Source organism: Euleptes europaea, chromosome 8, assembly GCF_029931775.1.
Source record: "Euleptes europaea isolate rEulEur1 chromosome 8, rEulEur1.hap1, whole genome shotgun sequence".
NCBI lineage: Eukaryota > Metazoa > Chordata > Lepidosauria > Squamata > Sphaerodactylidae > Euleptes > Euleptes europaea.
This window is the reverse complement of record NC_079319.1, coordinates 48,248,965-48,321,053: the sequence shown is the minus strand read 5'-3', so window position 1 is coordinate 48,321,053 and position 72,089 is coordinate 48,248,965. Positions and strand designations below refer to the sequence as shown.

The 72,089-nt window shown below is 42.2% G+C and overlaps 1 protein-coding gene across 1 annotated transcript; it reads right to left on the bottom strand.

Moving 5' to 3' along the window:
• Positions 1-33,331: 33,331 nt before the first annotated feature.
• Positions 33,332-60,019, bottom strand: LOC130482114 (desmocollin-1-like). The gene is made up of 15 exons (XM_056854928.1): positions 59,800-60,019; positions 58,514-58,716; positions 57,565-57,675; positions 56,035-56,190; positions 54,965-55,109; positions 52,730-52,905; positions 52,231-52,365; positions 50,606-50,791; positions 46,838-47,097; positions 45,987-46,126; positions 38,904-39,113; positions 38,544-38,804; positions 37,012-37,136; positions 34,534-34,812; positions 33,332-33,544 (listed from the first exon to the last, which is right to left on the bottom strand). Exons 1-15 carry the CDS (start codon positions 60,017-60,019, stop codon positions 33,347-33,349), a joined length of 2,805 nt encoding a protein of 934 aa, XP_056710906.1. The 3' UTR covers positions 33,332-33,346.
• Between the last annotated feature and the right edge of the window lie 12,070 nt (positions 60,020-72,089).

Sequence of the window (72,089 nt, the reverse complement as noted above, 5' to 3'; positions counted from 1 at the left end):
TGCAAAGCTACCCCAGACTTCCTTGGTGGTCTCCCATCCAAGAACTAACCAGGACCAACTCTGCTTAGCAGTCAAGACCTGAAGGTCAGGCTAGTCTGGACCCCAGGTCAGGGCATGACACTCATACAGCCATGCAAACGAGGCTCCCAGTATCAGCACAGGCCTATAGAGCACCTGAGGTAAGTCTACAGTTCACTGCAGCTGAAGAAACTTGAAACTGCACCATTGATCAGAACATGTCACACACAGGTGTAGATTTTTCAAGCTATTATATTTCCTGGTATATATCACAAGAACATCAGTCCATCTGAACCTACCCCAAGGCCATTTATTCATGGTAATTAGCAGTGCGTTCCAGACTGAATTGCCCCGCATATTTATTTTTTAATTTTACATGCTGAACCGTCATTCCGGAAGTGACTGCGAAGACAGCGCATACTTGCTTCGCATTACTAAAGAGCCCACTTAATGCGATCTTTGGCATTTGCCTCAAAGAATTCTCCTCAAGGAACCATGCAAAACAACAGCGGCGCATTAGCTATACACATGCTAATGACTATGCAAACAGGAGCAAAGGAGCAGGCAAGTGGTGGGGGTGGAATTTTTCCTTTTGCGTCGGGAACGTGAACAGGCATTTTTAAAGTCGCATTTAAAAAAGAGCTTTGAGCGAGCATCAAAACTGACCATGAATAAATGGCCTTAAACTCACAACAAAAAGGGGAGGAAAAAAACAGAGCTACTCATATCGATGCAGGTGCAGACTGGGTGTGCCTCTAATTTCCTTACATGTATTGTAGTAAAAAAAAAATGCAAAAAAGAAGCAAATCATCAAGTCGTACTATTTTAAATATTCATTGCAATCCACTGCAGTGGTAGTGGTTGATCTCAGAAGAATGTCAGGTAATAGCCTTGATTTGTTAATGCTCTGAATGCCACACGTTCATTGCACCTCATTTATCATTTTCCTCACAGTCCCCAGCACCATTTAGCAAGGCAGCAAACATTGTATGTGGACTAAAGTCTGTGTCATTCTGTTGCCCCAAAGTAATCTTTCGTATTTTCAATGGAATTTGGACAATATAATCTAGTAATAAGATTCTAGGCCTGCAAAGCAATATTGCTGGGTGTTTTGAGTCCTCCAGTAGATTGAATTGGTTGGTACTGATCAGTGCCTTTTATTTTAACACATGAGGGAGTAGCTTTAAAAGGAACGGCAGAATGAAAGATTGCCCAAAATACACTTTTTTAATATAGCTTCCTTGAGGAGAAATAGCACAATTTATTCTTTTTTGATTATGTGCGCTTAATCACACCCTTGGCAAACTTCAAGGTAATTGACTTTTTGTTCCTTTTTAAATACCTGGGGGAATAGCATAACCTGAATTATGAAACAAGTGTTATGTTTTATTTTCACATCAGGATATTGTAATAGGAGAAAGAAAAGGTTTGTTTAGATTGGCAATAAATATGCAAAGAATTCCGCAGCTAAGACAAACATTTCAATAAATAACCTAATTGAACTGTGCATATTCAGTGATTGAAATCTGATTATTTGGTGGCTTAATTTGAGTCCTGCTTGACTGCTTTGCAGTTGCAAGCAATTTAACATGGCTGGCAGTACATGGAGATGGAATGTTAAACAGTAACCATGGTGGTTAGGGTTGCCAGGTCCCTCTTCGCCACCAGCAGAAGGTTTTGGGGGCAGATCTTGAGGGGGGGTGGGGTTTGGGGAGGGGAGGGACTTCAATGCCATAGAGTCCAGTTGCCAAAGTGGCCATTTTCTCCAGGTGAACTGATCTCTGTCAGCTAGAGATCAGTTGTAACAGCAGGAGATCTCCAGCTAGCACCTGAGGTTGGCAACCCTAGTGGTGGTACACAGCAAAAACATCTTAATTTTTTTAAAATTTATTTTTATACTTGTAGTCCTGAATGGGATACTGTGCTTATTTAGAAGTCTTAAGTGAGCAGATGTTTTGGAAGGCATTGCAATCCCAGCCCCCACTTTCTCCAACTGGTCAGATTGTGCCACTAAAATGAATAATATAGACTCACACCTGCGATTATATGACTTTTGAAATGCATGTTATAATATGCTGCATAGATGAAACATGACATCTATGAGAGTCTTGATAAAGTTCCTCAAATTATCTCAAGCTATGTAGATAATATGGTAGAGTTTGCCCCTCCCCCCATTTCTTTGGTTCTCCCAAATATTTTTCCTAGTTGAAGAATTAAAATTGCCCATCCTACGTACGCCAGCATAAACTTGCTGAAGAGTCAGTTCATTCAGCCGGCAGCCCCTACACAGTTACTTATAGGATCATACAAGGCTGCCAACATGCTTGAAAGGGTTGACATTTTGCCCCTGTAATTTGTGAAATAGTGCTAGTTCAGATGAAGAGGGCAATAAAGAGAGGGCCCAAATATTGCTTGAGTTTTTTCAGATCTTTGTTACTTAGCACTGATTGAGCTTGTCAAGAGAATAGCTAGTTTTGAGGAAGAGTCTGTTTCATGTCTGCAAGTACTATTTTATATTGATTCTACAGAAGACTGCAACACATTTGGTAAAGCAGCAAGAGTCTGACTGCCTTTATCATCCACTTTCCCAAGCTCAAACTGTAAAATATTTTGGAAACTCTTCTGAGGTGTTCTACCACCTGAGCTGCCCTCTTAGAGCACCCTTCAGCACTCAGGAAATAATTTGGAGTGATATGTAGCTGCTTTGGAGGCTCACTAGGAAATCAGCGGGCACATAAAAATATCATGCTTTAGTTTGCAAGCTGTTTTTCAAATAAAATTGCTATTATGGGTAGTTTTCTTGATGTGGTTTGCAACTCTAAAGATGCCTTTTTGATATCCTCTGCAGTTTGGTATCCAGGAGGTACTTACAGGCAAGTCTAAATGATTGGCAGCAGTGTACGTTTTCATGAGCTTCAAGCTTTGCAAGATGCCCAACTCTGTGGCTAAGGGGAGAGTTGTACAACTGTGATTTTCAGCATGAATGAACCTTTCAGTCTGTTTGATCAAGATATTGGATAAGCACAAGCCTCAGTGTTTTTCAAGGGGGCAACAAAACGGCCATGGGCAAGAGAAGTCGCTTCTGGGCACCCAAAAGCTTGTATTTATGCTCAGTTTATTTCTGTCATTTTTCCTTCAGCATCTCCCCATACAAGCCAAAGAACAAACAGTTTAAAAAGTGGTTTGATGTTTCAGGGGAAAGAAAACTGGAACCGAAATGACGGCAAATACAATGGGAGTTACATATCAAATGAAGAAGGCATGTTCTAGGAGATCTTGTCTGTGGCATAAAAAATATACATATGCCAGCTCTAGCATCTTTGCAGAGCTTTTGTTTGCTCTTCCTGTCTCCAAGTATTAAGTTTGGGCATGCCCTTGGGTACAAGCCAAAAGGCAAGAGCCAGAGGGCCCATAGTTTGAGCCCTCTGGCCTTGAACGAACTGGCACATCGGACCCAGCATTGCCCCAAGCTAGGGTTACTTATTTTTGTTGTTTTATTTAAATTGTACTTTCCTGTGTTTTTTCTACTGTGGGACTCATTGGTAAGAAAAGCAGGGAATAAATATGCTAAGCAAATCTTTACATGAACACTTTATATGAACACATTGGACAGGGACATGTTATTCTTTCATGAAAAGAGAACAGTCCCGTGGAACCTTAAAGGTTAGCAAGTATATTATGACATAAGTTTCCATAGTCAAGAGCTCACCTTTTTCAGATGTATTGCCAGTTGGCCATGTCAAAAGAACAGGAGAAATACTTGGAGAAAACATCTTTCCAGGAAATAATGCATCAGTAAATCAGCAAAGTTTCATATGCCCTGAACTGTTAAGCAATAAAGCTAGTTCCACCATGACAGTGACCTGGTCATAGAAAACAATGCAGGAGTGTATATTCTGTTCCTTAGAGAACTGATCCACAGATTCTGTTTGGCTCTATTTTCCCCTGTCAAACCTCATCTCCTGGCATTAGGCTTACCAGATCTCGCAGATCCACCGGTGGGAGCTTTTCGTTTGCACGCGATGCACCCGTGCGCCTGGCACAACGCGTGTGTTTGTGTGCAGCAATGCGCCTACATCACTTCTGGTTTTACCCGGAAGTGATGTGGACAACATCATTCTCTGCCAAAACTCTATGGTTTCCATAGAGTTTTGGCGGAGGCTGCTAGAGTGTCCGCGTCACTTCTGGGTAAAACCGAAAGGGACGTGGACGCATCGTGCAGGCGCGCGTGCACGCATTGCCTGACAGCCCTCAGGTGGTCAGCGGACAGCCCGGTGGATTGGCGAGATTTTACCCGCCACCACCGGGCACTTGGAAACCCTACCTGGCATGCTCCGGTGTACACTCCATGGACACCCTTCTTCTGGTGCTACCCTCACCTAGGATTGTCTGTTTAGCAACACATTGCAGTCTTTGGCCTTTTATGTACAGGTTGTTTCTGTGGAATCACCCCCAACTACTTCAGGACTTTGTTTTCATTAGGCGCTTCTTTTCCAACTTTTAGAAGTCACTTCGCTCTCTCTCCATGTTTTCTGTATGCTGCCAGAAACAGCATCCAGAAAATGCGTGGAAAACACGGGGAGAGAATGAAGTGACTTCTAAAGGTTGGGGAAGATGTGCATAATGAAAACAAAGCTCCAAAGTAGTTGGGGGGGGGGGAGATGATTGTGATGGAAACAACCCATGCATAAAAAGCCTTTATCTGTGGTTGTTCCAATCCCATGAAATGGCCTAATTGACTGAGTGCAAAGGGCACCTTCACTTGCTGGATTCAGGAAAGTGTGTAAAATGAGTTTTTCCCCTATAGTATATTTGGTGGGGAGGATAACAATTAGGCAGACGTGGGTGTGTTTTTAACTGTGCACTTTAATTGTCTATGGTTTTTAACTTGTTGCTGGAAGATTATGATGTTTTTGTGTTGAACTGCTGCTTTGTTAGTCGCCTTAAGCCTAAGGAGACAAGGCTGGGAATGAATGAATGAATGAATGAATGAATGAATGAATGAATGAATGAGTTGTGGCATTCTGCACCTCTTCAGAAAGTCAATGCCAGATACTGGGGACCAGTATATAAATTTTCATTCTTCTGCCTACAAATGTCCTTGAGATGGATCAGGATGACCAGGTAATGTTGGGTCATATCCTGACATACATTGTTTTGGCATTAGCCATATCTTCTCCACTCTTATACTCTCTAAGGGGATTAGGCACAAAAAAAGGTTCATTCCTGCAGTCTCTTATTTAGAAGACACTTTTTTTTTAGAACTGAACATATTGGGGGTGGACATGCCATGATTCTCCAATGTACTCTGGTAATTTTGTTTGACTGATTATGATTCTAGGCAGTATTACTATCCCATTTGTTCTAACCACTTAGCAAGTGCATTCTGTCGGGTGTTTACTTTTGAGCACCACTTTTCCTCCACGGCAGTTGTGTGTTGGTAAATAGCAAGTTATATAGTGTAATTATGCTTTTTCTAAATGTGCCATTACAAACAAATTAATATTTTATCACAATAACTTCTAGCATTTATCATCAAATTAGTACCACAGTAAACACAATGGTAACTGCATAATTACTGTGAGTAATGTGAGTTAATAGTTAAAGCTAATAGTGTACATCCTCTGTATATTGTACAATTGCAGTTAAGGGAGAACTTAAAGAGGATTTAAACCCTTTTGGAGACCTTTAAATTTAATAAATTGTTCCTAGATGTCTGAATATTGCTAATATGTTATGTTATATGTCTATTTCTTGACTCTGGATACCAGCAAAGGCTATTCATGGTTAGAAAATCAACAATGGCAGCTTCAGACTGAAAAAGGTGGCGAAACCTCTCCTTTTCCACGAGCAAAACTCTAACCTTCCATCAGCCTCCCCTGGTAGGGTTGCCAACCTCCAGGTACTAGGTGGAGATCCCCTGCTATTACAACTGATCTCCAGTTGATAGAGATCAGCTCGCCTGGAGAAAATGGCCACTTTGGCAATTGGATTTTATGGCATTGAAGTCCCTCCCCTTTCCAACTCCTGCCCTCCTCAGGCTCCACCCCAAAAACCTCCTGCCGGTGGTGAAGATAGACCTGGCAACTTTATTCCCTGGGCACATCCACTATGAGCCAAAATCCCAATTTTTCTGTTCTTGTAGTAGCCCATTCTGCTTAACCCATAGCAATTTTATAAGAGGTAGATAAGTACAAAATTGGAGGCATCAGTGGGGGACAATAAAGGAAAGCTATATTTTTTCCAAATTAATGACCAGGATGCTGGGTTGATACTACTGCTGGAAAGAGCAGTTTTTTGCCTCCTGGTTAGGGTTCCTAGCTCCAGGTTGGGAAATACCTGGAGACTTTTGGGGTGGAGCCTGAGGAGGGCAAGGTTTGGAGAGGGGAGGGACCTTAATGCCATAGAGTCCAATTGCCAAAGCACCAATTTTCTCAAGGGGAACTGATTTTTCTATCGGCTGGAGATCAGTTGTAATAGCAGGAGATCTCTAGCTATTACCTGTAGGTTGGCAACCCTACTCCTGGTACAAAGAGTATCAAGTGGGCTGGATTTTCATCTACATAATATTATACATTCATTTATTTTATTTACTTTATTTATACCCAGACTTTCTTTCCAATGGGGAACTAAAGCAGTTTACATCATTCTCCTCTCCTACATTTTATCATCACAGTAACCCTGAGGCTTATCGCACCCAGTCCAGGAAACGTGTGGAAAACACCTTAAAAGTGTTTGTCCTGGATGCGAGTTCCAATTCCCCCCTGCACTCCTGCCCATTCTAACGTCTCTGAAACGTCTGCTTTCAGAGAGAACCTCCAATAAAATAGCGTGCACACAAGAAAGAGGGGGGAATGGAGGGAGCAACACGTAAATGTGACGTTGCTTGGGTTCCCCTCTACCTCCCCCGCTTGGCATTTTGGATCGTCATTGCACTGGGACAATAGGACAATGGCCTCAAGTTTTCCCCCGACGCCTCTAGTTCTCGCACGCACGCACACAAACCACACACAGAACTCTCTAATCAGATTGCATTGTAACCAACTAGTGAAACTAATGGGGAGGGGGGGAAGGTGCCCTAAATGCTGGGTGGTTGGGAAAACAGAGGGGTCTTGCAATCAATCGGGACCCAGAAGCAGAATAGGGAAAGTCCTTCTGCCTAGAGATTGGGGGGGTGCACGAGAAGTTAACATGGTCTAAATAAAGGGGGGGCTTGCAAGCGTACACTTTTATTTCTCCAATTACCAGAGGCTGCCAGGAATGCTCGCTGTGGTGGTTTGGAGGTTAAGAAAGGGTTTTTTTCCTCCAAAAACATGAAATTCCCATTGAGGCTAGGTAGAGAGCAGACAGTTCCCCAATGTGAAGGGGCGGGGGGGAATTCTTGGCAATACAATCCACCCGCTCATGTTTAAGTGATGGTGCAGTCCAAGCACAAACCAATCAAAAGGAGCGTATCCCATCTGGGATCCTGTAGCCTGCTCTCTTCCACCCCCTCCCCTTCGTCTCAACGAACAAGCCTCCCTTTGACCAACGACAGCAAAAGCAGATGGCGATAAAAAAAATGGAGGATGCAAGCAAATAAAAGAGGGAAATGTTTGATTGGGACCCTGCACAAATACAAATGGTTGATCTAATGTCCTAACGGTCCCGTGTTCCTTTGTAGGACCACAAGCACTGGGGGGGGGGGGGGAATTAAGTAACAATAATGATTGGTGGATGCAAACGGGAGAGGAGGGGGAAGGTGGGATGGGAGGAGAAAGGCTTTTCATTGGGTGTTGCAAAAAGAGGGGAGGAGAACTGAATAGCGTATGTAACTGAACGCACCCCTTGGATTGCCGGTTTTGAAACGACATAACGAAATACATCGTGGTGTAGGCGTTTTGGGGACAAACAGATGTCTGGCGCTTCCAAAGCATTTCCAAGCCGAAACGGGAGGTCTGAGGTGCGATCTAACCTGGATAACACTTTTTTAAAAACGTAGTATATACTAAGTGCGTTAGGCCCCCCAGTGAGGTAGGTTAAGCCGAGAGTGTCTGACTGGCCAAAGTTCACCCAGCAGTTTTCCTTGACAGAGTGGGGATCCAAACCTGGGTCTCCCAGATCCTTCTGTGATACTCTTGCCACTACATTGCAGCAGCTTTACAGCTGGTTATGAGAAAGAAGTATGGACTACCACCATCAAAGATACTGACCACTCCATAGGAAGTAGGGTTGCCAGCTCTGGGTTGGGAAATACCTGCAAATTTGGGGGATGGAGCCTGAGGAGGGTGGGATTTGGGGAGGGGAGGGTCTTCAATGCCACAGAGTTCAATTGCCAAAGCGGCCATTTTCTCCAGGTGAACTGATCTCTATTGGCTGGAGATCAGTTGTAACAGCAGGAGATCTCCAGCTAGTACCTGGAGGTTGGCAACCCTAACAGGAAGAATAACACAAGGTCTATGGGACTTCTGTCTGCAACAGCCCTGTCCCTCACTCACTGATTCTCTCACAGTCAGTAATAGGATACATGCAAGGATATCTGCATGTAACCAAAGATTGGAGCTGGGCTGGAATCAAGAAGTGAAAATAACTTAACTTTTCTACTGCCTCTACTTGAGGCAAAGATGAAGAGGTACCACACCCAGACGACTATTTTACTGGTATTCTGAACAGGCATATACGTGTTTACTTTCACCATTGTAGGAAACTCATATAAGTTTAGATGAGGAGTCCAACTTAAGCCTTTGAGAAGTAAGATAAAATGCGTCTCCAAGTGAATTCTCATGGAATAGATCCTTTCCATTTTCTCTTATCCCATAGCCCCCGCACCACCAAAAATATTGAAGGAGAATGGGGGCTGAGAACCCTCAGGCACAGCTTGAGTGGGAAATCCATGAAAATAGCAGCTCCTTCCTTGTAAAGGAGGAAGTACAGATAAGGAAAGTAAGGATAAAGTAAAGCAGGATAGCCAGTCAAACCAAATCAATGCTTTGCCTTCCAAGTAAAAAACTTCTGGAATTCTTGAGTTTCAGAAAGTGATCAGCCTGTATAAACGGGTGCCAGAAGTTCACAATGACTGAGCATGAAAAATGTCTCCACTTTTGTGTGTCTGTCATATTTTTCCTCTACATTTTTCAATATTTTCAGCAATTTTGATAGTATGTGCTGTTGATTATATTGGTAGTACTGCTATTAAAAGCCAATCGTTCTTGGCTAGCAATAAAAACAGGCAATTTCTTAGTCAATTGCATCATATTTAAAGTGGATTTCAAAATGTCACTCATATACACAGCATTTCCAAAGCATGTTTATCAAAAATTGCCCCAATAATGCTTGCAAATACATGTTTGTCTTCCAAATTGTTACTTGCTCTGGCTTTATGAGAACGGGACACACATGAATGTTCGTGGAATGGTGGCTCTAATGAAATTCTACATTTACATGAAATGAAGGGAAACTAATGAGAAAATAAAGTGCTTCTAATTTATTATTCATCTTTTTAAAAATACTCCAGCTACTCGGTGAGGTAACAAACAATTTTGCATGACTTACTTAAACAAACAGAGTGAGAGCACTGAAGATGTTTGAGTAAATTGATCACAAATAAACAATAGGCAAAGCTAGTTCATTTTCTCATAATTTTATGTCGCATTTTAGTGCAAAACACCCTTGTGGGATAGTTCTTTTCTTTCCATTGCACAAGTGGGGAACTGAGGCAAAGAACAAACTGACCAAGGAAATTCTGGAGCTCAAAAAATGTGCAGCAATTTGATCTTCTAACTCCAACTCTTCTTTTTCTTTTTTGACGTCAAGTCACATCTGACTTCTGGCGACTCCTGGTGAGGTTTCCAAGGCCACAGATGTTCACAGGTGGTTTGCCATTGCCTGCCTCCACGCCACGACCCTGGTATTCCAATTCTACTGGACCAAATTTTATTCAGATAACTGTTTTGGCTGTCAACTATTTAGAATATTATCAGAATGTTAAGTGTCACCAAGAGGTCACTGTCCTTTTTCCCCTATTACCTAGCTTGTTTTTACTTTGAGGCTTTGAATGGTTTACAAAATATAGACAAATGCACATAATGAAAACACTATAAAAAAGAGAGCGATAAAACACCATTGTGCTTTTATCATTGATATTATGTATTTCTTTGTTAAATGTATTTCTTTGTTAGGTCTCTAAACGGACCACAACACAACTAAAAATCTCACTCCATCCTCCTTTCTGGTCTTACGCATGCTTCTCATTTTAGGGAACCACTAGCTTTGCAACCCAGATGTGTTTCCTCTCTCAGGACAGAATAATATTTTATGCATCACATCAGCCCTTAGGTGTTTCTCCTCTTCAGCAACTTTGAGCCAGCAAATAGAAAGCAAGGCTTATCTCAGAGACTACACCAGGCTTAATTTGGAGCAGCCTCTATCTGATCCTTAGACACATCCTTTGGCAGATGTCTTCTGTACAAATAGGTTTTTATGTAGCTCCTGGAGCAGTTTGATGGTGATTAATGGAACACGTCCAGCTACAGTTCTGAGTATGGTTAATAGACAGGGAAAGGTGATATATTTTAAACGCTGTATTCCCAGGCTTTCATTGTATTAAATTCTTGAGCTATATAACTGTGACTCTTATCAAATAGCATCTTTGAGCAGGAAAATGGTGTTTTTCCTTGTAAGTCAAATAAAAGTTTTAAAATGATAGCTCTCTATGTTTGACAATTTTGTAGTTCTCTGGGTCTTGTCTAGTTCTCTCTATCAATGAGAGATTACTAACAAATGGCTGCATCTCCAGATGGGCATTCAGAAGCAAACGGATTTGACTGTTCCAAATCTGATTACATCCTAAAAACAAGTTTTGTTTGATTTAAGCACATGAACACCCATGAGATGGAATGAATTTTCCATTACATCTTTTTGATCCTCTAATGAACCTTAATGATCCTAAGAAAAAATTAATGATGAGAAAAATTGGCTGGCATAATTCATCTGGAAAAAATTAATTAATTATATTTAGGGAAGCCTTTTCTATAAAGGTAATTGAAGGCTGGGTGGGGAATTGCTTTATGATAGTTATTTTCCAAGCCACCCTTTAGTGTTTCCATTCCACATTTATTTGGCTGTGCAGACTGTAATATTTCTCCTGCAGAAGGAGATTAGGCACAGTCAAAAATGACGATTGTCACTAAGCGGCAATAATAGATGGGATGCCTGCATTTTTGCACACACTGCCCAAACCCAACAAGCTGCAACAGATATTAGCATCAGCTGCAGCTAAAGCAACATCATTTGCTAGGAATCTGGGACAATGTCAAGCTCTGGACCCTTTGCAATCAGCAATCTCTTAAAGCCTCATGGTTTTCTGGGTTGTACCGGTATAAGGCTACCAGGTTCATTTGGCAACTGTTAGCACCATGTGCAAGGGGTACATTGTGTCCCAGAATGAATAATCACTTGATCTGGGACATCTTCGCAGTGGGTGCAAAAATTAGCCCAGTGTAGAGCCTCAATGTTGATCCAGTTCTTCTTGTCAAACCAGATGAGACAGCAGACAGTCCTCGTATGGAGCTCGCAGAATTTATTTTCTTTCATATTATTGACATATGAGATCCCAATTAGGGTTGGGATTTCTGTGTTGGAAAGGGAGGCTAAGCCATCCTCTCCATACACAACATTTTCCCTATAGGGTTGTTATTTGACCTATTAAGCCAAACATACAGGTCTTGTATGTTTGCCCAATGGGAAAAATTGCAGCTTCATGGGGGTAATTTCAGGGAGGGAAAATCACACATAGGAAATGGAAACACCACCTCCAAGACCACTTCTGTCAGCTCAGGCAGAGATAAGGTTGCCAGGTCCCTCTTCACCACAGTAAGAGGTTTTGAGAGCAGAGCCTGAGGAGGGTGGGGTTTGGGGACGGGAGGGACTTCAATGCCATAGAGTCCAATTGGAAAAGCTGCCCTTTTCTCCAGGTGAACTGATCTCAATTGGCTAGAGATCAGTTGAAATAGCAGGAGATCTCCAGCTAGTAACTTTAAAACTAGAGTTGCCAACCTCCAGGTACTAGCTGGAGATCTCCTGCTATTACTACTCATCTCCAGACAATAGAGATCAGCTCACCTGGATAAAATGGCCGCTTTGGCAATTGGACTTTATGGTATTGAAGTTGCTCCCATCCCCAAACCCTGCCCTCCTCAGACTCTGCCCCAAAAACCTCCCTCTGGTGGCGAAGAGGGATCTGGCAACCCTACCTAAAACTGGAAGTGTCCTGGATGGGGCATCTTATGGGGGGGGGGTTACCACCTCCCTGCCCACCAGACCTATGCTGATGAATCACTGAGTACCCTGGGGGACACAGTTGGAAGACTTTAACCCCTCCCCTCAGTGATACATGCCAGGTTAGCCCAATCATCCAGAATTAAATCTTGCTGTTTTTCCTGTGACTGACCTGATATTTAGCAGCAAGATTTTATAGCCTGGCAGATTGTTGATACCAACATCAGTTCAGCAGGAAGAACAGCCAGAAAAAGCAACAGGACACAAATATCTGTTGTCCATTCTCTTACGTGGCCTGCTTTTTTTCCCACAGCCATATCTCCCCCTTGCCCCAGATAATACAAATTGTGGCACCATCTCTCATCCCATTCTGTCCCCCCTAACACATCTCTCCCACGAGCTGCAAAGGAACCAACAGCTAAGTAAAGACACACCCATAGCCAATATCCTATACAAAATCCAGACCCACCTCACCTGGGTCTTGGGTAACGTAACAAAAGACACAAGTCCATAAAAAAGACAACCTCTAATCTAGATCTGGCCCTGACCTGGATGGCCCAGGCTAGCCTGATCTCGTCAGATCCCAGAAGCTAAGCAGGGTCAGCCCTGGTTAGTATTTGGATGGGAGACCACCAAGGAATACCCGGGTTGCTGTGCAGAGGAAGGCACTGGCAAACCACCTCTGTTAGTCTCTTGCCATGAAAACCCCAAAAAGGGGTCACAAGTCGGCTGCGACTTGATAGCACTTCACACACACACACACACACACACACACACACACACACAAACACACAATCTAGATCTGAGCAGAAACACGCACAGAGACACCAACCAGCTCTCACCTAGTGAAAAATAATCGAAGTGGCACACCTTCACCCTTCTTCCTCCCAGAACAGCAATCCAGAGATCCCAGTCTTCTCTCTGGGTGGGCTGCAGTTAGGCTGGGAATGTAGAACAGGAGGAAAAGAAAAAAAATAATGCGCACAAACCACTTTGTTCAAGGCAATTAGACAATAAGTGTAGGAAAGACTTTACCCCTAATGAAGGTTACCTACTGAGCTGAACAATTACACCACAGTGTTGCCCCTTCTACAAGTATGCCCTCCTGAACAATTCTGTTTTGCACATTTTGTGAAATGATAGACGTTTTGGGGCCTTCCTAATCGCCTCCGGTAGACTGTTCTATGAGTTTTCCCTTCTTAAGGAAGTGGTAAACAAGCAACAGGTCAGACATAAGTGGTAAATTAGAACTTCGGTATGTTAAAAATAATGATACAAATCAAAGCAGGAAAGGAAGAGTAGGGCAAGAAAGAACATTATTACTCAGTAGAGCAATTTTCGCAGAACAACTTGATGCTGATCGTTTTTAGCAGTGGAGAAATATTGATAAACAGACTTCATTATACAGACATAAACCTGCAGGTAGTAGAAATGATGTAATTCTACCTAACTGGGAAAATTAGTTCAATATCTGGTAGAGAAATGACTTTAGCGTAATTATAGTGAATAGAACACTGTTTATTATGAATATTCTTCCAATAAATTCTCCCTAACAGGACAAAGTTGGACAGTGTATGGTAATTAAATGGCAGTTCATTTAAGTTACCTCTCTCTCCTAATGGTTAGAGATATGCAAAGAAAACTGTTATATATTCGATCCCTCTTGTCGGTTATTATCTCAGTTTATTATCATTATTTTCATTAGTACCACTATTTGTTTTAGGGTTGTCTTTTTCGTTTCATTTTGTCCATTGGTTTCAATGGGAAACAAATTTCTGAATATAAATGCTTGTTTACTATTGCATTTTGTTGAAATTCATAGGGATTGCACCCCTCTCCCATGACACCTGCCTGCCAAATTTCAGGCCTACACAAGGAAACAGACTTTTTGCAAGCAATTAAAATTACCACCTGCCTAGTGGGCACAGGAAGGCATTACAACATTGGCATCTCAGTGAGTTTTTCCTCCTTCCCTAAAATATTCTAGAGGGATTGTATCTACTTGTCCTAGATGGAATTACCGTATATACCCATGTATAAGCCAACCCGCGTATAAGCCGAGGTGCCTAATTTCTCCCCAAAAATGGGGAAAAATTAGGCACCCGCGTATAAGCCGAGGGTCGGCATATAACCCCTCCCCCCCCGCAGGCTTACCTGACAGGGCTCTCCAGCGGCGAGGGTCTGGCGGCGGCGCGGCCCGGGGGGGCCTGGGCAGCCTTCCTGCGGCTGCAGGAGGCTGCCCCAGGCCGCTCCGGGCGGGAGGAAGCGGCGGCGAGGCCCAGGGGGACCCGGAGCAGCCTTCCTGTGGCTGCAGGAGGCTGCCCAAGGCCCCTCCCGCCCGAAAAAATGGCGGCGGGTTCGGGGGGGCCTTGGGCAGCCTCCTGCAGCTGCAGGATGGCTGCCCAAGGCCCCTCCCGCCCGGGAAAAATGGCGGCGGGGGCGGGAAGGGCCAGGGCAGCCTTCCTGCGACTGCAGGAGGCTGCCCAAGGCCCCTCCCGCCCGAAAAAAATGGTGGCGGGGGGCGGGGGGGCCTTGGGCAGCCATCCTGCAGCTGCAGGAGGCTGCCCAAGGCCCCTCCCGCCCGAAAAAAATGGCAGCGGGGGCAGGGGGGCCTTGGGCAGCCATCCTGCAGCTGCAGGATGGCTGCCCAAGGCCCCTCCCGCGTGGGAAAAATGGCAGCGGGGGCAGGGGGGCCTTGGGCAGCCTCCTGCAGCCGCAGGATGGCTGCCCAAGGCCCCTCCCGCGTGGGAAAAATGGCGGCGGGGGCGGGAAGGGCCGGGGCAGCCTTCCTGCAGCTGCAGGAGGCTGCCCAAGGCCCCTCCCGCTCGGGAAAAATGGCGGCGGGGGCCGGGGGGCCGGGGCAGCCTTCCTGCGGCTGCAGGAGGCTGCCCCAGGCCGCTCCCGGCGGGAGGAAGCGGCACGAGCCCGGCGGCGGCGGCAACGGCGGTAAGTTTCCCCCCTCCCTCCTCCCTCCTCCCTCCCTCCCCCCGTATTGACCCGCGTATAAGCCGAGGCCGGCTTTTTCAGCCCATTTTTGGGGATGAAAAACTCGGCTTATACGCGAGTATATACGGTAAGTGGGCTTTTTCAGAGCAGGTTAAGAGCTTGGGGGTGCTCATGCCTTGCTCTTCAAAAAGCAGGTTGGCATGGTGGCCAGGAGTGCCTTCTATCAGCTGCATCTGGTTCGCCACCTCTCTCATTACCTAGACTCAGCCAATCTAGCCATGCTGATCTATGCTTCTGTAAACTCATGGTTAGATTACTGCAACATGCTTTATGTGGGGCTGACCTTGAAGACAACCCAGAAACTACTACAGGTCCAGAATGCAGAAGGCTGAGTACTGTCAGGGGCTAGAGAGTTCAGAGAACTGTGACTAGCCCAAAGTCACCCAGCTGGTTTCATGTGTAGGAGTGGGGAAACCAACACAGTTCACCAGATGAGAGTTCCCCGCTCATGTGGAGGAGTGGGGAATCAAACCCGGTTCTCCAGATTAGAGCCCGCCACTGTTAACCACTACACCACACTGGCTCTCCCCTCCTCTATTTCATTCTCATGACAACAATCTTTGAGGTAGGTTATGCTGAGAGAGTGTGACTGGTTCAAGGTCACCCACCAAGCTTGCATGGCACATTGGGGATTTGAACCTGGGTCTCCCAGATCCTCATCACTACACCACACAGTATTTCCCCATCATTACCATTGCAAATGCAGCTTTCCCACTGGCAGCAGAGAATCCAAGCAGTTTTGTGCTCACTGTACTCTTTCAGATGCAATGTCCCTGAATTTTTCCCTCTCTGAGCCACCAGACAGCTTTGGGGTAGGACAGGCATCAGCAAACCCTGAGGTGGGGCAGAGATTCTGTGATCCAGAGATTCTGGTGAGCTCACTGTTTCCAGTCACTCACCCATGAACCTCCCCTGCCCCCTGTCTATGTGTCCTCGCCTGCCCATTCATTTGCAAGCATTCTGCCACCCCTGCTCTCCCTTCCCAGCATTGATGGGGAAGTGAGTTCAGGTGGCACAGAATGGCAGCACTCTTGGCAGCAACAGCAGCAGCACTACCAGCTGTATGCTCCAGCCAGAGGTATTGGGAAAGGGCATGAATGTGGTGCAAGCAGCTGTAAGAGCAGTTGGTTGGGGGGGGGGGTTTGTAAGCAGGGAAAGTATGCACGGTCAGGTGAGGGGTGCATGGAAATGGAATCATGAGGGAGGTCTGGTGGTGGGCAGAAGGGGGCCCCTGGGCACATAAATGTCAACACCAGTCAAATAGACAAGGAGAAGGATTTCCACAGAAAAGTCACCATCTCTGAGAAGACCCCCTTCCTCTGATGAAGATCTTAACACTGGCTCTAGTTCCTGTGGGAGTAGTCCATCCCCCAGATACCCAGCACTAGCCCATTTAAGGCTGCATGGGTCAAGGGCAGCACTTTGAATTGTGCTCAGCAACAAACTGGTAACCGGTGTAGTTATGTCTACACTGGCAAATCTCTTCTGTTTGTAGTAGAAGTTTCCAAACAGACTTCATAGGCAATACCAGGTGGTGACTTGCCACCTCTTCCCATTCCACATCTGGCCAAGTTCACTGTAAGGTGATCTCCAAAGACAACTTCTTAGGAGCCCTACTTGGACACTGATAGCAGCAGCAATACTGACAGCAAAAACACAGGCTTGGGAGATAGCGACAGGTGCAAACCCTGCCCCTCACATCCTCTCATGTCACCACACTTAATCAATTGCAGCACCCCCAAGCAGCTACGCTGGGCACATGGATGGTGAGCTGGCCCTGAACCTGAAAGTTATCAGAACGCAGACAACTGTGACCACATCATGTACTGTGGACTCTGTGAAGAAATACATTCCACTTTGGTTTATATCACATTATTGAGAGCTGTGGAGCTACAAAATCCATTCATCTTAAGAATTTTATCTGTCAGTGCAAGGACAGGAAACAAGAAAGAAGTTAATTGCTGTCAAAGACTTGCATCCTGTTGATGTCTCTCACAAGAACTGAGTACTTAAGGCTTGGTTATGTAAATGCTTCTAGTTAGAAGAGAACAGTCAAAGAGCAACCTTACACCCTTGCAGGAAAGTAACAGCCAGAAGGAAATAGTCTTGCGTATGCCAAAAGCTAAATGGTATCTCTTCCTGAAAAGGACAGGAAGAGTAGAACTGACCCACAGAGGCTGGGCAAAAAAAAAAGGAGCTAAATTCCCTGGATGTAAGAGGAACTAGGTCTATTTTCTCTGATTTCATCTAGAGGAAGGAGCTCCTTCCATCTTGATGGCTTCCATTGCCCTGCGGAGTTAAGAAAGGGCAGGCAGCCCATACAAAGATTCCAAGGTAATGAGAAACTTTTAGAACACTAACTAGTTCTCAGGGACCGCGGACTGTGTGTTTGCTCCTTTTCTTTGTAATGCTTGAGAGATCCATTGCTGTGCAGAACATGTGTATGGAATTTTCTTTTTCAATAAATCCTTTTCTATTGTAAATGCTGGTAGCAAGAGACATGGGCATTGGGTGAAGTCTCTAAACAGCAACACAGAAGGATTGCTGGCCCTCTTGACAAGAATTTCTGATAGTGACAGGCTGGTGGCAGTGTACTGAGGGAGACCATGTCTCCACCATGTCATTGGGTGGAGAATCAGGATGACTGCTGAATGCCTAGATGTCTTAGAAGCCTGAAACAGAATGGGGCTCACAGGGCAGCAGGGTGACAAGCTAGTCCAAAATCTATTAACAAATCCAAAAGATAGAGCAGATATCCAACTGAAAAGTGTCCCTAAGGGACCATGTGAACCATAGTGGTGCAGGAAAGTTGGTAAATGAATCTGCTACTTACATTCTAATACCAGGGAGTGTACATATGCATATATCTTTTAAGCATAATAAGAAAGCAATGATCTCTTTTTAGCCAGTGGCCCGTGTGTAATAAAATAGAGAGTATATATATTCCATGGGCTCAAACCAGTGAGTAAGCATGACTCCATACACCCTCCCAAAGGTACCTTTTCTACAGAACAACACTAAACTCTTTTTCAAGACACTTCAAGACCATGGCCAATATGGGTTGCTATAGTTCTGTAGTAAGAACTAGCTTATTACTTTAATCAAAGTTTGCCTAGTCATGCAAAATAGAGAATGTACACCTGAAATGAATCATCCAATTATTTACAAATTGTCTCCTTCTTGAAAATTTACAAGTTCTTTAGACTCAAATGTTCCTACAGCCAATAGAGTGGAATATTAGAATTTCATAATTCAATATACATCAGCAAAGTTCTCAAACAAGGCAGGTAACCAAATGGGCAGAGGTGAATGATAAATTCCACAACTAGGAACACAGCCGGTGAATTCCAGCATATTGAAGGGGGGATCTAATCTAATATATAATATCTAATATTCTAATATCTAATTTTCTTATAATCTAATATCTAATGCATCTAGTATGTTAATATATTATATTAATAGTATAATGATATTCTAATAATCTAATATCTAATTTATTTTGTATATGTTCAGAATAAAAATAAAATATTACTGGATGAAATTAGTTCTGCAGAGTCCTGCAGATTTGTTAAATAGCCACATGATGGCAGTGCATTCCAGAAACTAGCTTGCTGTAGTTAGGTAAACTAGCCAAGAGAATGTTTCCACAAATTAAAATAATTTTTATTTTACTCAATGGGGGATTATGCTAATAAGGGGTTCTGATATAATGTGGCATAGTGCCAGCCAAATTTTAAAATAGGGACAAAAGTGGACGAGCACTGAGAAGCTTCTCCTGAAAGGCAGAATTGTTGCTCACTGTAGTTGTTTATTTAGGGTCTTCTTAAATGTCATCATTGGGTGTTGCTGTATTTCTTCGTCTTCATTCCCATCTCTGCCTACAGCACACATCCAAGCTTGCCTTCCTCCATCATTACTTAGACTGGGGATCAGCAGACTCTCTGGTGCAAAAGTCAAATTTGCATTCCCACCTGGGCTTTTACTTACCATTCCATTCAGTTACTTATTTAGCAAAAAAGGAAATCTGTTTCTCTGCATTTGTTGCAAATAGATACTTGAAAATTACCAGCTTTCAAGATACTTCCTTTGGCTTGTAACAGTTTCTCTCTCTGTTTCTGTCTGTCTTCCTTTTTTGTGTTGCTTGTGCCCTGACCTGGATAGCCCAAGCTAGCCTTATGTTGTCAGATCTCAGAAGCTAAGAAGGGTTGGCCCTGCTCAGTATTTGGATGGGAGACCACCAAGGAATACCAGGTTTGCTAGGCAGATGCAGGCAGTGGCAAACCACCTTTGAACATTCTTGCCTAGAAAACCCTATGGGATTGCCATAAGTCAGCTGTGATGCGATGAGGGGAAATATCTTTAATGGTTGTTTGTTTTCTTCTATTCCACTTCTTCCCAAATTGACCCCCCACACACACACACACAAAGTCTGACTCTGGCTAGTTACGATGATGGATGATGAAAGGTCTGTTTATATTTTGTAATAGCACTTAAAGAACTTACAATAATATAATTTTAGTTCAGTTTCTATGAAGGAAAGGAATGTTTCTCTGGGATAGAAAAGGCAAGGTGGAGCAAGCTGAGAACTGGGAAGCTGAGTGAGAAGTAGTCTCAAAACAGCAGGGTTCCCAGAGGAAGGGCAGCTGAAAGAACGTGAAAAAATTCTTCTCATATGAATTTCTCCCAATTTTGGAATTCCAGCAGTGCATGTCACTGCACCAGCATCCCGAGAGGCGTTCCCGGGGCATTCCGGGGTGGGGGGCATAGCTGCCCTTATGCAGCATCCTAACCCCTTTCACCCCAGGAATGCCCCCTCCAGTTGCAGCATTGCTACACCACCTCGCTGTTTTCTATGGGGGCATTTTCCCCACTTTACATTTTAAATTGTTTTATTTTTACTTTTGACTGCCACGCATCCACCCACCCACCCTTTCAGGAACGAACTGCCCGTTTCTAAAGTGGAGCTGACGTATCTTCCATCGTGCCATTTTTTTATTTCTGGATTTTGTATAGACCACGGTGCTGGCACAGCTGGTGGTATATTTCAGTTCCTTCAGTTCAGTGGCATGAGAGAGCCGAACGGCAGTTGTGAACATGTGGGGGCTGAGTTTTATATAATGAGTTGAACTACCTAGCCAACTTGTGGCTGTTCGTTTCATGAAGCATGTAATGTTTTACAGTTCTGCCCTTGACTTATTCAGACTTACAATTCATCAATCTTTATGTGCCTTGATATCTATTCTTCTTTTATACATAGTATCATGTGGTAGTGTCTTGAATTCCATTTTAATATATGCAAGGAAAAGGAACCTTTAAACTTTACATTTTGTACTGACATCTAGTGCTTATTCCTTGCTATTACAAGCCAAACAGAGTATCACAAACTGTTATCGATTAGCAGATTTTTTTTTTAAAAAAAAAGTTCCTAATTTCATGGTGACACATTTTAATAAAATTGTTCATTTGTGCTGCTTTAGCTGCAATTGCATTGTAGAGTTAAGCCATTTTATTATTTCTATTATATATATTAAAATGAGTAATCTTTAACAAGATTTCAAGTTTCTGCTGTTTTCGTTTTGCAAAAAAACAAAAACACCACCCTATATGCTCTTTTTACAGCTGAAAATCGATCTTCACATTAAGTAATCTTCACATTAAGTAATTTTCTAAATGCATGATCTAAAAAACAACGAAGGGAACAATCCTAAACTGATCTACTCAAAAACAAGTCCCATGCTATTCAGTCAGGCTTATTGCCATGGAAAGTATCCGTAAATTTGTGGTCTAAATATTCCAGTGGGCTCAGGATCCTAACAAGATGTAGTCAGTTGTGGGTATGTATAAATACACTGACAAAATGGAAAGAAGCTGCAATTATTTAGTTAAATGTTCTGGCTTCTTACTGGGTAACACCGGTAAATTTCAGACCAAATTTTGGGAGGTCAAGTCATAGTTTTCCTCAGAGGAGGAAGGCCATTTGGATCAAGGGTGAATCTCACTCACCCATCCATTTGAGCAGAGGCAGGTAATATTGTTTGGTTCCTGTCTCCACCAGGAAAGAGCCATTCTCCTTCAGTGCATTTTGCACCTAAGAAAGAAACTCAGCCTTTTAAAGTAGCTCAGACTTCCAGACCTCTACGTATTCTAACTTTATCCTTCTCTTCGAATGTTATCCATTGCCTTCCTTATTCTTTTGTTCATCTTCCACCTTCACTTCTTTTAAAAAAAAATCCTTTTGCTTTAAATCTTTGATTGCTGTTTCTGCCAAGGTGATGGCACCCCATCAGCTCATGGGTGATGACTTTGAAGGCTATATTACCTCTATATTACAAGGAAACATATTGGTCCTGTCTACAGCAACGTGCAGGGAGAAAAGCATCCACATATCCAAGCTTCTGAGCTACAGTGCTCACTTAGCAGAAAAGAGTTGTTTCAGGAAACAACTTTTGTGATGCCTTACCCCTGTGCCTTTTTAAAAAATTCCAGATTAATATTAAATTGTTTCATATGTGTTATAATATATATTCAAAGCTTTGAGAATGCTCAGACTCCCAGACCAATTTTATGAAGAAAACAGATATGCATTTCCTCATTTTTCTAACTCCATCAATCATATTTGGAAATTATTGACATTCACCAGCAGGATGTGAGGGCAATCTGGCTGCGACATCTGTCGGGGTGACATTGATCGCCAGGGTTGTTTCGGCTGATCTGGCTGGCTAGGCGGGTGTCCCCTACCTCCCTCACTGCTCCATGTGCGTCCCTCCCGAAGCTGTGTGCTTGGTGGAAGAGGACTACCATCCCAGATAGAAGGAGTATACCGTTCTTTGGTCAAGGGTATACGATATGCGACATTCACCAGCGAATCTGTGAATTTTTGGACACTGACAAAATTTGTCTTGGATGATCATATGTGTGTGTGTGTGTGTGTTATTAAAGCCTAGTTTGAACTGTTTCTAGTATTCTCTAAATAAAATCTCTTTTTCTTGAGGGATAGCATCCAATGTCCTTTTCCCTTGAGCATTCCTACTAAACAAAGAGCAATCTTTTTCATAGTGAATTTTCTCTGTAGGCAATCTAATCAAACATAAGAATGCCTCTTAAGCAATCTAGCAAATAGATTTGTCCATTGTTGTCATAAACAATATAAACATTCTCTTGCTTTGAAGAAGGGAAATATAGCAAGTACCTACCATTTATTGATACATATGAGCATTTGCCATTTTACTTTAAGTGGCCTAAAAACATTTTCGGGAGACATAGTCATGCCAGAAATATTGTCAAAACAGGGTATGAAGAATAAACGCAGACATCTGTATTTATTTTATTCATTTATTTCTCACACTTATAGCCCACCCTCATTTCTGACAAGCCCAGCAAGTATCTGTCTGTGAACTCCAAAGCTGCATTTGGAGTCCTGCTGCTCTTGAGTCTTTTGTCATAGAACTGCTGCTACATAAGAAAGGTCCAGCTGGATCACACCAAGGTCCACCAAGTCCAGCTGTCTGTTCACACAGTGGCAAACCAGGGGCCTCTAGGAAGCCCACAAACAAGACAACTGCAGCAGCACCATCCTGCCTGTGTACAACAGCTCCTAATATAATAGGCATGCTCCTCTGATCCTGGAGAGAATAGGTATGCCTCATGACTAGTATCCATTTTTACATGCATCTTCAGAAACAGTTGTGACTCAGTGTCCCGCATTTTGGAAAATAACCTGAGAACCAGCAATACTTCAGAAGAATTCCATCCTGTTCTCAGGTCCCGGTTGTCAGTTAATGCCTTTCACAATACAATTCTATAAATTCAGGACAATTAAAACAAATATATGGACAAAGCTTCAGTTACAAAATTCTCTTTGACACTTTTCCCAGTGCAGTACTAAGGGGCTGCTTCACAACCAATGATTTTTCTACAAAGAAATCTTAGTTGAGAACTGCATGAATGCTGCCTGCATGTCACCGATGTATTTTATTTTATTTTTAACATGGCCAAATCTGTGGATACTTAAATCTAGAGACTGAAGCCATGAATAGACAAGACAGATATTTCTACAGAACTGAAAAAGCCCCAGGTTTGAAGTGAAATCTGAAATCTAAAAAAAAATACATTGGGAGTCAATTCTCCCCAAAATAATAGAAATGCCTGTACCTTCAAGAAACAAATGGTCTCTGCAGTGTGGTGAAAAGCCAATGTGATGTATCAGTTAGAGGGTCATACTAGGATCTTGGAGAGCCAGGTTCAAATCACCACTCTGCCAAGAAAAACTGCTGGGTGACCTTGGGCCAGTCACTCTTAGCCTAATCTGCTTCACAGGGTTATTGTGAGGATAAAATGGAGTAGAGAAGAATGATGTAAACTGATTTTGTTTATTTATCTATATTTATATCCCTCTTTTTCTCATAGTTCAAGACTGCTTAAAATAATAAACATTTGCACTTAAAACCAAAATCAAAATTGCCTAACCAAGAAGTGGTTTAACTTTTTCTGTAAACATCTCTGACAAAGAAAATGTAATAAAAATGCTGTACCAGTGGCACCTGATACCCTCTAAATCGGCAAAAATTGTTGGGTTCAGGTAGCTGGCTCAAGGTTGACTCAGCCTTCCATCCTTCCGAGGTCAGTAAAATGAGTACCCAGCTTGCTGGGGGTAAAGGGAAGATGACTGGGGAAGGCACTGGCAAACCACCCCGTAAACAAAGTCTGCCTAGGAAACGTTGGGATGTGACATCACCCCATGGGTCAGGAATGACCCGGTGCTTGCATAGGGGACCTTTACCTTTTCAAAGGGGTTTCTTAGATATGTGGAGCAGCTAATGCAAATTTTATACATTTATGATGGGAATGCAGCAAAAAGGTAGAATACTGGAATATGGTTGCTATGGTGATCTCACAAGGTATAAACAAAGAGTTACCATTATTGGTTCTTATAGGTTATCCGGGCTGTGTAACCGTGGTCTTGGTATTTTCTTTCCTGACGTTTCGCCAGCAGCTGTGGCAGGCATCTTCAGAGGAGTAACACTTAAGGACAGTGTCTCTCAATGTTACTCCTCTGAAGGTGCCTGCCACAGCTGCTGGCGAAACGTCAGGAAAGAAAATACCAAGACCACGGTTACACAGCCCGGATAACCTACAAGAACCAATGAACTCTGACCGTGAAAGCCTTCGACAATATTTTAGTTACCATTATCCCTTAAGGCTTTCTTGTTGAATTGTATTTCCTTCTGAAATAAGTCCTTAATGCAGTAACTTTGGTGAGGTTATCACTTGCTCAAAACTGAAAGAAAAATATAATCCCGAAGAAGGAGTGGCTGGAGAAGATAATAGAGTGTATTTCTCTGAGTAAACCAACTTGTCTTGTACATGGCCAAAAGTCCAAAAAGTTTGAAAAGGGACTTTTTTTTGTCTGGACTGTGCAGTTAGTTGTATTTTTTGATGTCGATGTATTTCGTAATTTGTGTTCTAGTTCTCTGTTTTATTTGGTTTGTTTTAATAAAGTAATTTTTTAAAGTTCAAAGGGAAAAAACAAAAACAAAATAGCAAACCTTAAATATTGTATTTATTTATTTATCTGTTTATTTATTCGGCTACTTGACCTCAGCCTCAAAGCACCCATTCAGAGCCAAGATAGACGCATCTGCAGGTCTGGATAATGAAATGTCATCTGTATATCGACGGTACCCAATATCAAAGCTCCAGACAATCTCATTCAGCAGCCTTTTGGATCCCAGTTGGGAGAAAGGTGAAGTATACAACAGGTCAAAAAATAATACATAAAGCTGAAGACTTGGGGGGCAGATAAAAGAAAGGAGAGCTGGCGAGTGGGAAGGAGAGAATGAAACAGGGAAAGGGGAGAAGACATGGGGATTGCCAGGAAGAGAAAAATGGAACAGTATAAGGAATGGGATACAGGAAAAAATGTACATGATGTTGTTGCATACATACAAATACAGAATATGTAGCTAAAATTGCTTTAATCTGTGTGCATGTGTGTGTTCATCATATGTGATAAGCCTGCATAAAATCCCCTATGTGCAAGAGCTTTCCATGTAGAAAATTTGGCTTTTATCAAGAGTAGCATTTGGAAGAGTGTCAATGTGCCTGTTCTTACATGAGCATGCATTCCTCTAAATTCAAATGTTCCTGGGAAAATGTCTGACTGGAAAATAAAATTCTTCTGAAGTAAATTTTGTCAGTTGCTGGGCAAGATGCCCCATGCCATCTAGCTCCATAAATGAGATCCAACCCTGCCCTGAAGGGAATGCTTTCAGGGCGAGAGACTTCTAATCTCCATTTAGATCCTGTTCTCATCCTTCTAATTCAGGCTTCCAGCCATGAATGCATACACACACAGTATTTGTCTGCTGTAAAATCTCAGGGTTTTTAATGTGTAAACTACGGACTCAAGGATAAGCACCAGCAAGACATCTCAACTTTTCATTGAAGTTGTTGTTGACTTTGTTACTATTTAATGAGAATTTTATCTCCCCCTGCCATGAGATTTCATACTTAGCTTCTTTTTTTTCTACTTCAGACTTCATGTATATGGCAGACACATGACCATCTACATGCACAGATGGTGATATATGAGTGATCTTTGCCACAGAAGACACCAGATCACACCCTTGTAATCTCTTGGTGTGGCATCATTTGCAAGAAGTGAACTGGGAGATCTTGACCCAGGACTGACTCTAGCTGTTTTGGTGACCAGTGGCTAGGGTTGCCAGCTGCAGGTTGGGAAATACCTGGAGATTTTGGGGGTTGGGTCTGAGGAGGGCAGGGTTTAGAGAGGGGAGGGTCTTCAATGCCATAAGAGTCCAGTTGCCAAAGTGGCCATTTTTTCCCAGGAGAACTGATTTCTGTTGCCTGGAGATCAGTTGTAATAGTGGGAGATCTCCAGCCACCATCTGGAGGTTGACAACCCTACCAATGGCCACTATAGCTGTTTCTTTCACTGTGATACCCAGGAGTGAAATGGCAGAATTGGGACACTATTAACAAATACAGCAACAGCATAACTACAGGCCTTGTTTCCATACTCACCATCTCTATTGTAGGTTGGAAGGAACCCATGTTCCTAAAGAGTGGGACAATGTACACTTTAACCACTCTAGTTATGAATGTGACCGTGTGCTTAAAAGGAAAATTGAATGTAACACAATTCTATTAACCTGTTTTATCAACGATTTACTTTAGTAGTTTATATTGGAAGGCTTTCCCTTGGGAGCCAATTTGAATTTATGAAGATGCTGTGCTTTTCTGATATGCCAAAGAGGTTTTATTTATTTTTTAAATTGTATATATGAAGTTATCGCAACTGCAGATAAAAAGAATTAAACTGTTTATCATTATTCCTTTTGGGGAAATTATAAGTGCTTGTTTATCTGTGGGCATCCAAAATAACAAATGGAGCCAGCAAAACACTGGTAAAACAGAGTGTAAAGAATTGGCATGCAAGAGGGGAGAGTGGTACTTAAAATACATACATTTGCAGCGGTGCAGACCAAGCAAATGCTCCACATGCTAATTTCAGACTATAAACTAAGCCTATATATATTCATCAACAAGGCTCCTTCCTCATATATGCATATCCATTTTGCAAAGTTGTGCTGATGTTTTCCCCCTCTCTTTCTGAACATTTTCTCCCTGGATTCTGTTGGTCTTATGTTCTGTCCATGTGTTCCAGATTTTAGGCTGATATGAAGACCCATGTGACTGGAACAGTTTATGTAGTAAATCTTTGCCTTTGGTTTCAAAAAAAACTCTCATATGGCATGGGTTAGCATTAGTTGCTCAATATATGTACCCTTTGTTTGTTCTCTTGAGTGTGTTTTAACTTGTCTGCAAGTGAGTCATGTTGAAACAAATTATGCAACTCCTGGCCCATCAGAATTTTAGGAGCACAGTCCTTTGCCTTGATAAAACTTGTTTGAATAATCCCATCCCATGCGACTTTCTCTGTAACAGTGTTGAATCATACTGAGCATGAAAAATCATGTACTACCGATACCTGCATCTTCCAACAGGTTTTAACTGGCATGCATAGCTCTTGAACAGAGTCAGTAACCCTGAAAGATATACGTTTGATGTTTTCTGCTGCTGTGTGGCAGTCTACCTTTTTCTAATTAAAACAAAAAGATCCTCAAATTTATCCTAGAACTTCATATTTACTAATTCCCTTGATTTTTTTTTGTATCTGTGCTTCTGTGGCATTATTTTTTACTCTGCCTTCCCTTCTTAACAGTGCATTCCTGAGCCTCTGGCAGCTGGGGACGGTGTGGAGGGGGCGCCATCGTGCCACCTCAAAACCGGTTTCCCAGCTCCCAAAAACCTTTAAAAAGCCTGCTGCAGGCATTCTTGGCACCAGCGTTACAAGGCGAAAGTGGACAGGCGGCTGCCTACAGGCAGCCCAACCCCCGGAACACCCCGGGGATGCCGGAACACCCCCTGGAATACCGGTGTGGGCCTTTATGCAGGTGGGATGTCAGTTGTAGGCCCTGTTGGCATCCCGGGGCGGCACGGCCACGGCAGCATCCGGAGACTGACATCCGGCCCTCCGCGCTGGCGTTGGAGCCACTTTCAGTGGCGTAAGTAGCCTGGACGCCATCATGGAGGGGCCAATGCCAGCACAGCCCCTTTCTGGCCTCCTGAGGACTTTCGTCCTCGGAAGTCAGGAATGCACTGTAAGATCCTCCAGACAACAAGCCGGCAACATTTGAAACGTGTATAGTATAGTACATTGGTTCAGGCAGACAATCACCAGGTAATGATTTTCCACTCACTTGCTACATATGCAGCTAATGTATTTCAGCATGGCAGAAGATTGCTTGGGTGAGCTGGTGAATGGATGCTCATTGTAGAGTAAGTTGTCTGGGTAAAAAAATGTACAAGCAGAAATTAAAGACATGATGCTTTCCTGGGTACTTGCAATATACCCACATTGTTGTTTAATATTCTAGAGTTACATGAAGGTAGCTACTGCTACAGAAGAGGATTCAGTGCATTTCCTTGAAGAGTGTCCTTAACATTTGATATCCATTTCGTTTACTAATTTCTGCCTCTCTTCCTTCAGTCTGCCAACTTATGGAAAGCAGCAGGTATAGTTTTCTATGCAAGACAACATGGGAAGGTCTCATTGCAATCAATATCTGCGTGTAGGTATGTGCTTAATGGTGAAGGCGCACTGGTAGATTAAATTCTTTTAGGGTGGCATGAGTTGGCTCCTGCCCTGCATCCCATGCTATGCTGTGTCTCCAAACTGTTTCCAAGTCACAACTAATGATGGCTGTTGCCAGCTATGTAGCCCAAGCCACCCAGCTGTACTGGAACCACTTCATGGAGACAATTTGTAATAATCTGTAACCATATGTTATGTTAGGCTTTTTGTTGGAAACCATCTGGCAACCCTAACAACAGAACAAGACTGAAGGCCTTTTTGTTTTGCATTAAAGATGTGATTATTTATGATCCCCACTGCTCTGACAAACTGCCCTCACATAGTGCCCAAGTATGCATGTGACCACAAAGCCAAGGCATACCTGGGAACCAGCATATCCTGTGGCACAGCAGTCAAATATAAGCTGAGGCTATTCTTACTGAGTGATATGAACAATAGAGGCAGAGGGGAGAGAAGGCCTGAGAAATGATTAAGCTCAGCCCACAACCCAACTGAAGTTCCAACCACGCTTGCAACCATACATTCCAGTAAACATTAGACAAAACATAAGTAAATGAGCTAGTTTTGTAGTAAGTCCCTTTATTTTCGAATAAAAACCACTTTATTGCTAACTGTTGTACAAAATATCTCCAAAATGCAAAATTAAACAGGATCTTTACACAATTAAGCCATTCTTTAAAAGAACCAAGTTGGGAAGAACAGATTGCCATTTAATTCAAAGCAGTTTCTATTGGCAAGATAAAAAAATGTAAAACATCAGATATGAATGTATTTTGTAAAGTTTTATAAATATTTAATACAAAATTCTCAAACTTTACATATTAAAATTTAATCATAAACTATTTTCTCTTTTATCTCTGTAAATTTAGTAATCCAAGGGAATTGCCTGGCACAGTGGTTTTAAAGATGTCTGCTTATCAGGAACTCTTTCTATGTCAACTTATCTGCTACAGAACCCTGGCACATGCTCTAAGTCACACATTTCATGCAGGGGCTCTGGATAGGCCATTTGGGCTGCACCATGTCAGCTGCACACTGCAAGAAAAAGTGATGGTAGAGAGGGACAAACTTGCCTTTCCGTCACCCATAGTTATTCACTTTCTCATTGAGGAAGTTTCCAAAGAACCCTAGAATACAACTTGTGAAAAGGCACCACATGTACACCATGTATCAAGAGAAGCCTGACTAATATAATTAAAATGAATGTTTTGCTAAACCCATCTTTGTAATTCTAAGACTTTATACCCAAGTGCAGTACATGCAATAAGGAGAAAACTGTTATTTTTAAAATATATACACTAAAAATGCTATCTAAGCTACTAAAATAAAAATAAAGGCAGTCCCCTGTGAAAGCATGAGGTCATCATAACGTTTACTAGGCAGACTAGGTTTACGGGGTGGTTTGCCATTGCCTTCCCCAATGATCAACGTTTTACCCCCAGCAAGCTGGGTACTCCTTTTACCAACCTCAGAAGAATGGAAGGCTAAGTCAACCTTGAGCTAGCTACCTGAACCCGACTTTCGTCAGGATCGAACTCAGGTTGTCAACAGAGCTTTGACAGCAGTACTGCAGTTTATAACTCTGCTCCACGGGGCTCCTTATAAGCTACTAAAATACAATAATAATAATGATATGAATTTTTATATAACACTTTTCCTGAGTGCTCAAAGCACTTCAAAGATAATGTTCCAGCAGTCCTTTCAGCAGCCTTGTAATGCAGGGCAGTGGTGCTATTCTCATATTACAGGTGGCAAGCTGATAATGACTTTCCAAAGGCCAATTCCAGGAATTTATGGCCAAGCAAAGATTAAACTTCACTACTCAGACCACATACTTTCAACCATTACACTCTTCCTTCTCTTATAAACATTATCTAAACTGAAAAAAAAAACAGAAGACAAAAAAACCTTTAAAACATCTAATTTATAGGGCTTTTTGCATTTACATATTTCTATTGTTATTTCACTGTTTTTAAGGACCTATGATCATTAGTTTTTGCAGTTTGAATTGCCTGGAAAAAGTCAGGATAGATTTACAAAGTTACTAAATAAATAATTAACATAACAGGCATAAACATAAGTAATGACATTTGGAGGGGGGACAAATTCAAGATTAAATTTGTTCTCATTTTTTAAATTATGTACATATGCGTGTAATTCTGGAGGTTTCACTTTTCAGGTTGCTCTTCTTAAGACATTTAAAAAATTTTGCTGTTGTGTTTTGTATTTCATTAACATCATTTGACATTATCTTTTATATTGGATACGAGGTTACTATATGGTTCTTTTTATTGTGTAGTTGATATACACATGTGTAAATATTTAATAACATTTAAAAAATAAAAAATCTTAGAGTATCTTTTCAATTGTATAATTAAAACATTAATAGATCACAATTAACAGTTTCTGCATTAAGAGTTCCAAAGTCAGATTTAGAGCTGCTGTTATTCATGGCAACACCACCAAAACTACATTATTATGGGAATACATTTTTCTTAAGCTGAACATAGGAAGCCCAGAATATTATTTTGTTTTAGTTCTGATCATCTTACTTTTAAGTTTTTCTCTTCATTATAATTTTGCTTTTACTTATTGTGAAAAGTTAAAAGCAAATCAGATGAACCACCATTTCTTTCCTAGATAATTTTGTAAAACAAAAACATACCACAAAATAAAGCTTAATATAGCCCATTTTTCTTGTTCTTGTCTCCTGTTGTAAAGTTAACTATAAGACCTCTCATGCAGCTAGAGTTAGATGTGACTATCCCGTTGAAAACAATGGAATAAAGTAGTTATGACTAACTAAAGCCTTAATGATGAATTGGTGCCAATTAGGGTTGCCAGGCAGCAGGAGCTTCAGGGTGGAGACATGGGGGGCATAATATCATGTGTTCTGTGATGTCACTTCCTGGGAAAACCTGGAAATGACACCAGTTAGCTCTAGGAATCACCAGAAAATCTATGGCAAAAACATATAACTTACAGCAATTCCTAGAGCTTTCAGGTTTTCCCCAGAAGTGACGTCGTAGTGTACACGGCACCATGTTTTTTTAAAATTTCAAATTTTCTCCCACTGCCGCTTGGAGCAGCTGGAGGGCTGCCAGGGGGAGACCTCTCACCATTGTGGGTGATCTGGTAGCCCTAGTGCCAATATGGTTGAAATGGGGCCAGCTTAGTACCTACTGGTCTGTATTTAAAAGAGGGAAAAATGCATATGTAAAGAAGACAAATCAGTGACTTTTATTAGCTGGATACAAAACTGCACAATGCAATCCTTGATATTGCCCTGAATTTAAAAGCTGCAATTTAGAGCTTTGCCCTAACTGGGAACACTGTTTTGATGTCAACTCTGAATTCTGAAGACTCAGAGAAGCCTATAGTATAAAAACTAAGACTAAAATTGAATATACTAGGAAAATAGGATAATTCAGTATATGTTTGGGACATTAACAGTGCAATCCTAAGTATACTTTCCAGGGAGTAAACCCCACTGAATAGACCTGAGTAGGATTCTGAGTGGATCTGCTTAGAATGGCACTGTAACCGTACAGTTCTAGACAGGGTTATGCCCTTGTAAATCCACTGACTTCAATGGATTTAGAAGGGTTAACTCTGATTAGGATTGCACTGTAAACCTGCAGTCCTAATCAGAGTTAACCCTTCTAAACCCACTGAAGTCAACCCTATGAATACTTTCCTAAGATTAAGCCCCATTGAATAAAATGTGACTTACTTCTGAACAGACCTGCTTAGGTGTGCCGTATTACACAGTCCCTTGCCTGTGTGATAGGTGACTTCAAGAAGCTAGAGGCTATGCACATCGTCCCTTTTTTCATTATTCTCACTTTCCATCATCACTCACATTTGTCCTTTTCTTACATTCCCTAAGCAATTGGGGAAGTATATTGACGGTGCGGGGCCCACTCACGCTCACTCCTGCAGAACAGAACCCTCAGAGCAAATAGCAAGGCACCCATCACTACAGATCCTCTTTTCTCAGCTTGTCTCCCACTTTAACTGACACAGATTCACAACAGCAAGTTGTGACTGATGCTAAATATATTGCTCAAGCCATGTTTGCAATCACTACATAATTAATATAATTGGGGAACATACACTACATACATGTTTTCCAGATTTCTTCATTAGGTGGCCAATGTTGCAGAAACCACTGTTTTAGCTGGAATTAATTTTATCCCTTGGGATGTAATACTGATCTTTTCTGTTGTTTACTATATCATGGTAATGTCACATTTCCATTCAATGCCTATTGCTGGAATGCACCCCTTGTACTGACAAATGTATAAAACATAAATTCAGTATTTAAAAAAATGTTTAGACATGCTGCATCTATACATTAAGGCTTTTTCCTCTCTCCCCCACAAGTTAATTTACTAATTTAGGAATTTCTGCCCAAACGATCTAGCTCATTTTAATTCAATTACTTAATTGTAAAATTTAAAGGCTTTGGTTTTTATATCTATAAATCTAAGAAATTAACAACTACTTTAACATATAGCAAATAGCATTTATTTATCTAAAACTAAAGGAAAGCATCAGATGACTCAAACAAAAACTTTCCACCACCCAAATATCTGCAGAGAAAATATGAAATCTATTTTGTTTACAAAGAAGTTTGCCTATAATGTTGACTTTACAGATGTTGAAATCTAATTCAACATTAAAAAGTAAACCAAGTCTAAGATAGTGCTGCATGTAGAACACATTATCTACCTACTGAAGTTTAGGTGCAGAAACAAGCAAACCGTAAGCGTATTTTTTGATTAACTGTTCCCACAAGAAAGGAAAAAAAAATAGACAAATCCACTGAAATTTTACAACAGCCACCCCTATGGAAAGGTCGACGTTTTTTTGCAGTCATCACCAAACTTATCTCCTTACACAGGTTTCTGCTAATGTCCTAAACTTGGGTTCCAGCTGATCTAAAAAGTCCAACGCCTCTTCTTCTTGCTGATCAGTGCAGCAGCCTACAGAGCCAGCCGGTGAGCCTCTTCCTTCATAGTTATATGAAAGGACATAGTCTTCAGAATGCTTATGCTCTTCATCCTGTCCACACAGATACACCTTCTGTATGGGGAGAGGGAAAAACACGTTATTTGTTTTCTTACACGAACATAAACATATGGCATAAAAATAATTTCGTTGATTTACCTTTCAATGTTTAATTTTTAATCAGAGTGTGTCCTCTAATGGGTTCCTATATATAAAAAATGCACATGATTGGTCTATATCTTTAGTTCTAAGAAGAATTTAACAAAAAATATTAAACTTCTACTGATCACAATAAGATGCAAATAATTTCTATCAGTTTTTAAAAATCAGTAAAGAAGATAAAAAATTATAACTATATATATTTTTAATTATAGGCAGGTTTGAGGCCTGGGGTGCAGTTCATGCCACATACTTTTTCTCAGAATGCACTACCTAAACGGCCTCTGCTATCAATACTAGTCAATACCATCATCATCACAGAACCTTCATTAGGCATTTGTTACAAACACTGAACAATCTGAAATACTACATAGTCAGTTAGCACAAATATACACAGAGAGCACACTGATAAATGGTCATAAATTTAATCAAAATAGAAATAAAACTCTTTATGACCATTCACAACCAACCCATGGATCCTAGGCAATACTAGAAGTGTTGTGAACAGTTAGATCAGAGGGTGAAAATTACAAAAATAATAATGGGAAAGCAAGCCAAAACAAACATGTAAATAGCAAATCCATGGTCAGATAGAAATCTTTACCTCTTTCTCTTTTTAAAAAAAATGTTCCCGTGCCATAGAGTTGCCATAAATCGGAAAGACTTGACGGCATTTAACACACACACATACAACCATGCCATACAAAGCAAATTTTTCTCTTTTCTCTAAATCCAAACACTACAGAGCAATGAAAGCAAAGCTTGTAAAAAACAATGACATTGCAAGCCAATGAATTCACAGTAGATCCTAAATTTCTCAGAATATATGATCCATGGTTGTTAGGTGATATTAATTCTAACAAAGGGCATATGAGCTGTTAATAAATACAGATCAGCATCCTTACCTCAGTTAGGCGAGGATGAGTGAAATTCTGCCATTCTGAATAGGAGTATCTATAGTTATCCATCATGGAATGTCCATATCCCCTTCCTGATTCCAATGTCTGATGTCCTTTGACTGACTGTAAGGTATGAAGTCCTCCTCCTTCAAATGAATCCATGGTCTGATGTCCTCCTCCCTTGACCATTTCAAAGCTCTCCTGTCCTCCAGTTTTTACTCCAAAGCCAACCCCTTGATCACTAGTAACCACATTTCCTGTTTTCACAGGAAGTATGTTTGGATCCTAATGAAAAAATAACAGGAAAAAAAGACTTTGAACTGCTTCATTAAGAGACAGGGTTAGGATCAAGTTTAAAAGGTTCTTTGGATGTTATAAACATCAAGGAAGCATGAGTATAACTTGTGCTTCTGCATACAATGCTTCTGCACATTTCAACTGGCTCATACAGTTTGACTTACACAGACTTTTCAGTGGAAGCCAATCCAGTCCCTGATTTTATTCAGCTTCAAGTAACAGACCCTGGTTTCCTCCACACAGACACAGTTCTCTGTGTGGCACTCTAACAGCGCATTCCTGATGGAATGCCTGCACCGGGCTTAAAAGGCAACGCCTCCCGGGACGCTGACGCGGCCTTTGCCAGCGTCCAGGCCTGGCACTGCCATGGCAGTGGCCGGCGACCGGTCCTGCACGCTGGCACTGGGGCCACAAACACTGGGGTGTGCAGCCCAGACACCGGCACTGAGGGCCCTAGCGCTGGCACAGGCCTTTGCTGGCCTCCAAAGGCCTTTGGTTCCGGCAGTCAGCGCATCTCAGGAATGCGTTGTTAGCTGCTGCAAATACAGAGAAATTTGCAGTGGCAAAATAACATCTACATAGCAGTTTCCCCTGCACTTTCCTGGCCTCAGCCCCCTATAGCTACCATGACCTCCCAACGCCATCAGTTCACTATATTTAAATAATTGGAAACTGAGTGTTAAAATGCTGTAATGATCTATTACAACTTGCACCCTTTCCCCTTAACTTTGCAACGGAAAGGGCTAGAAACCCTGCCCCCCCATCTTTCTCCACAATGGCTACCCAAGGCAGCCTACTTCATTCTGCTCTCTTCCATTTTATTCTCACAACAACCCTGTGAAGTAAGTTAGGCTGGAAATGTGTAACCGGCCCAAGATCATCCATTAAGCTTCCACAGCAGACTGGTGATTCAAACCTGGATCTCCCAAATCCTAACCTGAAATTCTAATGACTACACATGACTGGCTTTTGTGGGATGGCTGCTATTGAGCAGTAGCAAGCAGCCACTCCTCACTGAGTCATGCAAGTCGGGTGGTTTCAAGTCATCCGGTGGTTACTCCCTCAAAAGCCAGGACAACCCTGCAGCTGCCACCACAGCACCAGGAACTTCACTGTGCAGCTGAAGGTAAACTGTTGTCTATGCCAGGAAATATTTTTAAACAATATGGTTGTTTTAAAAGGTAGCCAGTTAAACAGACTTCAGACAAAATGTTGGAAGACTTGCTATTAAGAGTTATCCCTGGTATTTTGTGACTGACTCGATCTCCTGTGGCAGCCGTTTTGTGACTGCGCCTGATTCCAAAGGTGCCTGCATGCTAAAAAGGTCAAACACCTCTAGTATAAGGAAACAAAACTGTCAGGGCAGTAAAAAAAAAAAAAACCAAAAACAGTCTAAGGCTTGACACACACACTCATGTCCCAGATATACAGACAATTTTCAAAGGCACTGGGATGAAGTTAATTAGGAAATCCACCAATTTTACTTCCTATTCCCCACTCCTCCACATGAGCAGAAGACTTTAATCTGGTGAACTGGGTTGGTTTACACATGAAGCCATCTGGGTGACCTTGGGCTAATCACAGCTCTCTCAGAGCTCTCTCAGCCCCACCTACCTTACAGGGTGTCTGTTGTGGGGAGGGGAAGGGAAGGTGATTTTAAGCTGGCTTGATTCTACCTTAAGTGGTATAGAAAGTCGGCATATAAAAACCAACTCTTCTTCTATCATATAGTAGCACTTCAGTCATTTTCTCACTCAGGTTTGAAGTGTATCACCTTATGTTACCAGTGGCAAATGACACTTATATGTTTTGAATGTGAATGATTCAGTGGGAGCTAAGTCAGCGTTTTCTGGCCAGATCAGAGATTGACTACTTCAGGTACTTTGTTACCCCACTCTCCCACTATGCTCCTACTGATTCTTAATAACATCTTTGGTTTACTGACAGCCCTTTTTGTCTCTTGCTATTCTGGGTCACAGCAATCTGCTGACCTGTGGCTAGCTTCCTCCACATCTGTTCTTCAGCAATCAAGGGCTTACCTTTTCATCCTTTCAATCCAATTCCCTCCTCCACCCTCACTCTTCATTCCCCTCCCCTTGGGAGTCCAAACTCTTAGGCAGAACCCATTGCTTAAGGTGTCTGTACTATATAGTGATTCAGAAATAATACATTGTCCAAATAACTTACCATTACTTCTTCTCCAGGAGCTTCAGTGTTTGATATGATCAAGTTCTGGTTAGCTAAGTCATCACACACATGTTTGCTCACAGGTGCAGCACCACAGCAGCCACCACAAAGTGTTATCAGAATCACTGCAGGAAGGTGAAAGCCAGACATGAAGCAACGCTGTGTCCCATAGTAAACTCATTTATTTGAAAGCAAGCTCTACTAACTTCAATAGAACACACTTCTATGTTATGATATTTTATGTTGTGGTATTACTAATGTAAGAGTTCTTGTGTGTGACTGAAAACCCATATAGTGTCTTCTTTGTCCTGCTTCCTTCTCTCATTCTCATTCACCACCCAACCTATCTTTATCTGCCCTCATCTTTAGCTTTCCCTTTTTCCCTCCCCCGGCAGCCTCTTCCCAGGAAAACAATGTTCCATTACCTGCTGGTAACTGCGGAGTCCAGTTGCATGGGGGGAAACCAGCAAGTATAAAATGAGAAGGCATCTCAATTTCCCCTGTATCCTCCTCCCCACACTATTTCCTCTTTCCCTTCTCCTAGCCGCCCTCATATTCTCATCCTTCCCTGCTTCATTCTCTCCTTATCACCCCCAGCCAACCTAACTTTTATCTGCCCCCTATCTTCAGCTATATTTATTATACATTTACTGTATTTATGCCATCTTTCTCCACAAAGGGTGTAACATTTAGTACAGAACAGATTCAGTCCATCAGATTTACACCCACTAGCAAACATAGCTGACAAATGCTTTCTCAATGGCCACATTGCGGGGGGGGGGGGGGCTTTGCTAAGTAAGTATTGCCTGTCTTCAAGCACTAGCTTCTGTCAGTAATAGGAAAGGGGAGGGGGCAGGGCCCTTTCCAGAGCTGTTTTTGCCTTCTCGTGGGGTGAGAAATTCACTGCACAACGGCCTCAGCTCACACACCAAGCTCTGCTTCACAATATGAACAGAGGAGTTAAACACTCACTATACAGATGATGAGCTCCAAAACCAAAGCAACTTTTACACATGTTCTACATCAGTCTGAAAAGACTGTGTGAATTAACTTAAATTAATTAAAAGACTGTGTAATGCAGCTGACATTGCATACTTCATTTATGCAAACCTGGCCAGTTAAATAGAAAGGAAAAACTGCACTTACAGTAAAACCCCAGTTACCACAGTTCTAAACCCACTGACTTCAATTGACTTAGAAAGGTGAAACTCTGCTTAGTTTTGCACTGTTGGTTGTGTATTGAGCTCCTCATCCACCTAGAGATATATATACAGAAACTTGTTTCCATATGTGTAGGGTCCCTAGGCACTTTCAGGCAGGAACCTGCATAGATCTTAAAACAGGACATTGTTGTTCTGTTTGCTTGATTAAGTAACAATTGAAGTACCTATTCAATATGTAATCATACATAAATGTTAAGTAAACTAGCTTAAGTGCTTTCAGCCAGAAACCATCTGAATTTCACAGTATAGTCTTCAACTCAGCATTAATAGCACATTGTATTTCATATAAAGAAGCATAAATATACTTACATAGCAGTAATAACGATCCCAAAATCATTGCGAGTATGGCCCAAAGTCCAAGGGTAACATTAGGTGATTGATAGGGCCCCACATCTGGTTCGTTGTATCGAGGTGGGAGGGCGCCAGTACAATCACTAGGGGTTGTACAGTCACACACAAGAACTCTTACATTAGTAATACCACGGTTTCCAGCATTGTCAGATACCGAAATAGGAATATCGTAAACGCCATAGGGTATATTGTTCACTGGTTCCAGGAACACAGATTTCTCTGCAAAAGAAACAATGCAAATTAAGTGGGGAACATTATTTCATAATCATCACTTACATTGTTACTGCAGCAATAAGATTTTAGGAATGAAATACGCACCATCATTTCCTACCAGTCTCCATTCCAAGTTTCTGTCAGTTATTTCAAAAGTGAAAGGAACAGTATTAGGAGGTAGATCAGCATCCACAGCGGTAAGACAAATTGCTTTTCTGTCTCTGCACATTATTTTTTCTGGTTCAACAATTACTGGGAAATTATCATTTTCATCTTCTAGATTAACCACCACTGTTCCAGTGCCTGTTTTGCCACCTAAGAAATAGAAAAATTTTAACATTAACCTTATTGTTTTGCTATTCTAATTTTTTAAGAACAGACTTCCTGCATCTCGCCCAACTTATAATGAAAAATGTTGTATTTTCAAGCTTATTAACAAAAATATAATTGTGTGAATACTGCTTTAATAGGACATCTACAAAGAATAACTTACTAAACAATGGAACCTAAAGTTGATTCAGTAGGAATACCTGTGCCTATTGTCCGGAGGTAAGAACTACCCAGTTGTGGCTTTCACCCTCTTGGAGGGACTGTGACTCACCATCACACACACCATTGCCAGAAGAATGGCTGCCCTACCCGGCTTTTGCCAGGACGACCCACAAAATTGCCAGGACGGAGGGGAAGATTCTGGAGTGATTGGGGGGGGGGGGCTTTGGTGTTCCAGGGTGCAAAGGCATATTGTGCCTCTTGTCTGGAGTGCCAGCACATGTATCCAAAGGATACCCCCCTGGCTCCTCTACAGCCCATGCCCATATGGCTGTGAATTTTATTGGGCCCCTACCTCAAACGGCTGCCAGGCATCAGCATGTGTTGGTCATCATGGATTATGCCACCTGCTTCCCAGAAGCCATACTGCTCTCGTCCATGCAAACTGAAGGGATAGCACAAGCTTTTGTATGCTTGTTTGCACTGGTATGCCTGTTTGCATGGATCGGGGTTCCCCGGGAGATCCTTACAGATAGGGGCACCCCATTCACGTCATCCCTAATGTGCCAGTTTTGCAGTTTGTTGGGTATCAAATGTCTTTCACGTCCATATACCACCTACAAACCAATGGCCTGGTGAAGTGATTCAGTCATTCGACATTGAAGGCCCTTCTCTACAAAGTCACTGTTCACCATCCCACTCATTGGGACAAGTTCATAGCCCCTGTTTTGTTTACAGTCTGAGAGCCTCCACAGGATTGCCTTAAGTTCACGCACTTTGAACTACTGTATGGTTAGAATCCCTGGGTTTGCTAGATCTAGTCAGGGACCAATGTGATCTGGTCCAGCTGAGGCAGGCCATTTGCCGGCCAAGTTGCACTGATTGTAGCTGATTTTCTGGCCAAGTTTCACTGGGTCCAAGAGAACATACACTCACTTGTCCAAGACCTAACACTACTAGAAACAGAAGTAGAACTATGGGTCTCAAGTTCAAAAGCTCCAGGTAGGAGACAAATTCTTGGTTCATGGGTCCATCTTCCCATAACAGGACACATCACTGTGGTTTGAACAGTCACAATGACTTGTGTCCTGGGTTTGATGAATTATGAAATACAGTGCAGGCCCCAATGGGCCCAAGCCCAGCAGCTGTATGTAAAGAGCTTGGTTGGCCAACCGCTGCAATCTGACCCCAAATGTATTTACATCAAACCTCATGGATTTTTGCCTGAGGGCAAAGTGCCCTGGAGCCCCAGGAACGAGCCACTTTTTCTGTCACTCTTTCTCCCCCTCTTTTTCACCCTCTTTTTCTGTCTCTTTGTCTCCTTCCGTCCTTTTCTTTCTTTCCCTATGTCCTTTACTTTCTTTCTCCCCCTCTCTCCATTTCTTTCTCCCTTTCTCTCTCTCCCGTTTCCTCTTCCTTCCTTCCTCTCTTGCCGATCGACTGCAGGCTGCACCCCCCTGGTGCCTTGTTTGCTCGGGCCCACCTCTGGCTGCCCTCCCACCTGAGAGGGGGGAGCGGGGAAGCCCTACAGGCCTTCTGTGTGTGGCCTCCCCTGAGGTTGCCAACCTCCAGGTGGTGGCTGGAGACCCGGCAACCCTAGCCTCTCCCCACCCCCACCGGGAGATCTACACCTGGTATGGCCCCCAAATGATGTTATAAATGTGCAAATGGCCCTTGGCAGTAAAAAGGTCCCCCACCCCTGACCTATGGGGATGTGTTTTCCAGATATCCCAGGACACCCCTGTTCAAACATAACATTGACATCCTACCACGGAAAGTGGATCAAAACCCCTGGAGGCCACTTCCTCATAAACGGTGGGAGATCGTGGACCAAGGAATACAAGCCATCTTCGTCCTTGAGGTCATAGAGCCCTCCCAAAGCAAATGGAGAAGTCCCATAGTGTTGGACCCTAAACCAGATGGGTCCATCTGATTTGCATAGACTTCTGAGAAGTCAATAAAATTGCAACATTTGATGTGTACCCAATGCCCCATGTAGACTTCATGATAAGTCAACTATATGAGGCTCAGTATCTAACCACCTTGGACCTCACTAAAGGGTACTGGCAGGTTTTTGTATGGGAGCAGGAAAGAGAAAAAAACTGCCTTCACAACCTTCTAAAGTTTGTTTCAGTTTTGGACCATGCCATTTAGCCTCCATGGGGTGGCTGCCACCTTTCAATGGTTGATTGACCAAACCTTAAACTCCTATCAGGTATTCACAATGGCATATATTGATAACATCTATAGAAAGTCCTGGGATGACCACTTATAGCACCTTCATATTATCCTAAGAGCCTTGTGAGCAGCTGGAGTACAAGTAAACCTCTCACAGAACAAAATAGGGTAAACCAAAGACCAGTGCTTAGTGTATTTAGTAGGCTGCACTACTTGAAAACCAATGCAGTTCAAGATAGAGGCCATTGAACAGTACCCCCAACAGCAAAGCAAGAAGCAAGTCCGCCATTTCCTGAGGTTGATGGGGTATTATGGTTGCTTCCCTCACACACACTTTGCATCCCTCACTAGCCCCTTAACATATCTTCTATGGAAAAGAATAACAGACCAGGGTGCCAGACCATGCCAGACCATGCCTCAGGGTGAGGCAGACCTTATAGCTTGGACTTCACACAGCCTTTCTTTTTGTAGACCAAGGCCTCTAGTTCTGGATTAGGAGCTGTTACAATGACACAAAGGCCAGAAACACTCCATAATATTTCTCAGTTGGAAACGACAACCATGGGTTCAGCAGTATTCCACAAGCAACAAGAAGCCCTTGCCATCAAGTGGGATGTGGGTGCATTTCAATATTTTCTCTGCAATTATCATTTTATGGTGACAAATCATGTTCCATTGCAATTGTTTCATGCGGCCAAAGATCACAACCCACAGCTGTTATGATGGTATGCTTCTTTGTTTCCCTTCAGCTACACCATTCAACACTGCAAAGGCAGTGCCCACACCAATGCTGACTTCTTGTCCTGGATCCACAATAATGCCTTCCTGGGGGGGAGGGTGTCTGGAGGCCAGAACCCCCCCCCACTCGGGCATTCCCCCTATAGTCACAACTAACCCTCATGAAGGAACTATGATCCACCACCATGCACTGCCACTAGAAGAAGGGCCACCCCACCCAGCTTCTGCCAGTGCGGCATGTGAAGATGCTGGGACTGAGACCCAAGCCACTAGGACTGGTGCCACTGATCAGCTGGCTGGTAGGGCCCCACTGTTGAACAGCCTGCCCAGGCCTAACAAGAGGAAGCAGGCCTGGGCTGGGGGTACCAGACAGCCCCGTTGCCAAGGCCAAAAGGGGAAGGGAAAAGGTCCACAAGTGCTCAGGAGTTCTCATATGAAGGGAACTGGGTGTGTGTGGAGACCAGCGAAACTGGCCTGGGCTACATAAGGCCCTGAAACCCCAGAGTGAGGAACAGCCACTTGGGGCTGCTCTACTCTCTGCCAGGGATCTCTGCTGCAGACAGAGAAGGCAGACGGCAACCCAGCAGGAGGTGGAGGACCCAGGCGATTTGCACCTTCCTCCTCTCCATTTTTGAGGCCCACGAAGGGATGGATGGGCCAGTGCCTCTTGCTACTCCAAGTGTAGGAAACACCTCAGCTGCCTCCATGGCCACCTTGGGACTGCCGATGGGCATGCATACCAGAACCTATTTTCAGAGAGGTGTGTTTCGGATTAGATATGACAGGATCTGAATACAGCTGGTAACTCAGTAGAACTGTGTGCTAGGGTTCCTATTCACTCACATGCTGAGGAGAGAGCTCCTTCCTCATTCTTCAATTAGTTTTTAACCAAAGTTTAACATGGTAATATTTATTCACCGGATGAAGAACAAGGGATTTAAAACAGCAATGAAAAGGTGGGGGGGGGGAACCAATGGATGCTGTGATCATTGCTGGAAAGGCCAGCAAAAGGAAGCCAAATTAAAAAAAAAAAAAAGGAACAAAGGTAGAAACAGTTTCCAGCTACTATGGCAAAACCAAGAAAACTGCAGTCATGAAATCAGGATTAAGAAGGAACACGGTTCAGTTTCAATATAATGCTTATATACTGATAAGACTGGCTAGCAAAATTCATATTCTAGAAGGGAAGATATGAGTAATTTGTGTGTATGTGTAAAGTGCCATAAAGTCACAGCTGATTTATAGAGACGCCTGGTGGGGTTTTCAAGGCAAGTGATAAAGCAGAGGCGGTTTGCCATTGTCTTCCTCTGCAGAGTCCTCCTTGGCGGTCTCCTTTCCAAGTACTGATCCAGCTTAGCTTCCAAGATCCGACTATATTATACCATTCCACATCCCCAGGAAGTAATTTAGACAAGCATAATCCCCCTTCCTCAGCACTGTGATGCTGATTCAACTTGCCCTCATCCCTGTGGCTTTCAAACACAACTTTGGGGAAAGATGTAGGTCTGGCATACAATATGTTTTACCTATGTGTAGCATAAGGGAGAAAGAAATGCTATTTGGGCTTTGTGGTCTCTCTCTCAAATCTTGTAAAATACAATGGTCTTATCTTTCTGTCCCTAACTCTACAGGGTTGTTGTTTTTAAAATCTTTCTCAACAGTGATGGGAGTCAGATGGAGCTGTAGTATTTAAATTTTAATAATCCATCCAGCCAACAATTAAAGAGAAGGAGGGAGGGAGGCAAGAAAAATGTCTTGGTATACTATCTGATGAGCTGAAATGATGCCTACTGAGGTTTACAGAAACAAAATTAATGTAAACCATTCTAGTTGGTATTGTTACTAGGGACGAAAGTTTATACGAGGAAGGGAGTGGCCAAGTTCCATGGTGGCACTCACTCCTTATGCCACCCTCACCAGCTGGTCAGTGGCAGCTAGGGGACAGCGGCGGCATGAGCAGATGTGATGTTGGCAATTTCAAAGGTGGGTGCCATGGTAGGAGTCCTGCTGTTGTGTTTTGCAGGAAGCAAGTGCTACAAAATGGCAAAGATAATCATAGAGTGGTGTATGATTTGGTCTTTGTCTTCCAGGCAGTCATGGCAGTAAGTAGCTAAAGACTGGGGGGGGGGGGGAGGGGTAGAAGGCAGGCTAGTGGACAGTTGGATCTTAGCCTGTGTTTTAGTTAGGAACAAGAGGGCAAACTGGCACAAGCAGGAATTGTGTGGTCTTATTGATTGTATTGCCTTTCCCAAGAGTCATTTTTTGTTATTTTTTTCAGCAGTGAGACATGCCCAGGATCTACGTTTTCCAAACCATGCTAATTTCTCCTATGGAGCTGGTCTCATCCCTTCTTCCTGAGTCTGCGATGCAATCACTTCTGGAGAACAGCCAGAAGTGAAGGTAACAGCTCTAGGAATCGCCACAGACAGTTTCTGACCATTCCTAGAGCTACCCAATGTCACTTCTGTGTTTTACCCAGAAGTGACATCATCATGCCCGCACCATGATCAAGTTTTTTCCTACCCTCCCACTGCCACTTGGAGCAGTGGCAGTCATAGGAGCTTGGGGAAGGGAATCCACTGCCCCACCTTGGGGGTGGGGGAATGGTATCCCTACTCAGGACTGATTAAAATGGCAGCAGAGTGCTCTAGAAACTAGCAAAGCTTTGCCACTTACAAATTATTCTCCTACTTCCCTCCCCCTTTGCTCTATTTGTTAATAATTATATCTTTTGGTGTAATTCCTAAACTTGTCTGTACTTGCATAACAAAAACCTCTTGAAGCAGAATAGTTTGAAAGGTACTGAGTGCCATTTCATACAAACAGTATTTCAGTATTGAAGGCATTTCCACGTTGGAATTACTTCACCATGAGCACAGTTCCTGAGGCTTGCACAATGTTGCAAGAGCCAACAATTGTCTTCTCCCCTTGTAATCCACCTTCTTCATTATGATATGTCATGCCTTAAAACAGTTTCTCCCCCCGCCCAACTGTTTTCTAACTGTGTAATCCTAGTCTAATTGCATTCGGTCTCCTACTGACTGACTGAATTTTATTTTGCAATCTGTCTCAACTCTCAGCATGAAAGTCTGGCTAAATTAACTTAATAATAAATAAAAGTCCAAGAGCAAGCAAAACTTGCTTTAAAACATGGTGGGAAGTGGCTGAGGAGGACACAACTGGTCACCTGCTCCAGACAGTACAGAATGGTGCTAGCAGAAGGAATGTGATGCCCACAAATCTTACTCCTCCCCCAGTTTGAGAACACAAGACCTGAGAGCCGCAAAGTGCTCTCTATTTGATTATGCCAAACAAACAAGGTATTTTTCCCAAGGATAAATACTTAATATCCCTGTAAAAACTATAAAAGAGCCAAAAATTGCAAACTGAAGATTACAAAAAATAATTATACAGCATTCCAATTAGAGTAGAGAAAAAGGCCCCTTTTTGTATAGTTTTAACTATTATATACACACATAACTTCAGAATAATCTTCTGACAGTCCACACTCTCTTAAACTTCATACAAACTACTATTACCTTAACTTAAAAAAACTTACTTTTATGTAAAATTTTAAAAACATATTACATGCCAGGTAAAACAACCTGAGACAATAACCTGAAAGTTATAAACAAAAACCCTATATTTAATCTGCTGACAAATAAGGGTAGTCAATAGGTCTGAAAATCAGGGCTCAAATACTGGAAAGAGCAAATAATCTGTTTCTTTGAGGAAGTTTTATAGGGAATTACTGCAGCCTACTATAAAACAAATGGTACTCACTTCGATCGGTAGCAAAAACTGTTACATTACATTGGTAATTCTGCATATTTGGTGCATCTCTGTCTAAGAGTGTAGCAGTTCTGATTTCACCTCTTTCATCCATGGTGATCCAACCACATGGATCTTGTAATATTCCATACCTGTTAGGAATAAATGTAGGTAGCTGTTGGATATAAATAAACCACCTTAAATGTTTGTTGGGAATTAGGCTGCTGCAAACATCTCTAAAGTATCATGCAACAATCGCTTCTCAAAAGGCTTTACAGTACTGTATTAAAATATGGGGGAGGCAACTTCTGTAGCTCAAGAACTGTAGCAGCTCCTTGAAACTCAATTGTATTCATATAAATCTCTCAAGGTATATATGGATGTCCCTCCTAACTGGCTCCTTTCTCCACCTCCCCATCTCTGCTTCTTCAGAAACTAGCATTGCTTGCAACTCCCTGACTTAGAAGGAAAGGCCATTAAATCTTCATGGAATCCATACAAAAACCCTACTGGAAATGTCATATGCTGCCAGGTTTGTGTGTGTAAAGTGCTGTCAAGTCACAGCTGACATATGATGACCCCAGCAAGGGGCTTTCGAGGCAAGTGAGAAGCAGAGGTACTTCCTCTGCAGAGGCTTCCTTGGTGGTGTCCCTTCCAAGTACCGACCCTGCTTAACTTCCAAGATCTGACAAGATCAAGCTATACCATGCCACCTTCCCCCCATGCTATGAGGTAATAATATAATAAAAGTTACTTCTGTCACACATAAGCAACTCAACTGATATAGGATTATGCTTTTCCTCTCTACATGTAGAGTTTGTATTTCAATATTATGAAGCAACGTTGGCAATAAAATACAATACCTAATGTCTTCACTATTTCCGGTCTCTGGGTCCCTTGCTGGGTAGTGGCCAACCACAGTTCCACCTGGCAAACATTCCTTAACATTTATAATATACACACATGGGTCAAATACTGGTCCTTCATCTACATCCCGTACTTTGACAACAACAACACAAGAACCTGGAGAAACAGTTCTTGAATTTGGTGCTAGTACATAAGGCTCGTCATTAGTTACAGAAATTTCCAATCTTCTCTCCTTGGTTTTTTCATAGTCCAGCCCCTGGGAGGAAAAAACATTGTGTTAATAGGTTAAGCACAAGATACGCTATCATTTTTTTTGGGGGGGGACTCATTGCAATTTTCAAATGTATACCAAAAACATAATGAAGCACATCCAAAGTAACCATTTAAAAAGAAATCGGACACTCCATTGACAGTTTATGAAAGAAATGTCCCCTCGGTTTCTTTTGGAGTGCCCCCTTTACTTTCAGATAGGTCCTGCCAAGAAAGCAAGAATTTGTATGGGCTCTCCATCTCATGAGCCAGAAGTCCACCTTTTACCTTTTGTTCCATATTATTGCTCTCTGGTACTGCATGTTTTCACTTGCCATTAAAAAAATCTACAGTCTATTTTTCTTAGTTCATTTTTTAACAAAGCAGCCTCAAGGAAGGAAAGATTTTGTCTCTGTTACTACACAAAGGGAAAGACAGTCTCAGCCTTTAGGGAACAGGATATGGCAGCTCAAAGAACATGCTGTGGCAACCATGAAAACTGCACCTGGCAAGGGGAAAGACGCAACATGCAGTGAGCACACTTCATTTGAAGCTAGGCTGAACTCCTTTAAGATTGCTTTGGGTATCAGTGTCAGCTGAAGACAATCAGCCATTCTCAGCCATAAAGCAACTGCAGAAGCAATTGTACATGGTGGAAGTGTACAGACGGACACATGCCTTACCCAAGACTAAACCAAACTTACAATGACCAGCCCAGAGCACTGTTATAACTATGTTAAGCTGAGTAAAGGAAAGAGTCAAACACTGTTTTACCTAGGTTTCACAGCTGAATTCTGAAGTGAATTTCAGAGTTGTGCTCATTCCTATCAAGCATATTTTCCAGTAATTTCAAATGATGTAAAATTTAGTTTCACAAGTGGGAACCCGCAAGGACTTGAGGAAGGCTGCCTTCTAAAGTTGCCAACCTCCAGGTGGGGCATGGAGAACTCCTGGAATTACAACAGAGCTCACAATTACAGAGATCAGTGTCCCCCTTAGGGTTGCCAGCTCCAACTTGGAAAATTCCTGGAGATTAGGGGATGGAGCCTTGGGAGGGTGAGGTTTGGGAAAGGAAGGAACCTCAGCAGGAACCCTCCAAAACAGCCAATTTCTACAGGGGAACTGATCTCTATCATTTGGAGATCAGTTGCAATTCCAGATAATCTCCAGCCCACATCTGGAGGTTGGCAACCCTAGTTCCCCTGGATGATGTGGCAGCTTTGGAGGGTGACGTTTTTGGCATTGTACACCTCTGAGATCCCTCCCATCCTCAAACCCCAACCTCCCAAGGCTTTATCCCCCAAATCTTCAGGTATTTCCTACCCTGGAGCTGGCAAGCCTATCTCCTTCCCACCTAACAGCCAGCCTACCTTCAGATCCCCCCAATAACCTCTGCCTAGGAAAACTGTGGCCCAGTTGTGTGGTGCCAGCCACTGGGCCAGGCCCCCTTGCATCACAGGGAACCTTCAAAGGCTTGTGGGGTATCACCTCACTTTCCCCTGTATCTCCCTTCCCATGGTATTTCCTTTCCTCCTTTACCTCCTCCTGGCAATCCTCTTCCCTTTCCCTGCCTCCTTCTCTCCTTTCAGCCATTCACCAACCTACCTTTTATCTCCCTCCCATCTTCAGCTATATTTATCATTCATTTACTTCGTTTATACCTACCTTTCTCCACAGGGACCAAAACAGCTTACATTATTCTCCTCTCCTCCTATTTATCTGAACAACAATCCTGTGAGGTAGGTTAAGCTGAAAGTATGTGACTGGCCCTAAATCACCCAGTCAGTTTCCACAGTAAAATGGGAATTCAACCCTGAGTCTCCTAGACTCTACTCTGAATCTCTAACTGCTACACCACACTGGCATTCATAGAGTGGCTGCTGTTGAACTGTAGCAAGCAGCTACACTTAGTTTAGTCATGGAAGTCAGGTGGTATCAAGTGACCAAGAGGATGCTTCCAGGCCTAGGATTAACAATCTCCAGGTGGGACCTGGAGATCTCCCAGAATTACAACTGAACTCCAGACAACAGAGATCTGTCACCCTGGAGAAAATAAATGCTTTGGAGGGTGGACTCTATGGCATTCTATCCGGCTGAGGTCTCTCCCCTTCCAAAACCCTGCCCTCCTCAGACTCCACAACAAAATCTTCAGGAATTTCCCAACTTGGAGCTGGCAATCCTAGTCAGGCCTGGCCCAAAGGTGACCTCCATCAAAGGCCAAAATAGGCCTGGAAAGGGCTCTGCCCCTCCCCTTTGCTTTTAATGACAGAACCAAGCCTTGGAATGCTGTGGCTGTTTAGCAACCGCCACTAAGGGAATACGTTGCTTAAAGCTACAGGTGTTCCTTTTATCATTTTTGGATTTTTTTAAAGTCCCCAATGTATTTTTTTTAGATTTCACATTTTTCTGCAAACCTGGGATATTGTTCAGGCTTGTAGAAAGACCTGTGTTGCTTCTTCACAGCTCCAGTCACTGGATTTAAGGATCCAAAGATTTGGCTGACTTCACTTTTAGATTATACAACAAGTGGGGACCTGCATAACTCAGGGGAGGGAATCCCTCTCCTCCCCCTCACCTTCCAGTTCAGCTGCAGCAGGGCTCCGCTGCCACTGTGGATGGGCCCAGAGCAGCTTTCAAGCTTTGCCGCCGGCATGGCCTGGCCTAGATCAGCTCCCAGGCTCTGCCATTGCAGCTGCACAGCAGCTGCGCACTCTGGATCAGGACAGCAGGGGTTGGAGGTGAGTGTTCCATGGCCGGCCAGGCCAACGAGGGATGGAGGGATGGAGGCAGGTGCTCCATGTCTGAGCAGGCTGTTGAGGTAGCTGCAAAAGGTAGGTGCATTCTCTGCACATGCACAGAGAATGCTTTTTAAAAAATTTGGGGGGGGGGTTTAAAACCCCAATTATTTATTTTAGTTTTCAGATTTTTCTGCAAACTTGGGGAGTACCCCAAGATTGTAGAAACATGTATTTTGGGTTAGTGTGCCCTCTATCAGTGGACTGAAGTTTCTGCAGATAGGGGGCACAGTTGGGAATTAGATGTGTGAAGTTTTACATAGTGATTTCTACAGTGAAGTGTTCTTTGGCATGATACAAAATTGGAACAGTAATATGAAGTTTGTTTCTCCTTTCCAAATAATTTTTTTAAAGGTAAACGTGCTACGCAAGCACTGGGTCATTACTACAATGTTTACTAGGCAGATTTTTTTTTTACGGGGTGGTATGCCATTGCCTTCCTCAGTTGTCTACATTTTACCCTCCACAAGCTGGGTACTCATTTTACAGACCTCGGAAAACATAAAGAAGATAAAACTATCTCTGCTTTAAATGAAAGTAGACAATGACTATTCATAAAAATTAAATTCTGACATATTAAGACATATCAAATTTCCAGGAGATTAGTTCTGTCATAAAGTATGTGTTAATTATTGCTAGCTTAGGGCTAAAATCCATTCAAACCCAAAATACTTTTACAAATATAACCTATCACATTTTTGGTTTCTCATTGTCAGTTACCTTATCAATACATAAAGTCCCAACATTTGACTCTGGATTTGTCTCAATTCTAAATGCACCATCTTCATTTCCCTTTATAATCTTGAAGGTAGAATGCCAGGCTGGAGTTTTCGGCAGATCTCTGTCGATGGCACCAATCTCTATTACTGTTGCACCAACTGTGTTTTCAGGAACATACACTTCATACTAAAACAAACAAGATATTCAATTAACTTAGTGTACATATTTCAAGTACAAACAGAGTTTGAAGCTGCTGAAATCGTAAATAATACAGCCTTTATATATTGGGTTCTACGAGGAAAGAGACAAGCAATTGGAAATTTTACATGTAACCTAAATCTCTTCCTAAAGAACATTAATTGAGCAGGCCAAATTTTCATTTTCCTCTTTCTCCTCACTCCATCCCCCCACACACTAACTGATTCTGAACAGAGCAATGAGCATGTTTAGTCCACATAAGGTCATTTGGGTAGATGCTATCTTTTAGATATTTTTTTACAGCATACCCTACTTCAGCCCTAACTGTGGGTGGGCTTCTTTTCTATCTTTTTGAGAGGCACCTGAACTCTGAAGTTCAGTATTAAAGAAAGAAAGCGGAGAGCCTGTGAAGAAACATTAGAAGAGGAGAAAAATAAATAATTTGGAAATTCTTCCCCATGTACATTTCTGCCTCTAAAATTCTATAAATTGTCCAGGCTTGAGGAGGCCAATTTCCACATCACCCTCTGTTGCTGTTGTTTTGTTGTTGTTTTTCTGATTTTTTTCCCCTTTAACTGAGCTTCTTCCCATATTCTATCCCTTCTGGAACACAGTCAGTTCTCATGAGGCTATTGTTGTTTTCTTAATTTATGATCATATATGCATACCCACGGAATCTCCCAATTCTACAGATGGCCTAGTTTTGCTGCTTTCGAGAATGGTACGGGCCAATCATTTCAGTATTAAATATAGTGATGATGTATATCTTGCTATTATAGTTGCCAACCTCCAGTTGAGGCCTGGCGATCTCCAGGAATTACAATTCATCTCCAGACTACAGAGATGTTCCCCTGCAGAAAATGGCAGATTTGAAGGATGGACTTTACAGCATTATACCTCACTGAGGTCCTTTCCCTTCCCAAACTTTGCTCTACCTAGTCAATACCTCCAAATATCCATTAATTTTCCAACCCAGAATTGGCAATGCTACCTGTTAAAATTGTCTTTATAAATCCACAGGGACTTAACAGTGCAATCCTATAAAGAGTTACTCCAGTCTAAGTCCACTGAAATACATGGGCTTAGACTGAAGTAACTCTCCTTAGGATTGCACTGTTAGAGATCATATCCTAAGAAGTTTACCAGTTAACAAAGGTACAATTACATCATTAGGTTAATATCTGAATTCCTGCCACAGAAATTTTTGTCTTTGCACCAGAAGGTAAAAGGAACAGTGGAGGGAAGAGTACAAGGACAGGCTCTTTTTTGTACCACAACTAACATCAGCAGAACAAAAGTATAAGCTACAGTCTGACACATAATTATAAGGTTTATGTAATGACACAAAACACAATAACATAATATATCAAGAAATACGAAAAACACTTTAATTGGTGATATAATAAATATGAAAGCTATAGACATACCAAACCCTTTTCACACATGGGTGCATGGTCATTTCTATCTTGAAGCTGAATCACAGCTGTCCCTGTAGTGCATAAACCAAAGGGCTGACCTCCCATATCTCTTGCTTCTATTAGTAATATATATTGTTCTACACCCTGGAAAATAACATAACAAACAGTATACAGATGCGCTTAAGATGTGAATTCTTAGCTACACAGATATTCTACAGATTGAAATTTAATTATATAACTGCATTATACTGTGCATGTTATTGCACTGGCATCATATTGGTCCACACATTCAAAGATTTTTGCAAGCCTTAAATTTAAAATATGACATTTGTTCACAAAGTAGCAAGTTCTATCTCATAATAATAATTGCATAATACAAACCAGACCAGCCTTGCTCTCCACTAACTACTTGGTGACAGTGGCTCAGAAATCCATATTCCCTCTACGTACACATCCAACATTCCACCCTACCAGTAAATATTGCACCAATAATAATAAATATATTTACCTCTCTATCCAGGCCTGGGGATGCCAAAGTAATAACACCTGAATCTCCATCTATATTAAACATTCTGGGGAATTGAGGAGACATAGGATCCTGGTTCACAATTCTGTATTTCAGTTTAGTGTGTAGTGTACCAATCTCATCTCTGTCTGTTGCAGTCATTTCTCCAATTATGGTACCTGCACATACAAGTTATTAAGGTTACATTTGAAATGATGCCATATAGCATATTCCTCAAAATAGAATATTCCTCAAAAAAACGTTGCACATGAAAATGTGCACTCATGCTCACAGAAAGTAAAAAGTAAACAACACTGCTAACATGCAGTTTTTTAAATAAAAGCTATGGTCACAACGTATTGCTATTTTTCATTTCAGTTATATTGGTACTAAGAGTTTTAAAATAAGCCCTACCAAAATAAAAGCGAGCTAAGCCATAGTGAGAGGCTATATGTGTAATACCTATATCTGCATTTTATTTACGGATTTCATGTCTTACACGTGTCAATTCTAATAAAGAAAATTGCTAAAACTGATGAAAAGTTTTGATTTCTCATCACAGAAGTAGATAATCTAGGTATGATAACAAGACTTGTATCTTGATATGTCTATGGTGGTAAATACCTAAGTACAGTATCAGAGTCACTTGCTTCGCCTTTGCATGTTTAAGGGAGCACAATCTTATTATACAAAATTACACTCAGAAGAGCAACAAATACTGTATTTAAAGGTATATTAATTTGCAGCCATATGTACCACTATTTCGGTTTTCTTGCTAAGGCTGTATGTGGCACCTGCCTTTTGATAATCATTGTGTAATGCTTGTCTAAGAGCCCATTACTAACCGGAAAGGCCGAAAGTCCTTTGGAGGACAGGGAAAGGGCTGCGCTGGCATAAGTGGCTCGGCCTCCGTGCCAGTTACGCCATCCAGGTTGGCAGACACCAGCGGGGGGGCCTGGATGCCGGTCTCCTGGTTAAGAGGCAGAGCCACCTAGGGACGCCAGCTGGGCCTTCCACCAGCATCTCACCAGCACAAAGCCCTGCACCAGCATCCCGGGGGTGTTCCTGGGGGGTGCCGCCAGCTTCCTGTCCCCTTTCACCCCGGGTACGCCAACGGAGAGAACAGCGTTGCTGTGCCAATTTTTGCTGGAGCAGCCTCTGTTCTCAATGAGCAAAATGCCCCATTTAAAAAATAAAAAGCCTACAAAAAGCTTTTTTAAGCCTTTTGGCGGCCAGGGAACAGCTTTGGAGGTGCCTCGCCCACACTGTCCCCAGCTGCTGAAGGCTTAGAAATGGGCTGTAAGTCAACACAAGGAGTCCTTGATTCCATAAATATCCCACATGTACACCTAACTTCTCCTCTTTGATGTCCATACACAGCACAATGGTGAATGGTGGTTTCAGACTGCCAGTTCCAGTTTCCCATGTTGTACAAATGCAGACACACAGCATACCTAGAATTAGTTGGTCTTCCACTAATGGCGATCCTATACCCTGTGTTAATCCATGGTTAAGATTCCCAGTTTCCAGAGGAAAAAACTAACTCCAGTTAAGCTGCACACCTGCATTCACGGATGACTAAAGCTAGTTTTAAACCACTATTCCTTTACTGTGCTCCATGCAAAAAGAAAGGGGTGGTCAAAGAGGAAGAAGACAGGCATGTGCTTAAACAGAATGTCTGAATACCACTGCTATCTGCTCATCTTCCTGTTCCTGTTGGGAGAAAGCTGTAGTTACACCAGGCAGCCAGTATGAGAGGTTTTCACAGCTGCTAAGTTTGTCCTTGCCGGCTGCAGCACTATGAGGGAAGCAGCAACCAATCCTGCCCTTGTCAACCAATGGAACAGTGAAATGAACAAATTAAAGGAAAGCTGCCATCTTGCGCAGTGACATCCTCGGCTTCATGGCACATCTGACAAATATTTGGCCATGATTAAATATTAAGACGGAACTGACTAGTATGCCAAGTCCAGCAAGCATGCATTATTGAAGGAATAATAGTTTATTTGTGTGTTTATTTAGACATTTATAAACCCACCTTTCTCCTGAGGACTCAGGATTTAAATTTCTAACTTGCCGCATTTTAAGTGCAGACAATACTTTAAAAGTCCCAACTATCTCTATATAGTTATCCCACACTCGCTTAATCATCTCACCTGGTAAATATAAACCCAAATAGGAAGATTAATGTTCTTAGTATTTTATAACATCAACTGGGAAAAACAACTATCTCCTTACCAGATCTGCTGTTTTCATAAACAGAGAAAGTACAGACAGCAGGGTTAAAAACTGGGGGGTTGTCATTGTCATCCTCTACACGTATTACATGTACAAGTGGTATCTCGGGAGTATAGCCATCTAATGTCCTTGCATAGCAAATTATCTGTACCAAAAAAAAGAGTAAATATTTTTTGTTACTTGCTGATCTAAGGTGCTTTGTTTTCCATCAGGAAATACTACTGGAACAGCGAAAGTCACTGAAAGCAATGCGTTTCTTGCTCTTCAGCTCTGTTGTGGTTACTTTTTATATTTTCTAGTTTACTATTAGCATTTATATAGACTTGGTAAACTAACAATATCTTTTTTATCTTTGAGCACAAAGCCTCTTGCTTGATACATTTTTTCAGTATCATTTTCATTATCGAAGTGTACAACAGTTTTAGCCATCAAATAAAAAATTTGCTCAATACACCAGAAGAATCAGTGGCTAGTATTAGCAGGACACATTTATTTATTTATATATTTATACCTCGCCTTTAACCCTGACCTGGATAGCCCGGGCTAGCCTGATCTCTTCAGATCGTAGAAGGTAAGCAGGGTTGACACTGCCAAGTATTTGTATGGGAGACCTCCAAGGAATACCAGGGTAATGACGCCGAGGCAGCCGTGACTTGACACAGTAAAAACCATCTTTTATCCCCAGTGGGAACCTAAAAGCACTTTACAACATTGTTCTCCCATCCTGTTTTATCCTCACAACAATCCTGTGAGGTAATTTAGACTAAGAAAGAATGACTGGACCAAGATTATCCAGGGAACTACCATGGCAGAGTGAGGATTTCAACTTGAGTCTCCCAGATACTAGTCCAGCACTTTACCCACTATTCCACATGGCTCTCATATGAGCGGAGATCATTCTAGTAGTTCTACTATCCAAAATGAACATGACTGGCAATAAACACGACTGATACTTTGTCTAAAACAACACCATTCCATACATAAATAGTAATAGTAAACAGAAATCATGACTGTAAAGCATTTAATTGCAAACTACAATTTTTAAAAATTCACACAGTTAGTATTCATACCTTAAATTCTGCATATTCTTCCCGATCTATTGGGCATGTAACAAATAGATTTCCTGTTTCCCTCTCAATGTAAAAATAATTCAGTGGTGGTTGGTCAACACCTGGACCACTTATCGAATAGGTGATATTGTACTTTTGGGCTGTATCAGAAAACAGCTATAAAGAGAAGGATAAATGAAACACAAGAAAATCACCACCACTCAACTGACAACCAACTCAATAAAAATAGATGTCCACTTCAATTTTTTTTGCTACTAAAATTAGCTTAAATCCTGTAGATCTCATGGAATATAATTGAGAATTTAAACATTTATTAGAGACATTCTGAATATATCATTTAGTCTGTGATCTTTCTTAGAAGAAAGCTCTACTAAATAAAGAGGGCTTACTTTCATTTGGTGCACTCCACTTAGCAGACACTGATTTACCATGTGTTGACAGATAAGCAGTACTCTCTAGGAATCACCAGAAACTCTATAGTTGTACCATAGCATTTCCTGTGATTCCAAGAGAGGCTTCATATCACTTCCCAGTTTCCCCCAGAAATGACATCAAACTATTACCAATAGCAGTCCCCCATGTCCCAGACCCTCTGGTCTCTTGCTGGTTGTTGGGCCAGGCCTGGCAACCATACGGATAAGATTACAACATATAAACACCTCTGGTACAAAAGAGTCACAACATTTATTTATCCAGAAGTAGCAATATTCATCCTATTTGAGAACAGTATCAAGCCAGATGAAAATGTTAGGTTTTTGGCATGTATATAAATGATGTTAAGAGATATTTAGCCTGGTTATGACTGGTGATATATTGAACTGAAGGCTCCTTTATTCTGCTTATTTGAAGTGTAAATATTTATAAGATGTCACTGCAATTTGATATAATTTGTTGAACAGATATTTCTTGTATTATGTTTTTTCATAAAAATAATAATACAAATCTTATAAAATGGCAGCAGACTATCATTGCTAACCTAAGCAAGTCCACTCAGAATCCTAAAGTTTATTCAGTGGAGCTTACACCCAGGAAAGGGGTTCTAGGTTTGTACTTCATATGTATTTAGAAGCAGAACACAAGAAGAGCAGCTACCCTGGTTCATGATCACTTTTACAATGAGCAAGAGATTCTTTTTAATCTCATCTGTAATTAAGACTGTATTGGAAAGGAAATCAAGTTGTAGATGTAGCTACAGCATGTAGCGCTTTGCTACACAAGTTCCTCTTTGAACATGATCAACACACATTACTGTATACACACATTATACACTAGATCTATAAACAACTACTCATACCACTAAACTACAAAACTACTAATAATTACTCATACCAAAGTCATCACTATCTGTTACCCTAGGATAATAGCGTACTTAGGTTTTCTCAGAGTTATATTCTTCATAAAATGTATGCCTGCAAGTAAAATAGCAAAGAGTAAAATTATAATAAAAATAATAGTAAAATAAAGTAAAATAGGAAAGAAAGTAAAATAGGAAATATTCTAGTATAATCCATCCAATATATTAAAAGTTACCTGCTGAATTTGCATTGGAAAAGGTCCCAGCGAGTTTTCCATTATAGTTGTTGGAACAGGAGCCCATCTTCGTTTACTTCTTCTAAGAACAATCTCTCCTTTTTCAGGGGCCTAATTTTTAGAAGACAAACAATATCAGTACTACATTCTAATTATGTGTGTTTGTTTGGTTGTAGTCCCCATTTTTTCATCTCTTCTATGGACTAGTATTTCTGTCAGCTTCTTCTAGCACTTTCTTTTTTTCTCCTTGAACTGCCATGACATTTTGGTATACTGCTCACAGCCCAAAGTAGAAAGTTTCTAGTATTTTAATACATTTGGTAAAAGAGAAGAATTGTTTGCTACATCCACTATAACCGGAAAGAAACTATCTAGAGTTGGTGCTAAAGTTATACATTCTAACCATATTCTTCTGGTGAGCCACAGACCCATTAAAAACCAGAATGACACATTACAGAAGCTGTGTGGCTGCTGTTGAAACCAGCAAACCTGACCAGCATCTCCCCCATAATGCCTGGTATTGCAAAACACAACATAGTGATGTTGTATCATGTGGAGTTTCCCTGCCCCCACTTCATTCCATTGGGCTGCTGTTTGCAGGAGTGGGCAAACTCAAAGCGCAATGCTGTCATGTTGTGTCATGTGTTGTTGTTTTTTACCTAGATGTTACTGCAGAGAAAGGAGATTAAGAACTGTTACTTTCAATAAAAGTCATATGGCTCCTAAAATATCTAGTTCTGTTGTTCGATGAATTGCTCAAACTGCACTGGAGTCAATGAGATTAACTTGCTTCATCACAAATACCCTATTTAAATTTGTGTGTGAATCAGGAAGATAACTGTAGTTGCTTAAACAGCAGTGCACATGACATTAACAGTCTGCATGCTAAGAAACGTAACTGAAATGTACCTTGCACACATGTATCTTGATATAAATGAATATCGCTTACCTTTTTCAGATTGGATCGCAAAATGACACGCATCTGCTTTTGTACATGTTTTTGTGAGTCCGTAAGCAATATGGTAAAATTTCTGTCAGTGGAAGGCAGTGAAATGGCATTGACTGTAAACAAAGAACCATCTTCTAGAATTTCGAAGTCAGAATCACTTGAACTGATCAGGTCTGAAGTCCTGAGACACTGTTTCAGATTTACTGTAAGAAAAATTGTAAAAAGAAAGGTAAATAGCAAACAAAGCAAACAAATCTTCAACAATGGCTAGCAATCATTCCTAATTTTACTACCATGAAACAAAATTAAGAGATTATACCTAAATGTCTGAAGCTGCATCCATACTTGCAGCTACAGTAAAGTTGGTTAATAGTACTGCCACAGCATCACGCATAACATTACATTGGAGTTGCCTCTAGCTATGTCCCAACCTAATAATTTATCTGGTATCACAGTACATAAGTTTTATATTTTCAATGTTCATTGATAATTTAGCAGTCAGTAAACTTGCTTTAAAAATTGTCATTTAAAGCTAGTATCTGAATTTGAAGATCTAAGTAACAAACCATCCCTCACAGTACACTGTGCTTCAATTAGCATATTTCCAATGAGTGAAAGATCAAGGATAGATCATATCCTGTTTTGTTTGACCATACAGAGCTATGAACATTTTAAACCCCAATTATTTCACAAGCTTGCCCCCAAGTACCAACCTGATAGACCCATGTTTCCTACCATCAGGATAAGCAGGGTAAAAATCAAGCTGAACAGCTAACCAGATAGGCACAAAATCCTAAAACTGCTTAAATTTTTTTAACCCTGCTTATTAGTAAGGTTGTTGGTGGTGGTGGGTGTTTTATTTAACTTTTTAGAATCAGTAGGGGAAAAAACTACAGCTTGCTCATGTCCTCCACATTTGAAGTGCAATCCTTAACAGCTGTATATCTAAAGTCTTAGAGTTCTAGGTCCTCTGAAGTCAAGGGCTTAGAAGACTGTAATTCTGCTTACAATGGCACTGTTATGGAAATATCACAGTAAAAGCAACAACAGAAAGAAGGTAATGATTACTTTAGCGTGTTCTCTGGAGTTGCCAAACAAGCCTGGAAAGAAATATCCTGTTGCTTTAATAGAGGCTTAATGTGTAGAAATGGGCAGCTGAAGCTTTCCATGGCCTGGATGTTAAATAACATCACCTTTTAAAAATATACCATTAAGCTTATATTAAAGGTACATGACATTTTTTCCTCTAGATAGTTAGCAACCTTAGTATTCTTGCAGTTTCTCACCTCTGCCAATTAATGCCCCTGCTTCTAGTTTGGAAGGCAAATTAAAGGTCACTTTGTTGCATGCTTCACAAAATAAACTTAGTACCTGTAGAAAAAGAAAGAATTTAAAATTATATTTTGAACTTATGTACAAAAATATACTTAGAGGAACAAGCATAGTATCAATAGTTTTAGTGATGTTAAAAATACAAGCATGCATCAACATTTCACCATTGATCATGATAATAGTTTTGAAATTTACTTATTTAAAACATCTTCTGCTGCCTTTCCACCCAACTTAAGAGTCCTCAAAGGAAATCAAAAACATTAAAACCAGTTTTAAACACACTTCTGACTTATGCCAACCTATGACTTAATAACCTCCAAAACCTTTAAAACAGGGGTGTCAAACTCATTTGTTACGAGGGCTGAATACAACATAAATGTAACTTGGTCGGGCTGGGCCTAGCCTCACCAGCCCAGATAGCGTCTAGGGGGATGGCTGCCTCGAGGGCCGGATAAGAGCTCTCAAGGGGCCGGATCTGGCCCCTGAGCTGTATGTTTGACACCTCTGCTTTAAAACCTCCAAAACGTCCTATCATAAACAGCCTTGCTCAGGTCTTGCAAACTGAGAGCCTTGGCCTCCATGATTGAGTCAATCCATCTCATGTTGGGTTTTTTCCTGCTGCCTTCAACATTTCCTAACATTATTGTATTTTCCAGTAACTCCTTTCTTCTCATAATGTGACCAAAGCCTCAGTTTAGTCATTTTAGCTTCTAGGGACAGGTCAGGCTTGATTTGATCTACAACCAATTTATTTGTCTTTTTGGTGGTCCAGAGTATCCATAAAACTCTCTGTCAACACCACATTTCAAATGAAATAATTTTATTTTTGTCAGCTTTCTTCATTGTCCAGCTTTCACATAGTAATAAGGAATACTATCGTATGAACTATCTTCATCTTGGTCATTTGCGACACATCCTTACACTTAAGGATCTTTTCTACCTCCTTCATGGCTGCTCTTCCCAGTCTCAATTTCCTTTTGATTTCTTGGTTGCAGTCCCCATTTTGGTTGATGATTGTGCCAAGGAATAGAAAATTTTTAACCATTTCAATTTCTGCATTGTGGACCTTAAAGTTGTGTAATTCCCCAGTAATCACATTTGTCTTAATGTTCAGTGTAATCCTGTAAAACACACCCTTGTCTGACACCTTTGTCAATTGGAAACCATTCTGTTTCTCCATATTCTGTCCTAACAGTAGCCTCTTGTCTAGAGTATAGATTGAGCATCAAAACAATCAGATGCTGATTTCTTTTAAAACCCATTTTAAAACCAACTATCATTTTACTTGTGTGAGAAATTAATGTGATGGTCTGACAGTTGCTGCAGTCTTTGACTTCTCCTTTTCTGGAACTGGAATGTAAATTGAGAGTTTCCAGTCTGTGGGGCATTGTTTTGTTTTCCACATGTGTTGACATATTCTTGTTAAGATTTTGATGGATTCCATTTCTGTGGCTTTGAATAGCTTTATTGATATCCCATTTACTCTTGGTGATTTGTTTCTCCCAATTGCTTTCATTGCAGCTTTCACTTCACTTTCTAAAACTGCAAATTCTTCTACAAAAGGTTGTTCTTTGAAGGAATCTGTCATTTTTTCACCTCTCCTGTAATATTGCTTCAGTGCATTGCTCCCATCTTTTCTTTATTTTGTCCTGTTCAGTTAATGTATTTCCATGTTAATCTTTCTGCATGCCTAACTGTGCTTTAAATTTCCCTTTGATGGGAACAACATAACAATTAAAAACAACAATGAAACAAAACACATAAAAACATAACAGGAAGGAGGGCAATAATCAAACAATAAATAAAATAGACAAATCTTCACCCTTTGGCAGAAGACAATGATAGACAGATGAATTTCCCTTGAATAGAATTCCATAAGGCTGGTGCATAAGAAATATTATAGATGTTTATAATGCAGCTGTATCTAACCTAGTTTGCACTACGTACAAGATTATGTTTCAGGTAGTCATTTTTAAGCTTCTGTAGTGTTTATATTTTCTTTTTTCAGCAAACCAGGTACCAGTAGTTCCCATGGTGTTACAGGGACAACCAACCATTAGAAAAAGTATGATGAAAGCATTCCAAGTAATGTCCCCCCACCCCAGAAGTAAAGCTGAGGTCATATTGTGTTGTACCCCACCAATCTATTCAGCTAATGGAAGCACTTTCTCCTGCTGGCATAGAACCTCTTGCATCAGATAAAGGCTCCTTGCACTGAAGTAAGGTTCCTACATTAGCCAAGTGAAATGGTAAGAGACAATCTGTGATATGGATCAGGTGACAAGGCTCAGGTAAAAAACCTGAAAGACAGTTTTGAAACATGATCACACAAACAACAGCTATTTAACATGGAGGGGAACAGTGCAAAGCCTGCATAATGGTGGTATCTCCCCTTATGCAAGTACAAGTTTGAACCCCTTGTATATTTCTCAGCATAACAAAAGCAACTATGGTCATTTATGCATGGTCGCTTTAACCTCCTCTATTCCCCATTTCAGCCAGGATCAAAGTTACCAGGGTTGGAGGAAACTTTATTAATTGGCTGGAATGATCAGGGACGAAACTGTGTGCTAATGGAGGCATGAATACAGAAAAGCGGTCTCCAAAGTTCAAATCAAGTCCCAAACTCTGGAACTCTCTCCCCAGGGAGATTAGTCTGCATCACTCTTTCATTGTCTTCCACTAGTGAGTGAAAATTTTTACTTCATTTGGCATACCCTCAATAACTATTATTGGCCCTCCTCCCTGGCTTTGTTATTGTGTGTTTATATGTTTTATTACATTATTTTATATATTATTTTAAATGCTGTTTTAATATGCAAATGTTTTAATGTTTTTGTGTTTGCTGCCTTGGGGACCCTACCTGAGTGAGTCAGCATACGTTTTAAAATAAATTTCACAATTTAATTTTCATTAAATGAAAAAATACTTTCTTTTTTCAATCTTGAATTTATTGTCCATCAAATTCAATGGGTACCACCATGTTTTAGTACTATAGAGCTAGAAAAGTTCTCTCTACTGAGGGAGACACATGTTCGCCTATGGCAAAATAATGCAGACATATATATATTGAGCTATAAGCTTTGCTTTTAGATAACGATCAGTTAAATCCTGTTGGGGGATCCCGGGAGAAGGGAGAATAAGGAAGCTGGAAACAGGCTAAAAAGCAACTTCAGCTGTCTCAACACAAAAACAGACAGTCTTTTGTAACTTCTCCTTTTGGTCAGCGCATAGGTTTCGTTTTATCACAGACCAGCAGCTGACAAGAGATAATATTAAAATTGTACAGAAGGTAGATGATTTAAAAAGCTATGAAATGTAAAATTGGGTTTTTAGCAAAATATACACATAAGCTTACATTGGATAATAAGTTGTAACAAGTGTTATGAGCTAAGCACCAGGAATCTGCAGATAAGAGTTTGTTCAACCTTCTCCAAAACCTCCCAGAGGTTAAAAAAAAAAAAGGCCCATCCATGGAGACCATTAGAACTGACAGTCTTCTGTCTGTTTGCAGGACCCCCATGCAAGATTTCAAGCCTTACTGAACTGGGGTCAGCAGAGTGGTGGTGGCTAAAATCAGGAAGAGGCTTGCCAGTTACACAACAAAGCAAAATCTCTTCAGATGCCACTGACTCCAGACTCAGGGCAGAAAATTCAGCAGGGTCCCATCATTGTACCAATACCAGATCAAGGAGTTGAGCACAGACACAGCCATTAAACCAAGCAATGGAAAGGGCAGAGAAGATACACTGGGAGGGTCACCAGCCAGAATAGTAAAGTAACAAAGTAGCAGAAGGTCAAGAAATTTGCTTAGCCAACAGTATCACAAAACCTACAAAAATACCCCAAATGTTCCAGTAACAGGCTTTTTGCGAAGGTTAGCACAATTAACCACAAGATGACAGGTCAAGAACAGTGCAACTGCAAAAGGGACATGCGCAGAAAACTTATGAAATATTCATCAATAAAGCCAATGAAACATTTCATGCTGTTTTACATTTTCCCACTGAACAAGAGAAAATATTGACAAATAGTTTCATAAAACTATATCCTTTAGCTAAGCATTTAATACACCTGGCACTCAACCATATCACTCAGGATAGAGTAGGACAGTGCAGCTCACTTGCTACCTAACATCTACAACAGGGGTGGGGAACGTCAGGCCCGGGGGCCGTTTAAGGCCCACAAAATCATTTGGTCTGGCCCTTCATGGGTCCTGGCAGATCTCTAGCTCAGAAAGATCTAAGGCTGGTGATCCACCCCATTCCGCGGACAGGAATAGACTATATTCAAGGCAGAGGTGAGTTTGTTTTGCCGAGAAAAGAAACCTTTTTCCGCCCTTGCAGAAGAGTTGTTAGCTGTGGAGCTGCTAAGACCGCTCAAAAAACTGTGTTAACCCTTTCCCACCCAGGCCATGGAGAAACGTATTCCCTCTGTACTACAAGAGGGCTGGGGGCGGAAGTGGCAACAACGGAGGGGTTAAAGGAGGCAGGGCCAGAATACGCAGGGGGGGGGGAGTTCTTAGCCAGTGTGTCCTCATTTCATCCCTGCATGCAGAGGTAGCAGGAGCCGGCTATAAAATCCGGCCCTGACCATGTGGAACAGGAGCAACTCCGGCATGTGGCTGGACAGCTACGCCCAGCTGGTGCAACAGACCATCCTGTGCCACCAGGTGGACGAGTGCGCCACTGGTTGGATGCCTACCTGCTTGCCCATGTGGGGGGCGGGGTCATGTGGGGCAGCTGCCTGCTTGGGGCTTGGTTGGCTAATTTTTAAGTTGATAATTCTGTATGGCCCACAAATGATGTTATAAATATCCAAATGGCCCTTGGCAGAAAAAAGGTTCCCCACCCCTGATCTACAACATGCCAGCATTCTGGGATTCCACAGGGCTTTCACTAGCTTTCAATCATCAAGTGAGTGTAAGATTTTTTTTTAATTACTGGGTTTCTAAGTACTTCCTGTAACCAAATATGATTTATTGAACTATAGTTATTAATTTAAAGGTAAATAATCTAAGAACATGAAAATTGGAATTCTCTCCCATTTGAATTAAGCAAAAGCTGTTCTATACCCCGACTCATAAAGGCGGGAGGAAGGGGCAGGTCTTGCAGAGGCCATGCAAAGGGAGAGCAGACTACCTTTACACTGCCTTCCTGTAAGTGCTACATCAGAGGTGCAGCAGGGGAAGGCTATATAAGAGTCAATGGGCACTTGCCCCCACCATTGACCAAAACGTGTATTTTTGTATAGTCCATGGAATCAGGATTATTACTGTGAAGTAGCTAGGTTTAAAACTGCAAGGATGGATGCATGCATCAGGAATGGGCTTGGAATTACAGCTGTGGCAATAAACTCACCATGTGTAATTTGATGAAAATATGCCAGGCAAAATAGCAGCCACAATTAAAACTAACCCAATTAAAACTAATAAAGAGTAGTCTTATTGAAGTCCATCCAACTGAATTCCAGAATAAAGGCTTTCAGGCATGCAACACAGTTGCATAATTGCTCGCTATTTTAAGAGAGCATTGATTGTAAGGAAGTAATAGGTCCTGGTAGAATGTTGTATTACTGGTAATAATAATAGTGCTTTTCATACTCAAAGTAGTTTAGCACACACATACATTACAAGTCTTCAATATCCATGAGTCTCTAAAGCAGGGGTGTCAAACATAAGGCCCACAGGCCAGATCAGGCACCTTGAGAGCTCACCACCCCCCAATCTGGGCTGGCAAGGCATGGCCCAGCCCCACCAAGCGATATTTATGTCATATCCAGCCCTCGTAACAACTGAGTTTGACATCCCTGCTCTAGAGTATAAGTTTCCCAATTCTAGCACCTATGTTGATCCAGAAAGAGGTAGCAACTTATATTCCAAAGTACATAATATCTTTCTGAAGCCTCTTCAGTGAACAACAGAACAATACACAATTAACAAGGGTTTCTGGAAGTTAGTATTTGGCTTCACTCAAAAGAAGGGGGGATATGTTTAGAAATCCTTTGACTTCGAATTTTAAGCATGCTTACACCCTGATTGTAAATAGTTTATCTGAAAATAAGAGACACAGATTTCAATGAAACATACTTGTGAACTATTTCATATGAAGGCTATGAACTTCTCTGGACTATGTCGATTAGTCAGAATAAGGATCAACTGAAATCACTAAGATGCACTGTCAAGTAGGGCATGTAAGTGTTGAAGTCTATTTACTAGCCATCATGACAAGAAAAGAAAAAAAAACCTTGTTATAGCTGTAAGACTACAATGCCAAACACCTTAGTAGCAGTATATGCCTAAATTAAAGCAGCAAAAGTCCTCAAAGTATACCTGTAAAATAAAGGCACTGTTGATCAGTTTTAGGCTTTAGAAGCAGAGTTGAAAGAAAGCACACAACTACAAGTTTCTCTATGAAGCATCAGATGCTAGATCCCATATATAGCATTAGACTAGGGGGTTACCGTACTTTGTATTCCCAGCGATGTATTAAGAGTTTGAAAATGTTGTAAAAAACATCGCTTTAAAAGGATTTTTCGATACCACGGCTTATAAATGGTTGGAAGACGTCTTCACAGCTAAAGGGGCCAAACAAAATGTGAACAGTATTTTTTATAACGTTTTCAAACTCTTAATACATCGGTGGGAATACATAGAAAGTGCGAACAGTATTTTTTATAACGTTTTCAAACTCTTAATACATCGCTGGGAATACAAGTGCGGTAATCCCCTAGGTTTCCCTTCCCTCACATAGCCATGGAGGTAAGTAGGATTTTGTCAGATCTGTGTTTGATAGCACTCATGCAATGTCTTTTAGAAAAAAAATTCTTGTTGCCAAGAAGGATAAGTTTGGTTTTAATGTATCAAATAAATGAATCAGGAAAGCTCATTAAAATTTAGCATTATATTTTATGAAGTTATTTATTTCATTGAAATTAAAATATTTCATATCTGTATTTTAAATTAACACCAAACATTCGCAACAGTTCAATTAGACAGAAGGGTCTTGATACCTGGAACGTACTACAATTAAATGTACATTCATATCAGTAAATTGTAGAGTTGTCAAAGTAACTTTTAATTAATCACTTATTTTGTCTAAAATTATGTACTGTGTGACTAAGTGTAATCCTAAACAGAGTTACACCCTTCTATGGACTTAGAAGGGTGTAACTGTATTCAGGATTGCACTGTAAGAACTTCAAAGACCTTGGGGCCAAATAAAACAATTTAAATAGCATTATTGCTTGATATTGTATAAACCAAACTCTGGTCCTGAGTTTGGGGCAGGAATGTACCAGCAAGCATAGCAGCCACAAATGTGTATGAAGAAACTGACATGTTTTTTATTAAGGATAGCCAGATTTTCATAATCAGCTATGAAATGATTTTTCAGTGAAGTGCACCTGATCACTGTCATGGTTCAGCCATTTCATTATTATTTTCATTATCTAGACACGTGTTGATTATTGTTTTGAGGGAACAGGTTAGGGAAAGATAGTAGCTGTAAAATTCATGAATAGATGAATTGTGTGTGCGTAAAGTGCAGTCAAGTCGCAGCTGACTTTTGGGATTTTCATGGCAAGAGACTAACAAAGGTGGTTTGCCAGTGCCTTCCTCTGCACAGCAACCCTGGTATTCCTTGGTGGTCTCCCATCCAAATACTAACCAGGGCTGACCCTGCTTAGCTTCTGAGATCTGACGAGATCAGGCTAGCCTGGGCCATCCAGGTCAGGGCAATAGATGAATTATTACACATAAAAAGCAAGTAGACAACTCACTGCTGAGAATGGAAATATGATAGCTTTGTGAGCCTTATTACATCTAATAATTTGAGGTTTTGAAAAATATTAATTTCTTAACACATAAATCATCTGAAAAACCTTTGGAAGTAAATGGGTCTATTCATATTAGCAGGAAAGTCACTCAAAGGATTGGGAACTCAAATTACAAGCAACCCTTGTTTCATCGCCCAGTTCCACCTTTCAAGAGATCAACAAAAAGAACCTACATTGAGAAAGATGTATTATATTTCCAATAATATCAAATGCATGTCTATACCTTTCCTTCCTTCCTTCCATGGAATGCCTTTATTGGCCACCAGATTTAGTTAACAAAATTTCCCCATTACTTTCTTTTATCTTAATAAAGAACTCCGGTACCATTCACCTTTGACAAAGATATTTTTAATGTACATATACTTTATTTCAGTTGTATGTCTGCTTCACAGTCCGATACATCACATACGAAGCTTCTCTCCAACTGTGCATTTCTTTACAACCTTATCGCTACAGTTGACCAAACCTTCAGCCCGAGAAGCCAGGCTCAAAGATCAACCACCACCGGACACATTCAGGCCAAAGTAGAAGAATGCAAGAAAAACAGAGACTGCTCTTCCCTCTACAGCCTGGCCTCGCCCCACCGCGAGTTTCATTTCATCCAAGCGAACCACATTGCTGGATGTGTATTATGGCAACGCATACCCTACCAGAAAATATGTTTGTTAGTCTTTAAGGTGCTCCTGGGCTCCTGCCCTTTTTTACTACTGCAGACAGACTAACACGGCGACCCACTGTGAATTATGGCAATGCATGCACACCAAGAGGCAACCTCGCCGATATAATATGTTGCTAACTACACAACCGCACCTTTCCTCTTCAAAAGCGTGCAGGGGGACTGCCCTATTCGGCCTGAAACGGGTGGTCCCACTTTCGCTCAAGCTGCATTCTCTTATTCTCAAAGGGCTGTTCTCTTTTACTCCGTAGGCCCCAGCGCCGTCAAACCGAAAACCTTTGACTCGCGGCTGCCCTAACCCAGTCTGAAGCAGAAGCGCCTGAGGACTCGGGAGTCACCAGGCAGACGACGGTCTCGGCTTTTCACCGCCCGTCCTTTAAAGACAAGCCAGCCATATTTCCGCATTGTCGGAGCCCGGGGTGGGGAAGACCTCACCTTATACAAGCCCACCAAGTTTCGTACCTTCTTCCGGTGGATTTGTCCCCTTTGGGGTCTTCATGTTTGCGGAGGGGCGGGGAGGACGAGGAATTGTTCGAGAAGTTTGCAAAGGGCGACTGCTTAAAAGGCACCAGCGTTCTCAGCCTGCGCCCTGAATGCTGGGCCATTCATGCCCGGGAGGTTTGGCCGTGGCTGTGCCGCTCTCCAGATGCCCCTTTTCCCCGTCTGAAACCCCCAGGCAGAGTTTTGAGAATTCAGACGGGGAAAGGGGGCGTTTGGAGAGCGGCAAAGCCAAGGCCAAACCTCCCGGGCATAAATGGCCCAAGAGTCTTAAAAGAAAACCAAAGCAAAAGCATCCCGCGGCTCTTTGCGGCAGTTCCCCCACCGAAGACGACGCACAGCCTTTCCCGGTTTTAGGCAAACGATCGCCGCTCCACGCGCCCCTACTTAGGCCAGGACTTGCCGGCCGGACCTCGCACCGGTCAGCCTCGAAACATGGCTCGGGGGGACTCCATTGGCCTCCAGTCACGCCCTCCCTTCTCCCCCCCCCCTCACCCGCGCGCTCCGCTCCGCAAAGCGCTCGCCCCATCCCCAGGGCCCTACTCACCAGGAGGCCGGTCAGAAGTTGGAGGCAGGAGGCTCTGCGCCAAGGACCCCCGGGCCCTGCGGTTGAAAGGGGAGCCATGTCCCGGCTGAAGGAGGCTGCGGGGGAGGGGGGCTTGGCGGGGAAAAAAGGATTGGCCGGACGAGGGCTAGCACCGCGCGCGCACTGAGCGGCTGGCGACGGCGCCCAGGTGAGTTTGAGGAGGTGGCGCCTCCCCAGCCCGCCTCAGCAGTTGCAGCGAGGTGTTCGCGGATGGGCGGGAGGACGTGACTTTCTTGTCCCGCTCTAACCCCCCCCCCCTCACCTTCCCTTCCCTTCAGTTCAGGCTCCGGCTGTCTCCTCCCGTCCACAGGAGGACTTGGCCCATGGAAAGGGCGGGGCAACACCGAGGGAGGAGAGGCTCCTGCGGCGGCGCTTCGGAGCGGGCGTTTTAATTAGAGTCGTGTCCCCCCCCCTCCCCTTTTGCTTTCTTTCTTTCTTTCGACTTGGCCAGGGCGTGGCCCGAACCCCGCCCTGCGCTCGGCAGATCGGAGATGCGTAGGAGGATTACGCGCCCTTCCCCGCTGCCTCGCCACTGACTGTACAGCGAGAGAAAGAGACGTTCACACGGGCACGGCCAAGGTGGGAGGCGACAAGCGCCGGGGAAGGCCGCCTTCCACGCCAGGGCCTCCGCCTCCAGGTTGCCTTCGACGCGCAGGGCAGGCCAGCGCCTTAGCAACTGCGCGTCGCACCGACAGAGTGATAAGCCTGTATTATTGTCTCAATTCCCAGTGACAGTAGGAGGTTGCTAGTTCAAAGCGGTGTGTTTATTAGGCCCAATATATACACCGGGTGAAAATTGCCCAAATGCGCAGGACAAGTCACACCAACATCAAAGGAGTGCATGCACAATTACAATCTTTGGTAATGGGAGGTACAAAAGATGAAATACATGGCGTCAATACATCGGACCGATAATAGATATTTAAGGATTTGAATACCCTATTAGAGATTTGGAGGCGTTACATAGAAATGGTGATCTCATGAGCAGTGAGGACCCATATTCCCAGGTGCTTCTATTTGATCCTAAATTACTGCAGTTCTTATCTTGGACCCTGGCAGCTGCCAAGGCAAACTAAGAGGGTTCCTAGCTGGTTCTGATCTCTGGAAAACCAGCTTATGCAAGCATACTAAGGCCATCTATGGATTCTTTAATTAGCTTCTAACTAAGGAGCAACAGTGGGCCTCTTATACTTGAGGCCTGTAACATATGCAAGTGCTTGGTGTAACTGTACAAGCCACCTCTAATATGCTGAGTGTGGCATGTTCATGAGTGCAGATATACTTTATTGAGTACAAAGAATATATTTCAAATCAAAGAATACATTTCCAATACATTTCCCATAGCATAAAACGATTTCAGGCAATACAAGAGCCCTCCTACCGCGACAGCTTTTAATTGGCTGAGTCTCCCTCCCGCGCCCCGAGAGGCTGTTTGTTTTCCTTGCTTACGAGAAGGAGAGGAGTAGGTACCCCATCAGCTTTTCTTTTCTTAGAAAGAAGTTTGTTCCACCTTTCCTCGGCTTCTCTCACGCCCCTCCTCCCAAAAACCCTATACCCTCCAAATGTCCACTGTGAATTTGTTTCCGCGTTAGGTTGCCCTATAAGCCTATAATGAACTTAATGCTGTATTGGTTGGCTTATTAGTTTCATTTTTGACACTTTGGTATTTGGAGTGTATTAATGTATAACGATTCTGGCATACGGCCTCAAATGGATAGATACCAAAAAAGTGCCTACTGTATAGTGTAGAAATGCACATTTTGAAAAAAGAACATTTGTTACATTGAAGGGAGGGAGTAAATGCCAAATCTGATAGAGCTTTGCAGCGCCTCTAGTGGTTTTACAAACATGCCCCCCAATCTGCCATTATATCACATGTCAACTCCTCACCCACATCAAACAGCAGAAATCCAACACTCCTGCTGTGGTGCAAAAAAACATGCCCCTGTAAGAATTTGTTCTCATAATTTGTACATGGAGTGCCCCAGTTCACGAGCATATCATCTCCATCACAACTATGTCCATGGACTGCACCAGGAAAAAAACATAGTTCTCTGTGGCACCATCTTGGTACAAAAAATGCACTTAAAAATATGGAACCTCATGGAAAGCCTTCTCAGCCTTCCCAGAGACTCACTTTAATGCCCAGGTAGTAGCAAAGGATCTTCTGGGCTGCAGCCATGTGACAGGAAGACACACAACATCAGAATTATGTGAAAGTAGGAGGAAGGGGAGTGGCCTGCGCAGGACAAGTGCATGAAGACAATAGAAGGGCCAGCTAGCAGGGATGCTCGGAAGCGCCGCCGCAGGAGCCTCTCCTCCCTCAGTGTTGCCCCGCCCTTTCCATGAGCCAAGTCCTCCTGTGGACGGGAGGAGACAGCCAGAGCCTGAACTGAAGGGGAGGGAAGGTGAGGGGGGGGTTAGAGCGAGACAAGAAAGTCACGTCCTCCCGCCCATCCGCGAGCACCTCGCTGCAACTGCTGAGGCGGGCTGGGGAGGCGCCAGCTGGAGAAAGAGGTAGGAGGCAAGGGTTTCCTTTTGCAGGGGAAGAAAGTTTTTGAACCCACCGTTGTTCAATAGGACTTATCTCCATGATTCATCACCACCCTGATCCTCTCAGCATGCTTGCAAAGACAGGTAGAAAGACT

What these genes read in the sequence shown, in the direction of transcription:
- LOC130482114 (XM_056854928.1), bottom strand. Translation starts at nt 60,019, where the DNA reads ATGATCAATGGTGAAATGTTGATGCATGCTTGTATTTTTAACATCACT. An exon ending in GGGATCGTTATTACTGCTAT is followed by an intron (nt 37,137 to 38,543) that starts GTAAGTATATTT and finishes ACCTTCCTGCAG; the next exon opens with TGATTCTGATAACACTTTGT. An exon ending in CTCCTGGAGAAGAAGTAATG is followed by an intron (nt 34,813 to 37,011) that starts GTAAGTTATTTG and finishes TTTTTTCATTAG; the next exon opens with GATCCAAACATACTTCCTGT.